Below are 67,103 nucleotides of genomic sequence, written 5' to 3' on the forward strand. Positions count from 1 at the left end.
CAGGCTTTTAGTTCTTGTGCCACATTATTCCCAGAGCTTTCAGCTCTTCAGCAGGATGCAGTCTTTCACATGCTGCTGTTGGCTGTGGAGGCCCTGGTGTGACCCAGAAGGAGCAGCTGTGGCTCCAGGCAGGACTAAACATGTAAACTATCAGTAAGCACAGCTCTGAACTTCCAAGTCTCCTCTTTGGTGCAGATGGTGTAGCCCTGAAAGGTGCACTCTGCCACATCACACAGGTAGGCAAGCAGTGCAAACTGTAGTAAAGAGATGATAATTGTGGCAGCAGCTCTCTGGCTGCAGAGAGCAACACACAACCTTCCCAGGCATTGTCCTGGGGAAGGCTGTGAGAAGATCAGAGAAAAGAATGAGAAACAATTCTTATCCTCACTTGCTGCACCTGTTGTTGTGAACATGTGGAATGTGTTGTGGAGATTTGTTTACCAGAGGGTGGCTTCTTGATTGGCCAATGGTGATGGTGTCTGGATGGAAGGACAAACTGGGTCAAACTGTATCATGGCTGTCTGTAAGAGTGATGGGTTTCTTAACAAGTATAGTATAATAAAGTGATTGGTCAGCCTTCTGAGAAGCATGGAGTCAATGCTAATTATTACCCAGCTGGGGGCCTGTGGTGACAGATAATCCCCTGAGAAGGAGCACAAATTACAGCGGAAATGCTCCTTTTGGCTTTCAAATAAAACAACCATGATGGGACAGCTTAAAAAGACTTTTAATTAGTCCATTTTACTTTTGCTGCTTAGTGCTTTATGACTACTGATCTTTCTCTTGCTTTACATTTCTTTGCCAGCATGTATTGTAACCCAGTAGCCTACATCAGGCTTCAGTAGCAGCAAATTCTGTTGTACCAGAAGCAGCTTGAAAGCCACCTTAGGTTTTGAAAAACAAAACTTCTGACAAAGGGTTGGCCAGGCACAGTGTTATTTGTTTCTCTGTACTCCAGTTTTTTCTGACATAGCAAGAGGCAAGCCTCATTTGAGTAGGATAACACTGGAAGAAAGCTACTACCAAAGCCCAGTCACACACAGCTGTTAGCAGTACCTCAGGCACCTGTCAGAAGTGCAATGAATTTGACAGATTTGTGCCTTAGGTTTAGTATTGGGGTAACAGGCAAGGCACATGACTTCAGGGTGGGAAGTGGTGCCATGATCACATATCCTTCTGGAAGCAATGGAGCTCCCTGAGAAGGGGTAAATCAGTGAAGAACAAGTGGGTGGCACTTACTGATAAATGATTCCACTGAATCCTGTGTAGCTAATGGGAATGGCTCACTTGTTCTGCACTTTGCAAGTTCAAGAGAGATCACTTCCTGTGCTGTGCTTTGTGACTCCTAGGGCTGCTCTACAGGAGCTGATGTTGCCACGGCCAAGAGCTTGCCTTGGCTCTGAACAATTCACTGAGGTAAGCTCCTCGCTGACAAGCTTGTTTTGGTTGGACTATTTCCTCCTGGCACCAGAAAAATGTAGCAAATCCAAAAGAGGGGTGGGATGGATCAGGCAGGTGTCTGGCTCATGCCCTTTGCTGCTAGTCTTGCCACAGCCCTGCAAAGGCAGCCTGGTGCATATATCCAGCCCCACACGGTCAGGAGTGGTCAGTTCTGCTGGACAGAGCTGCAGAAAGCCCCTAGGCTGTGCTGGAGGCTTCCAAAGCCAGCCAAAATGAAATGCTGGGCATGGGACTTTCTGAGCTGCTGCCTCTCTCCTGAGGATGGGCGCACACCCAAGGTCTGCTGCCTGGGACTGGGTACTAGCACTTCATCTCCCAGTGTTGATGGAATAGAGGCCTGGAATATCTCTTTTAAGTTGATGAGTTTGGGGCCCTTGTATTTGGATTCTCTGTGCTGAACCTTCATGTTTTTCTTGTTCTAAGGAAGCTGCAAGAACATCTTTTTCTTGGCTAACTTTAGCATTGGGACTAAACACTGGATTTCATACTTACAACAGCCCTTTCCTAGGAAAGGGCCCAGCTGCCTCAGGCTAGTGGAAGGTCCAGCCCTGGCTTTGGATTTCACATGTTCAGGGATGTGTGAAAGAGACGTAACAAGCATTGTGAAGACTGTAGGCAGATATTCAGTGTATATTGAGATATCATGGAAAAACACACACAGACACATAGGACATGGGTGCAGACAAGATACAGACACACACATCTATGTGTATATATGCGTGTGTGTGTATATATATATATATATATATATACACATATATATATATTATAGGTGTACACATGTAAGCCCATGTGTGGTTCTATGTTCAGTTTCCCCCTTGGTATTCACTGAGCTAAGGGCAGTGTCCCTTAACTTATGAAGTCTTTCATCTTGAATAGAGTGCAGTGACATGACCACTGCTATTATTCTTTACTGGGGCTGGTGTCTCCTTCTCAGATCTCCCAGAGCTGCTTGGGGACTACAGTTTTCCAGAAGCAGAACTAATCGTGCTGCTTTATTCTTTGTTGGAATTACTTGCTAATTTTCATCAGGAAAATAAAACTTTATAAACTACGCAGGTGTGTTTCGGCCCAAATTGAAGGGGTGGGTTTATCTTGCAAAGATCAACTTTGGTCTAGGAGACATGGATGACAGAGCCTTGGCAGTGTCATGGATGCATCTGACCAGCCTGAGTTCATGAGCTGTGCAAGGAGAAATCCCTGGGGTAATCCCAGGGATCATCAGGTCACAACTTGGAATGTTGGATCTATTTATAGGTAGCCCTCACAGATATATAAATGCTGCTGCTTTATCCAAAGCCCATTTTTAGTTCAGTAGCCTCTCATAAAAATGTTACAGTAGACAAAATATTCTGGACAGAAATCTGCTGAGCAGAAGAAATCCTTAGTTGGAAAGTACCCTTTCTTCAGTCTCACCCAACCCAAAACACTGGCTAACAAGTTTGAAATTGTATCACTTTTTAATTAAGTGCTGACTGATGTTACCTTTAGAATAATGGGCTGGAGACACAGGGTGCTAATGATTAAATAGCTTGATCCCCATGCCACAATCCTAATATTTTGCCAGTTGGCTATCAAAGTATGTCCGGAGCAGAGCAAGCACTTGGCAACTTCACAGCCTTCAGTAATTTAAGAAAAACCCTGAATGACTCCCTAGATTATGTTCCTATTTTAATCTATAGGCAGTACCTACAGCTGCTGAAGAAGGGCTGTTCAGCATTTCCTAGGCTTTGAGGAACAGTCACAAGGAACTCTTTTCCCAGCTGCAGAGAGGTTTGTAATTTAATAACAGGCTTTGGACAGGAAGATGAAATATTTCTCCAGCGAGTAGCAGTAGGAGTCCCTGCAATAAAAAGACCTTACTCATGGTCGTGCAGGTACAGCTGTAAAGGCACACCTGGCTGCATCCCTTCCTTAGAGGGAATTTGTCTGGGGAACACAATTGCAAAATCCTTTGCCATGGTCCATCCTCTTCAATGACAGACTTACAATTTTGTCCTGAACTGTGTGAAGTTTCTTCAGCTTGGCTGCTTGTTGGTTTCTAAACCCCTTCATAACCTCTATTTGGGTTAAAAACTGAGCTGTGTTTTTCAGACACTTCCCCAGTACTGCCACAGTGCCAGGTCTGGCCAGAGGGCTATCCAGCAGCCAGCAAATGACTTAAAGAGTAATTCCTACTCTGACAGACAAGTTTTAATGGTATCACATTCAGCAAAATGGAACCAGACAGGGTATGTCGTCCTTCCTAACAGGAGCTCACCCATCTGTAGCCAGACATGCTGGGAGCTGGGGAAAACTGGAGATGGAAATCTGTCTGCAGGAGTGGCTTTGGCTGTTGTGATGAACATTTTTGTAACCTTTCCATAGATGGATAACCCCTCCATTTGTTTCAGTGATTGCTGCTCCTACCCCTTTTTTCCTTTCATTTCATTTACAGAGGCTTAAAACCAGTGATGCAACTATTGTCATTATTTGGTTTTGGTTTAGCCACAGATTACTTACTCTAAACGCTGCTCTTCTCGATGCAGACCTCTTGACAGGAAAGACTTTGTTTTCCTGAATATCCTACAGTAGTCCAGCCAAAGCTTCAAAAACAGATTTGTAATTGCCTGAGTTTAGCTCACTGACTTCAGCAGATGTGAATCCAGGTGCTGTTTCAGCAAAAGCAACTGCTTTTCTCTGTTAGAGGATGTGCCCTTTTCCCCCACTACAGGTACTGTATTTGATTAATTCCTACCCACTTTTTGTATTTCCCTACTGCTATTTCTCCAGAAGATTTCTGATCTGAGAGCAAAGCCAAAGTGCAAGATCTTTCTACTGCGGCATTTTCTATCTGATGACTTTTTAAAGGCAATTTCCTGCAATGATGCCACATCCTCTCCTCTTCCTTGCTCTGGTTTTCAGGGCCTTTTGGGCTCTCCCCACATCTCTTGGGAAGGTTAAATTAAATAACAGTGAGGAGCATAACTCACTCAGTGATTTTCATCATGTTGAAAAATGTTAACTCTTTCATGCTGAAAAAAAGATGTGAAAAACCCTTTTTTTGTGAGATTTCATTGCACTAGTTTGCAAAAAAAACCTAAAGGTGTGAAAATATCCATTTCACCTTAGAGCTCCATGTGTTTTGTTGCTGTTAGCACACTGAGTCTGGCTCTGGGAATCACATCCCAGCTGTTAATAAAGTTTTTAAGGGTACTTATCATGCATTCATTACTAAACCAACATTTCTGCTGTAGTTGCTCTGGTGTTTCCCAGACGCCATTATCTGATCTTCTAATTATCACAATTTTATTCTTGTGTGGGTAATTAACAGGATGTATTAGGGTTTTCTGTGTGAAATGCTGTGTTGTTTTTAACTCCAGAACTTATTTAAGAACACTTCATTAGGACCTGGAGCAGTGACCCCAAGTCCCAGTTTCCGTGGTGTACAAGAAAGTGCAGGCATGATCAGTGGGATAATCAGCTGGCCACTGGCCAGAGGTCACCATCCAACAGGCACTGATGCTAAATTTTAGTTTAAATGTAGTTTAAATTTAGGGTACCTGGCTGCAAAATCTGTCAGCTGCAGAGTCAGTGTGCTTTGGCTAAGGTGGCAAGGCATGGTGACATCTCCTAGGTAATAGTAAATGGCAGAAATTTCTTGTGTTAGCCCATCATGAATTTATCTATAGGAGCACCAGGGCTAATTTATTCTATATTTTTCTTAACCCAGCTCAGCGCCAGAATCCAGTGAGCCAGAATTAGACCAAATTTGCCTCGGAGAGGGCAGCATGAAGCAGAGGAGGTACCCAGAGGAGGACCAGGCAGAGGGGAAGGAGGACAGCTTGAACAGCAATCTTGGATTTTTTTTTTTTAATTCAGCAGCCCTTTTGCATGGATTTTTAGGGCCAAACCTTCAAAGGGTGTAAAGTTACCACATCCCTGTACAGCTTTGCTCTGGGAGAGAGGATGACTCTGCAGAAGCAGAAAATGCAGCAGAGATGTAGTGTCAAGGAAGGGGTCAATTGTCTACAGTGTGAGACAGACTTTAAAGAGGACAGCAAAGTGCTTTGATAGCATCATGCCAACGTGAGGCAAGTGCAGGGAGCACCAAGTGAGATGATATTAATGGCAAAGGCTGTAAATCAAAGTGTTATAGGTAAAAGTTAAGTTATGTTAAGTTAGGGTATAGTTCAATTTTATTCTATTAATTATATTAATTGTATTATGTTAAAGGGGGGAACTGATTAGAATGGGCTAGGAGAAGGGTCCAGGGTTTGGTGCAACAGCGGTCTGGCGGGGCAAGGCGAGGTCAAAGAGGGATTGGATAGAAGATCTGACCAATCATTCGAAGCCCTGCAGAAACGATTGGTCCAGAATGAATGGCATTAAAGAGCAATGAGAAGCCTGGAAATGGACCAATCATCATGCGGATCCAAAATGGACCAATCCTGGACTCAAAGGGGGCTATAAATGGGGGAAGATCAGTTGGGTCGAGGTTCTTCTTTTTGGGTACTTGTTTTCTGGGGAGAGCTCAGTGCACTTGGGGGTAGCACACTGTTCTGGTTTTGGCTCGCTGTGTGGGTGCCTGGGCTTATCCTGGGTACTCAGTTCCTTGTAGCTATTTTAATAAAAGAGAACCTCTTTCTCCAGAGAAAGTTTGGCCTTGTTCATATTCAAAACAAAAGCAAAAAACCTGAGTACCTGCCCAGCCTATACTGTACCTGATGTATGATGTGGGCTTTAACTTAGTGCTGAGTACAAAGTGCCCCTTGTACAACAGCTGGAGGGGGCATCAAGAGCAAGGATCTTCACTCTTCATCACTATCCTGTGAAGGCAGAAGGGGTTTTCTGTCCTCCTTTATTTACTTGCTGCCAACTTGAAGGAGTAACCAGTGTAGGATGCTGAGGGCCTAGGAAACCTGGTTTTCTATATGAAGAACAGGTCCATTGCATAGGGGAAGGCAGGCTGGGAAACACAGCAATGCTCTGCTGCTTGGCCCCTCTCTGCCTGCAGTTTTGGAGATTCAACACCCATGAGTCTCTGCTAACTTTCATCACTGCTCTGTTTTCCCATCCTTTGCACCTGATTTGCCTTACTGGGATTTATTCACCTAAGGACAATGGTGTCAAAAATGAATAAGTAATCATTCAGGAGAGATAGGATAATATCTCCTGCAAGAGGATGCAGATTAAGTTGTCAGCCTCATGGGAAAAGTGGATGAGACCTGACTGTTCCTAAAAGTCAGCCTTTGAAAACCTTTACTTCATGGTTCTGTCCCCATTGTCTCCATGCTCCATACCATACATACTGTCCCTGTGCACTTCTTGAAAGTCCCTGCATGCATTCATTCCACCATCAGTTACATTAATTCCTGTGGGAAAAATTACATCCTTGCCCATTGCATCAGTAGCCAAAATGTTTTCCAGCACCCTGAGTGGGGAGCAGGACATGACACTTACTTTTCCCAGTGCTTTGGATGTGCACTCCCCTCTTTGCCATTTGCAATCCTTGGCTCTGTTGCTGGTCCCAGAGCCACTGCATCACAACTCCTCCCCTCTGGTCCCCACACACCTCCCCCCTGTACCTTGTGTTTTCCACAGCAGGAAGGTGCGAACCCTTCTCCAAACACAGAGCTTCACAGGGCCACAGCAATGCCTTGCTTGCAGGAGGAAGCAACCAAACATGACTACATCAGAGATCATCCAGAGGAGTATTCCAAGTCTAATTCCACAACTACATGGGATGGTGTAGCATTCACATTCTCTGAAAAATTCCCTTCGCCCAGGTTTTTTCTCCTGGGAAGCTGAGAAGCCTCAGAGAAAAGGAAAACAATTCTTATCTCATTTGCTTCTCCTGTGTTGTGCTCACATGTGGAATGTGTCTGGAGGTTGTTTACCCACGGGTGATTGTTTCATTGGATTCTGATGTGAGTTGTTTGACTCATTGCCCAATCAGGGCCAAGCTGTGCTGAGACTCTGGTAAGAGTCACGAGTTTTCATTATTCGCTTTTTAGCATTTATTAAGTATCTTTTCTGTATTCTTTTGTATAGTATAGTATTCTTTAATATCATATAGTACCATAAAGTAATAAATTGGCCTTCTGAGAACATGGAGTCAGATGTATCATTCCTGCCTTCGTCAGGACATTCCCAGCAAATACAATAGGATGGAAAGTAAGATAAGGAGAAGGAGAGCTTGCCTGCCCTGCTCACACAGCATGAACTCAACACAGAGCTGTGGTCTATCCAGCTCATGTCAGGCTGCAGGCTCATCCCACAAATGCTTCCCTGTGTGGGCTCTGGCCAGTGGTGACATGGGAAAGCAGATGTTTCTGTCCTGAAAAAGCAGTAGGTGAATCTTGTATTGTGTTTACATTCCCAACAGATATGCAGTGTGGAAATGTCTTGAAATAGGAAGTAATGTCCCGGCTGAACAAGTAAAAGGCATGAGATGAAAAAAAATTACTATCATCATTTCCTGAGAGACTTGCCAAATTCCTCGTTTCTGTGCTTGATTTGCACATCCTGCAGATGTGTCTGCTCAAATTTCCCTTCTGGTATTTTCCTCTTACACGGTATGTCAAGCACATTCACACGAGTGAGGAGCTGGTATCAATACTGATAAGTGAAATACCAGCTGTCAGGAGGCAGTGTGAGGGAGGGGATGTGACCCAGCACACACACACACACACACGCACACAGACCCGGCCGTGGATGGGCACTGACACGTGTTATTACTTTTCTAGGCAACCACAAATGGATCACTGCTGGGGATTGCAGGTGAGAAACAGTATCTGCACAGTCCTGAGTGCTGCAATATGTTCCCCATGGAATGTTAAGAACCAACTTTATTAACAGAGATGTACATTTGTGCCCTGTGTTGGAGGCCTTGTGAGATTTGGGGACCACCTAGCCGAAAATTTCCAAATTGATTTCCAAATCTTGTTTAAATGGAAAACATTTCTTCTTGTCTCTCAGAAGATATCATTTGCACATTTAGTTGTGGGAACTGTTGGGACACATTCCAAAGGAACTGAGGCAGGCTAGGAAGGCAAGGGGTTAGCATAAATACAAACTGATTTTAAGATTATGGTTCTGATTATTACTTTTTTGTAATAACCTAGGCTTAGAAGACCTGATCATGAGCTTCCATGACAGAGATTCTATTAAACACAACTGGTACCTCCCACCAGACCAGTCTCTGACCCCAGCCAGATGCTGACTCCCACTTGCTGTCTCCTCTGGTTTATCCATGTTGAGGTCAGAGCAGGGCACAGCTAAGTGGTCACCTGGAGTGATACCTCCAACAGGACCTGACCCCATTCTGATACAGTCCGAGTCATCTGCTCAAGCAAATGTGACCAGTCAACAGGCTTGGGAGCATAGGACTTCAAGCTAAGGCAACTAAATACCAGCTTCTTCTTGCAGCAATTTGCCCCAGTCAGGCAGGGGACACCAGAAGGCAAATGCTCCCAAAACACTGTTTCTGGGCTCCTGCTTCTTGCAGGGTCTATTCTTTTCTCTTTATTTCTCTGCACTCTGTTTTATTTGGAGGGGCTACAGTGCTGTGAGGAGCTGCAGAGGTGAAGGTTGGGTTGGAGTGGGAGCTCACTGGTTTGCAGGGGACAGAAAGGGTCTGGGTGGAGTGAGAAACTGCAAGGAAAAAGGGGAAACTAAGCCAGCCCTTGCTTGGAGCGGCACGGTATTATGTGCACAAGCAGTTGTGGGTTTATCATGAGGGACAGAGCTGCCCAGTGTGGTAGATCTGTGTGGGAGCCATGCAGATGCCCTCAGCAGCCAGCAGGCAGTGAAGCACCAATGACTCTAACAGACTAGTGATGGGATGGGATTCCCCACATTTCTCTAAAAATGGGTTTGCAGGGCCTGTCAAAGACAGGAGATGCAATCTGACAGACCTGCGGTGTGATGTGGTGCACCAAACCTCATTGTGCCTGCTGCAGCTGGATAAAGGAGAACTCTGTCAAAAGTGGTTGTCATGACAAAGAAATCACCAAGGAACATGGGAAAGATAGTATCAAAGGAAGAAGATAAATTAAGGAGATGCATTTTGAATGTATAATGGGCTGGAAAAGTTGTCGGAACAAATATTGCCCGAGGGAGCTGGAGTGCAAGTCCAACGCCAGCCACGAGTGGAAATGAATTCACAGGGTAGATCCCAGCTCACCCCCAGGAAGCTGAGCACCTCAGTGCTCTGGGCTGTTGAGAGGCCCAGGCCAGGAGGAACAATAGCAAGAACAGATTAAATGGGGAGATTAAGGTCTTGTCTATACAAGAAAAGTTGTATCAGTTTATTTAGATGGATTTGGAGTGATGTAGTTTAACTGGAGAAAACCCCAAGTGTAGGGGCACTTCAGCTCCAGCTGCAGTGCAGCACAGCCTTAGCACCTTTGAAGATCCAGGACCAGATGCCTATCTGAGTGTCTGAGTGCTGCTGGAAATGCCTTCCCCTCAGCCAGCAGAGGTGGAGTGAGGACAGATTGGTGGAAGACTCTGAGACACCGAGGGGCTGTGGCTGCAGGTGCTGGGGGCCAGGGCCCTTGGGATGCTCCAGGACACCTCCCTGTGCTCCTGTGAGGCATGAGAACTATGGGGCAGTTGATGAAACTTGGCACAGACACCTGTGATGGTGCATGGGGAATTTCCATGGTGAGTGTTCTTATGCTGTCTAGTCCAGGTGCTAGAGGAGAATGCCATCGGAGCAGTGGAGGATCAGGACTTTGCTGGGATGCAGTCTGAACTGACATTGCCCTGTTCAGTGAAGTTTCTTCACATGTATGCAGGCTTTGTTTCTCATCCTGTGTGCTAATCCACTGAAGGTGATTAGGATTTTAGTTTGCTTTTCGAGCTGCCTAATTAATGAGTTATCCTCTCAAAGTCTGCCAAAAAGGGCAGTAATTTTCCTTTAAAAATCGTGCACCAGCCATTCATTGGCAGCAGCTGAGCCCTGATGTGCCATTACAGTTGTGTTTTCTGAATGCAGTGTGAAACTGGCAGCAGAAAAACGGGACAGCCCAAGCCACTGAGGCTGCACTGACAGCTCTGCATCACTCTGAGAAAACAACTTGCACTTTTTCTCAGCCTGTAAGAAAAAAAAAGAAAAAAAGGACTATTCTTGATGAGCTGATCCTATCAAATGCTGTACACACATTTTCATGCTTGGTGCACATCTACTGACAGAAATATTAAACTAATATTGATGAAACATTGGTTTCTTGGTAAATCACTGAGCGCTGTGTGCTGTGGCCAGCACCCTCCACTTGCATGCACATACAGAGCTTGCATAACTCCACAGTGAAAGCAAATGCTATTATTAGTTTGTAAAGCAAGTTTTGTTGAATTTGGCAGACAATGTGCATGTGTAAATTCCCCCAAATTAATTAAAACGTTTAGAGAGATGGTGCAGATAGCATCACTGCTCATCTAATAGATAGTTTTAACAGGTTCACAAATGCTTTTATGTAATTAATTAATGCTTGGCTACCTCAGGTGAAATGATCTGGGCATGCATGCTTCCTTAAATCAGAGCAAAGGTGGAGGGGAAAATTCATGCTCTGTTTAAGCAGCTTTTCATCAAATTTGGTCTGAAGCCCATTGTGGGTTTCAGTTTATCTCTGGAAGACAAAAGTGATCTGAACTGACTGTATGAGCAGAAGATAGAAAATGCATGAAATAATAAATAATGCCATGGTGCTTGCCAGCACTGAGTGCCAGAATTTTCTTCTTGCCTGGTTTGCCTGGTTTAGCTCTTCCTTTGTAGAGGCAGAGTGAAACCAGGCTCAGGCCAAGCCAACTGATCTGGTGCCAATGCTGTCACTGGTGTGATGGCATTGTGGTGGCTTTGTGAGACTCGAGCTGCTTAGCCATTGGTCACTTCCTGCAAGAGAAAGCATGGGATGTTTTGGTGCATGAACCACCCAAATTTAATGGGATAGATGCCAAACAAGGACAGCTAATGACATCTGGATTCAGCCCTCTGTCTGTTGTGTGCTCAGGGACACAGGCACCTGCAAGTGTGAAACTCAGCAAGGAGACAAAGACCTCCTAGAAAAGAAAACCCACAGCTTAGCCTGTAGATTTTCTGAAATTACTATATAATTCGGATGTGCCTGGGAACGTGGCTGAGGAAAATAACCTTTTTTCCATCAGATGCCAGATATGCTGAGAGTGCTAACTGCTGATTACTGTACCATATCAGTATGTACTTACTCACTTTTTGTTAATGCTTGCCATGGTGCATTTCCTCTGCTCTAATAGGTAGAAAGCTGAATTTTAGTCCTTTACTACATTATCAGAATAATTCTTTAATAAATGGCTGTTTGTTTTCCCTGGGCAAAATCAGGCAATATTAATGACCACAGTATAAAACAACCAATCTGACTGCAGATGAAGGTGAGTGGAGAACCTTCCCCTCATTTTCCTCTGCAAGGAGGAAGATCTGAGTCACCAAGAGAATCAACTTGGAGACCTACCATCCAGTTTTCCTCTCTTTGCTTTTCAGAACAGCATTACACTTTAAAAATCTTACTTATATAAAGCACAGCCATGTAAGCTGTGCTCCTTTCAGGGAGGTACTCAGCTGACTCAGACTCACCTCTGTCCCTTCATGGAGACAAGCTGGGTACAGCTCAGGAACAGATCCAGCTTAATATCTAGTGTTTTCCAATTCAGTTTAATCAGCCTCTGGGTATAGCACAGCCTATTTCACTCCTCTGATGATGAGGCTACTTCTCACTTGTTCATCTTCTGACCTTATGAGATTTGGAGCCCAGGCTGCATGTGGCCCAGTTTTAATATATACATATAAATGGATATGTCTACATTTTTCCTGCTCCCTGAATGCCAGGAACATGATATAGCCTCGTGGCCAGGATATTCTTCTCTGTGTGCAAGAGAAAGCTCATACTCAGGCAGCCTGGTGATACTGGAAGCCAGGTCTCACTGGAAGTAGGCACGGTTCTAGAATAGAGATATTTCCCAGAAGTGGACAAAGCAAGTTAAGATGTGCTCTGGACTGATTTCAATGCTCTTGTTATGGGTAGGCTTCCCTTGAGCACACCTACCAAATCAGATCAATTAAAAGCTTTGGAGTACTAGTGCCTAAACCTGTATATGTCCAACAGTTTTTGCATCTCTGTCCAATTCAGGACCTTTTGGAAAATCATCTTAGGAGCATCAAAGTTACCAGGCACATTCTTAATGAACGACCTCCAAGATTAAGAGCTGCTGCAGAGCAACTTCAGGTGCTCTGCATTTTATTTTGTGAAGCTCATTACAGAAGTTGAGCACTGCCGGGAGGCTGATGGCACTTTCCCTGGGTCAAAGTAGCTGGAACACAACTCATTTTCATCCAGGTAGTCACCTAGGGATATCTTGTGCAACTCTGGTGTTGGATGGATGCTAAATGAGAAAGCCAGCAATGCTGCTTCCTGCATCACATTCGGTATTTTCTTTTCCATGACTGTGATGCCTAACGGACGGGCTCCCACCCTGGAAAAATGGCTTGTGAGCTAGATATCCTGCACAGCTGTATGTGAGAGTACTTCCTATTTATTGTTTAAAGAAAATCTCTGGAGTAAATTGTGGAAGAAAAACATGGGTATAAATGTGGATTAGGTTACTCCCTTGTAAAAGACACAACGCTTCAAAGAGTGTGAAGCAAAGTGCTCACATTCTTCCTTTGTTTTTCCTTTGCTTCCTTTGACCAAATCCTTTTCTAGGATTACTTAAATCCTCAGAAGATTTTATCTCTGCTTGCACTGGTACAGTTCTGAAGTAACTTCACTGGCTCCAGCAAGGCTGTTCCAGATGTAGGGTTGTGCAAAAAAGAGCAGTCCAGTACCCATCCTCAATCATCACATTTGAGCATTGCTGTAAGACCTTGCAGGTCTGTATCTGAATCAGGTCCTTGTAGTTTTCAACACTGTTCCCTCTGTTCCCTCCTCTAATGGAAAGAGCATCCTGGCCAAATGGGATGTATGATGTAAGTCACATTTACAACTTCAATTACTCCATGGATTTCTTGCCTGTCTCTTACCATTCCTTGTTTTGCATCTTTCTTGATTTTCTTTATGTTCTTTTCCATCTTTTATTCTCTCTGTGTTTAATTATCCAGGTTAGCATATTTGTACATTCGTAAGTATGTGCACAGCTATAGGTACACTTCTTCTGGCCTGTCATGTGAGTTTATCTCATTCTAGCCAAATATGTATGCATATATTTGAACATATAATCATATAAACATATAATGAAATAAATACTTTCCTGACATCATTCTTACAGTTCTTGGGAACTGTATTTCTGAAATGTTCTGGCCTTGCTTGACTTGCGTGTTGAACGATTCAGGCAAGAAGCAAGCACCATGTCGTGAATAAACAGAATCCAGCCTTTTATTTGCCTGAATATTCTTCGCTGTGTCCATCTGTGTTCACTGTAAAGGGGTGTCATCAACAGGCACAATCTCTGCTGCTGACCTTCTGCTCTGTGGGGTCCAGCAGCTCATTCAGCAGGGTTTGGTTTTTGCTTCCCAAGGATCTCTGTAGCAGAGCTGAGAAGTTTAGCATGATCGAGCAGTTTGGAGGGACATTGGTCTGACTTTCAGGCTCAGCAATAGTATAGAGTCACAATGAGCCTCCTACAGATACAGTGTAAGATTATTGATCTTTGGTGGTTGGGAATCACTTGCACCATAGTTACAGTTTATATGGTAATGGCCAGGCCTGATGTGCCTCAAACCCTACAAATCTGGCTGCATGGGGAGGGATGCAAATCACCTCATCTTTTTATAGCAGGACATCAACATTATATAATGTAATTAGCATTAAGGGCGCTTACAAAAAAAAAGTATTCCTCAACCATGGTTTTGATCTCAAAGTTTGACAGTGAAAAATTCACCCTCAGAAGAGCGTGTGCTTCCTGAATGAGTTAAGAGGAGAGTCTGTGCTACTTCTGGATTCTCTTCTCTGTGGCATCGATTGAATTTGGCCCAAAAATATGGTAGCCTGCAATTCATGGAAGAAGCAGATCTTCAGATTTCATTTTCTTAACAAATCTATGGGACTGTCATTCAGATAGCAAAACCATCCACAGGCAAGGGGAATCTGTACAAAAGGCTGTGTTTTAACCTTATGCAGAAAGCCGAGGCAGTCCTGAGCAAGGGGAGGCAGCCATGTCACTCTCTTCACTGAAATCCTTCCAGAAGAGAGACAAACGATGTCCGTGTCCTGGAGGAAGACCTTACTTTTGTTCTTTCTTGTTGTGTTTCTTCATATAAACATATCCAAGACTGAAAGTATTTGGCTGTTCTTCCTGTCTGGAAACATAAGGGGAGTCATGATGATTAGGTAAGTTAGCTGTGGGGTGATGCATCTCACTGCCTTAACCACCTGGAAATTAGGTGTCTTGGCTCCATGAATTCTTCTGGCTCTATGAGCCAAGGAGGAAAAAATCGCACCTTTGCTGAGCAGTTCAGCAACTGCCTTAAGCACCTGTCTTGGGACAGGATGACTTACCCTCCTGAGGTGTTTGCCTCTCTGCCTTACCTACAGAGGGAACATATGCAACCAGTTCAGACTGAATGTATGATTTTTAGAGTGGAGTAAGCTGTCCCTGTATGTCTGATTGCCTAGGCTGTGCTCCCTCAGTCCCATTGCTGTGAATGTGCTGCTCCCACAATTGAAGTCAGCTGCCACTGTTATCATCTCTGTGTCCACAAGACTGCTGAAATGACATGTCCCATCTAGCAAGGACACACTTTGCAGGCAGATTTTCCATACCTTATTTTTGCACAGACTAGTAGGTCTCTCTCATTTTTTTACCGCGAGTACTTTATGCAAAGGCACTAAAAACCTATAAGAAAGGGGTAAGGATTCACTGAGCAGCTGTGTCCTAGCTGCTCTGTGTCAAAACATCCCTATGTGTAATTTTATCAGCTGTTTTCGGGCTGTTGGTTTCTATCTAACATATTTATGCTTTGGGACAAAAATACAGTGGCGCCTCCTGGACAAGTATTTTTATGCTATTAAAAACAGAACTCCTTCTTTCCTTCCCTAAAAAACAGCTCCAGTAGAAGTCACTTTAAAAAGTAGCTAATTGGCTGTCTACTTCTGGTTAATGCTTGATTTACATAGTTGTTACTGGGCCTTGTGAAAAAGGGCTGCTCCTATCACAACATTTCTGGATACAAAAGCAGTCAAAACCAGCCGTTTGAAAGTCCTCTGCTCTGTAACCCAATATTATTTAGCTATGGCTTTGATCTTGAGCCCGGAAAAAATCTTTTCCATGAAACACTGAAAGTTTTCACGATCCTAATAATGCATCAAAGGTGATACAGTATGTAGTCCAGCCCATCTCCATGTTAGTTCACTTCATGAACCCAAATAAATATCTTTTTTCCCTTATTTCAGCTTTAATTTTGTGTTTTCTTTGCAGTGTTGCTGATGCTTGGGGAAGTGGGAGGGAGAGAGTGCTGGGTAACTCCAGGCACAGCACAGCCAGATGCTTCCTCCCACAGGACTGCCAATGCCCTGAGCACCTCGAGACGTCTCGTGAGCACAGACTGCTGCTCCTGCCAAATTGCATGATGGTTTTGGGGATGGAGGCAAATATCCATTGAGTATTTACTTGATGCTATCAAACTCATTTGTCTCCTAACCAAAGTCAGAGTCCCCTAGAGGTGAAATTCAGTGCATCAATCCACTGCTCCATCTTTTGAAAGGAACATCATTAACATGCCTAACACATGAACAAATGTGGCTTTGTTCCATGTTACTTCATTAATGCATTATTTAGGGTGATAGATTTGAAAGCCAGAAGGCACCTTCATGATGACCTAGTCTGATCTCATGAGCACCACAAACTAGTAATCTAGGCAGTAACCTGGGTTGATCTGTATCATGTATTTTAGAAAAATGGCCAGTTTCCCATGGCAGTTTGGACTGATCTCCCTAGATGTGCTGATTTCCAGCAAGTGGTTTGCCAAAGGGAGAGCAGAAAACACAATAGCAAAGCTGATGTTTGCTGTGCAAATCTGGAACAGGAGTTTCACCCTAGGAAGCCAGACAAGCCCAAATACAAACAAAGATGGAAACAGCACCATTCTGTAGATCTGAATTTAGATCTAACCTCTGGCTGAGGGCCTATTTCCCCTCTTAAATCAGAGTGGAAGGCAGTCTACTCGAGAAAAAGCATTTGCTAGTTGAATATCATGGATGAATTCTGAAAAAATACAGCATTTTGGACTCCTGTGGAGAGAAAGTTTTGTTAGTCTAGAGGAAAATAAATATCCAGAGAAATGTTTGTAATTTTATGTTTTCCTTTTCAATTGAGAAATCTTTCTTGGGTTTGAGTGTACAGTCAAAAAAGGCTGAACTATGGAAATGCATTTGTTTCTGTGAGTTGAAGTCCATGAACCTGTCTAGGCTTTCTTTGCCATCTTGCTTTGTGAGCTGCTGGAAACACAGGAATTTTTTGAAGTAGACTAGAGAAGACTGAAGGAGCCAATGTCCATCCCTGGAAACATCTTCCATGAGGTGGCTGGTCCTGCAAGGCTCTGCTCTCCCCACAGGGTGTGACAGAAGATCTGATAACAGGCATGTCACCCTTGGAGCTGGATGGAAGAGCACCCAGTCCACCTGGTCCCAGACCTGACTTTGCAAGCCTGCCTGGGGGAAGAAACAGATTAACTGACTGCAACACAAGTGGGTTTTGTCAAGTTAAATGGCTAGGTTAGGGACTGAGCAGAAGCACCCCATGAAGAGATACTCTGTTTGATCTGTATTTGAAAACAATGTCATAATCATATAATTCAACAAAATTCCAGGCAAGCTGTTGCTGAAGTGCTGTAGTAAAGTAAGTGCTGGAACAAAAGGCAGGGGCAGTCAGGGGAGGCTGTGGTGAAGTTCTGGGAAGATTATTGATTTATTGAATGGAGGTCAAAACTACTCAGCAAAAAGGCAGGAAACCTTAGCACAAATAGGCTCAATGTGGAAACAAGGAACTTAAACAGTGAGCAGGAAAAAACAGTGCACACAAGTGTAAATGAAGCATTTAGAAAAGTTAAATAAGGAAGGTCAAGGCTTTCCATGACACACATTGCTGGTACAGTGCAGCAATAAGCAAACACCTCTCAACAGGCGTGACTGGCCCTGCTGGCCCTTGCATGATGGAGGAGAGGCACGAATGGAGTGACGCATGATGAATTAGCTCAAGTGCCAAATGAGTCCGGAGTTCCTGGGCTAAATCTACTCAAGGAACAATCTCTTTGGGCAAGGTCTGACCTCCACCCCTGGATCTGGCTGGCAAGACCATACCACAGCCTCCCTGCTAAGCTCTTTTATCTTCCAAACCACAGTGGCCACATCCTACCTACCTGTGAGGAATGATCTCTTCCCCCACGCAAACTCCCAGCCTGTGCTTAAGAAACCCTTGGGCAAGCACTAGCTGGCCTGGGACAAAATCCTGCCAGGGATCATGTTAATGATTCTGTTCAGTTATTAGTGTGGGCAGAAGGGACAAAGAAATCCAGTATAAGCCCTCTGCCTGCAGCATGCTTATTTGAGGTGTCGACAAAGTTGCTTCCCTTCTGGGCAATTTGTGGTGTTTTTTGATTGCCCAGTGACTGTTACCTGGAAACCAGGATGAATCCATTCATCCACTCAAAATCCAGCCAGGAGAATACCAGTACATTCCCTCAGTGCTTGAAAATGGCAGAAGGTTCAAGCACCATAATCCTCTCATAGTGTCCTTTCTGCCACTTGGTGACTCTCAGTTTTCCAAGCTGTGACTTTGCCAAAATGAAGGTGTGGGACAAGCTGGCTCAAGAGGGTGGTGTGGAAGGGCAGCACCATCAGGCTGGGGTCATGCTGCAGCAAACAGACTGTTGCAGTGTTTTGGCATGTGGCTCCTCACTCACACCTTCCCTGTTCTCCTAAACAGAGACAGTGTTAAAACCTCTGTGGCTGCCCCCCACAGCAGCTCTTGAGACAGGAGCTCAAGGCTCATGCAGTGTTCAGACTTCTGCTCCACCCCACCCTGCCTTCCTCTCAGCTGTCTGCTTATGAGGGCAGCTTTCCTGGCCACAGACCTGTCTGTGTATATGCAATCATTCATTTGTTTGTGTGCATTCATGAAAAGGCAACACAGAAACCAGCACTGGCACATGCAGCTCATGCTGGCTTTGGAGAAAAGTTGTCTGCATTTGTTTGCTTGTGCTTTTCATTATGCAGCCAAAGTTGTACTGGCAAGGCTGAGGTGAGTGTAAAGTGGTTTGCCTGAAGAGCCTTGCTGCAAGACAAGAAGGAGCAAAGCTCTAGAGAAAAATGTCTTTGCAGTGCTTTTTACTAGAGTTAGTAAAGCATTTGTTAAAGAGCTGCTTTGTTGATCACAAAGTGACTCACAGGAGTGTAAGAATTACCTTTGGCCATCAAAGCTGAGAGCTGCCTAATCACAATGGCTCAGGTGAAGAGTTTACATGGATGCATACACGGAACATGTTGTTACAAGCACCCAGTGCTCTCCAAATCTCACTCTTGTGGAGCTGGAGACAATTGACCCATTGGGATGGTGGTGTATCCATCTCCCATGAAGTTGTCTCTCAGCCACTTTGGACTGCAAATTTTAAAATGCTGCATTGGGTTTTAAACCCTGCATCTGGGCTTTACAGAAGCATGTAGTAATGAATTCCACAATGCTGTTAGTCAATGGTTAATAACATGGTTTTGTTCAGTCCAGACCTGTTACACAATGATTTCTCCAGCTGGCCCTTAGTTCTCACCTAATGATAATACTTGCTCAATATTGTCTCTTAATCCGTCTCCTTTTAGAAATTCCACTCAGTTTTCCAGTGCCATTTACCCTTTCCTCATGGAAAAGCTGTTCCATATTTGTGTTCATGCTTGTTATCTTCCTGGAAAAGTTTCACGGACCTGCACAAACTCTTTACCGCTGGTGACAGTAATTGTGTGCACATCACACACCAGGATCATATTTCAGAGAGCCATGACTCCATGTTTCTCCATGGTAAAGCAAAGCCTCTTGCTGCTTGCATGTACTTAGAGCTGATCTTCCTATGTGAACCACTTTCCATGAGCTGACACTGAATTTTGCGGGCTAGCCTCTTGACGCTGCAGAGCTGTTTGGTTTTTCATCAGGAGATTTATGTTGACTGGCCTCGGTTCTTCTCTCTGAAAATGTTATCACTGCACTGTCCAAAAAACTGCATTCAGATTATCACGTGTTTGATGATTTTTCATAAATCTCAGCCCAGTGCCTGAGGAGAAACTGCGTGGGAGCTCTTAGTGTTGGTCCAAGGCCTGGGCAGGAGGGTCCCTGGTGCTGATGGGAGCCTGTTCACTAGTGAGAGATGCTCCAGCTTCCCCAGAGAAGCTGTCCTTATTGGTGCCAGTCCAGACAGAATGAGGTCCACATGGTGGAGGTGCTCCTCCTCATGAAGCTGTTTGGAGAATGAGGTGAGGCACCCCCTGCATTTGTGGCTCTGAGCATCAGCCTCTGGTCTTCCAGCAGCAGCCATACACCTGGCACGGCTGTGCAGCAGGACACAGACCAAGCCAGTGGGTAGCTGTCCATAGCTGGGCATGCCTTCTAATTGGTAAGGTTTTTCTAATGTTCCTGTGTGGATAGCGGTGCTGGAAAAGTATAGAAAAGACCACTGGGCTGATCAAAGGTAAGGAATGGCTCCTGTCCAGGGGATGGAACAGACTGGGAAGAGAGATGGCTGGAGGAGGATGAGATACACATCCACAAAGTCATGGCTAGGAAGAAAGCGCCTAGGGGATCACTGTATCTTCCAGTAACAGAATCGGGGGATGCCAAATGAAACTCCCAGATGGCAAGGTCAGTGCAAAGGAAAGGAGGCAGTTGTGCTCCCAGGGAGGAGGTGAAGGTGTGGGTCCCAGTGGTGCCAGAGGTGGTAGATGCTCAGTGTTTACACAAGCTCAAATTAATGGAAGAATTATCCATTGATAGTTATTAAATACAAAACCGCAACCTCTGCTCCAGGATATCCATGAAGGGTGGAAGAACATCCTAGGGCAGCAGTTTTATAAGCCTGTCCTTTTATACTCTTCCCTGGCATCTCTTTTTTGCCAGGAAAGGAAACGATCCTGAGATAGATGGATCCTTGATCTGGCACACATGGGCATTCTTAGGAATGCAGGTGTTTTCTTCACAGGAAGACAAAAGAGGGTTTTTCCAGCATTTGGACAATTTTGATTGCACCAATGGTATGAACTCAATGAAACAAGATTATGGTTAAGACAACTCCATAGGACACCAGTGCCCAAATCCTTTTGCTGTCCTTGGCCCAAAACGGCTGCTGACTTGCCCATGTATAAGTCAGATCCAGAAAAGAGGAGCAACATTTCTATGAGGGAAATGCAGTGCAGACAGAAAAGCTGGTTGAGTTTGTCTAATATAGCCAGATGTGTTGGGTGGTCTCAGTGTTGGTGTCCCCTGTGCAATGTTCAGGCTGATCCAGCTTTATTAAGTCATTCAACTTGGCAAATTATGAAGTGTTGAGCTGTGTCTGTAGTCAAATTATAGACTTGTACTCCAAAAATGTATGTATGAGAGGTGCAGCAACAGAGCTGGGTGCTCAGTGATGTCAGGTGGAGCAGCACTTTTTTCATAATGAGTTTTGTTTGGAAAGAAATGCTGGGATGAGATGACATAGTTTTTGGGACTGCTGAGGTACTTCATGTGTTTGAAACCAAGTGGATGCAGCATATGAAGGAATCAAGGTCACCCTTGAGATGTGGGCCACCCAGCCTGAGAGCTTGGCTCAGCCGCACAAGAATCATTTCCTCAGCCTGCTAAAGCACGAACCAGGGGTTAGCCTGTGCTCGTGTATGTCATGGTGTTCATCTGATAACACTGCCTGATGATTAATCTCTACAATTAATTGCACATTAATATAGTTCACTGCAGCATATTGAAATGGCAACAGAGATTCTCTCCTCTGCAAAACAAAGGAGTTTTATGGCTTGTATTAGAACAAGTAGAAGAAAGAACCTTATTTCAAACTTGTGTGATGCAGAGTTGTTGTGTTGAATCCATGTGTTGCTTGTGTTGTGATATCCAGCCATCCCTCTCACCCTTTTGACACTCCACATGCAGCATTGGTTGTTACTACTTTGGCAACCGTGGACATGGAGAGATTGTGGTTATCTTGGGTGGTCTTCTCCTGAAAGAAGGAGACTGAATATCTGCACCAAGCCTTCTCTACAACCCTGGGCTGCATTTCTGTAGGGAGAGCAGTATCGTGGAGCTGCTGTGGGGTGGGAAGCTGTCCTGGTTGTAGCAGATAAGGGAGCATGCTGAGCTCTCCAAAGGGCTGTGGGGCTACTCTGAGGGTGTGTGCCTCACCCCTCCCATGGCTGTCAAGGAGCTTCTCCAGGAACCTAAAGCCATGATTCAGTCATTTCTTCCTCTCGAGCTCTCACAGTGGCAGGCAGTTCTTCACTTTGGGTGTAAAGATAGGATGGACTCTGGTCTAGGGGAAATCTTCCTAGGTTGCACCTGTTTCACCTACAAATGGCACTGTGAAACAATGAATGGGAGAAAGTGCAGTTCCTTCCTACAGGTGACCACCCTGTGCCATGGGTGCATCACAACAGCACTCTTGGACCAACATATCATTCATAAAAAGCAATGGACCCAGAAGGGACTAGGTCTGTGAAGAAACCAGCCATGGCACTGTGGTCTTCAAAGCAGAGAATCACAGCAAGGGAACACAAGAATGACAAGAGCAGGTAAATGTCAACAAAAAGGAATCACCTCAGAGCATGTGCAGAAATGCGTAGGTTAAGCTGACCAATGAACAAGTCTTGCACAACTTCTTGTAAGTTCTGTAAAAGCCCCTAAACTGTCCAAAATAGCAGCTTTGCAAATTATCACCTAGCACCCTTCTCTGCTCAGTATGGCATCAAAGGTTAGAAGGTGGATCTCAGCTCCATGTGCTCATGAGTCTGGCTCTCTGGGCAGGGACCTAAACACCAGCTGAGGGACAACATTGCAGTGGCTGGATGACAATCATTACAGCTGGTGGAAAAAAATACAAGGCAAAGTTAAAGTTTGTAGGGACAGCCCAGTGGAACTGAGCAGGTTCTGCTCTGCTTCTTAGCCTTCTTAACCCATTTGGCACCAAATGTTGTAAATTCTGCACACTCCTTGGCTCTGAGTTATTTGTGGAAGGAAGAAAGGAAACCAGATGGAAAAATAGGAAATCTAAACCACACGTTTAGAAGCAGAGAGCAGTTAACCCATATTTGTTTGCATATAGTTAAGCAATGGGTGCCAGGAGAGGAGCAGGCAAAACCCACTCACTTTTCTGGCAGTAAATATGCCTGCAGCACTGCACTGTGGCTGTCATTCTGTTGGGTGGGGGATGCTCTCGGGGGTTCTCATCTGACAGGGCACTAATCTGAGAGATGCTGAGTGCCACATGAAAATAGAACTCATGAGCAATAGGGTGCTAAACAGAGCAAGAAGAGGACACCTGAGAATTTGCAGTTGACCTGAGGCCATGGCTTCTAGTCTGGCTGGCCACCACCACACTGTCCTTGTCCCCATGGAGTTGCCCGGAGCATGGGGCTCAGCCTGACCCAGTTACTTGCTTCCAGCTGGGGGTGAGATGGGTCCTGGCTGCCAAGTCCTGCCCTGACAGATTTCCATAGGGAGTCCCCAGGGTGGCAGCACAGGGCAGCCACCAGCCCACATACTGCTCTGACACTGGAATGGGCAGAGGAACCTGAAAGTAATGTGACAGGAGTGAGATCGACAATATCTCCTTCTGGGACTCTCCAAATTATCCTCTAATGAAATAACTGAATTTTACTGAGCAGAAGTCACCACAACATCCAGATGAGAATGTGGACTGCCTTCTGAAATGTGGGACTCCAAATGCTTCAAGGCAATACAGTTCATGCTGGTAACTCAGCAGATCCACTATGAATTTAAGGAGAGGTTCTCAAGGCTAGGTGACATTTTATTGACTGCACTGAGATAGATATTTCTTAAGTTGTTTTGAAAGATTTACAAAAAACATGTGTGAAAGTCATGTGAGAAGAGGAAAGGCCTCAGGTGGTTTATCCTAACCCTAAAGAAGAGCAAATGGAAGTGTTGAGAGAAGTTCCCAATGTCAAAAGCACAGATCTGTTGAATGACAGGGCTCATGTTAGAAGACGGAGTCTCTGTAAGAAGGTGTTATTAGAAACGTTTGTCCCTCAATTAAAGAAGTCAATTAAAGAAGTCAATTTTGTCCTTCAATTAAAGAAGTTCTGTTTAAGCATGTTGCTGTCAAGTATGGGCTTTGGCATGAAACCATCCAGAAAAATTATCCTCAGTCCAGCAAACTGGTGGAAAACTTACAAAACTCAAAGGAAACAGCTGTGGCAAGACAAAGAGAAGTGATCAGAAGGCAGATAAATGGAGAATAAACTTGGGAATGCTCAAGAGTTAAGAAATGGAAGGATGGAAACACAAGTATGTAAAATATTAGCTAAACTGTTTGTAATAGCCTTCATCACATGATGAAAGAGCTGAAGAACTGACAGGAATAGAGAAATTCAGTTGTGTAGAAACAGGGGATATGTTTTAGAGAGATGTATATTGAGGAGTCCTCTGTAGGTCTGGGAATTCCAGTTGGAGGTAGCTCCATCTCAGAGGAACAAGTGTAGGAAGCTGCTCTCTGAACACTTATCTCTCATTTGTGAGCACTTGCTATGAGTAGTAATGAGTGGTTTACCTTCATGGTAAAAAAACCCTAACTGTTCCTCCCAGTGAAGGACCTTCCTGTTCTTATCTGCTGATGCTTTGCACAACTGAAGCTGGGAGCAGCAGTGCCTGGCCTGCCAGAAACCAAGAGTAAGGTCACTGGGCAGAAAGCTAAGACAAAAGACACTCCAGGAGAGCTGGGATCCATGGGATTGCCAATTCTCAGGGGAGGAAGCTGCCTTTTCTGGTGGTACAGAACAATTGCCATAAGCAGCTGTGGTGAGCCTTGGCTGGGTGAGGTTATCCCAGAGGACATAAGGGAAACAGACTGCATCTCCCCCAAAGGCAGACCAGAGAGCCCTGAGCTGGCTGCTCTGCCCAAAAAAGCCTCAGAGGAGCCCCAGCCACAGTGGGCTGAGACAGCTGAGCCCCAGGGCATGGCACAGCCAGAATGAGGGGCCTTCTGGTGCTTTGCAACAGTGTGCTGATGTCTGACTGGAGATAACCTCCATTAGAGCCCAGGGTCTGCACAAACGACACATGCATTCACTCTCTGGGCTCTTCTGTCTGGAGATGTGAGTGCTACATCAACCTCTAACAGAGGTCACCCCTTATATAAACTGCTGGGAAATAAACTCAAGAAAAATTGCTTCAAAAGATCATATTTTTGATAGAAGATGCTGGAGTGGGTGGGGTTTTCTTTCAGAATTCAGTTACCAAAAGAAAGGAAGAAATGCTCAGCTCTTCTGGTTTAGATGCCGAGTCTCTCTAGAGTATGGCATAATTAATTTAACTGTTCTGCTCCTTCTTCCCTACTGTGAAAAACAGACAGTGAAATCTCAATGCCATGTGACTTTATTTAGAGTGTAGATTATTTATACAGATCATAAATGCAATGTCAGGACTAACCATGCTTGTGAAATGGCTTTTCTCACAGTGTGAGGACCAGCTCTAAATAATTAATGCTTCTGAGACTTCTCTAAGTCCCCATATTCACATGGCACCAGGGAAACAAGAATGCTAATTGTAGAATCATCAGCAGCTTTGCTGGACAAAGCTCTGAACTCTTCTTCAGCTCCTCCATCTCTAAAACTGGGATGTCTGTTGGTTTTAGAGTCACGTAGTGAAGACTGATTTATTGTTTAATTTGTGTAAAGAATTAAATAAGTGCTAAGTATTATTATTATCAAGCCAGAAGGGTGAGTCAATGACCTGTTTCCTATCTGAGCTTGCCTTCAAGGTTTGATGTTTCTGGCAGATTACAGGAATTGAATATCTGCCATAGGCTGTATCCATATAGTGATGCAAATAAAGCACTTTTTGTAGGCATTGTGTTGCTTCATGCCTTGTGATTACAGAATAAAGGTGCATAGATTAAAACTACTTTGGTGTGCACAGCATCTCTACAGCCTTTGCCATTCTGGGAATCACAGCAGTAGGTTCCTACAGGCACCTGAAGAGATGGGGGCATGGGGCAGACGCATAGAGGGGACAGGGTGTTTGGTTCTGCTCTGCTGCAGATTTCCTGTATGTCATTTGCAGGTCAGCTGGGAAAATCCTCACAGACCACTTTGGAAAACTCAAATGTCACCCACCTGCTATGGCTGTTCAGGTAAATCCATGTGTCATTTGGGCTGTGCAGAACTGGTGACATTCCTTGACCGTGATATCAAGCAGGGAGCTCGCCTATCTTTGCCTGGTAGTCACTGAGTGCAGTGGTAGTGTCAAGAACATTTCTACTAATTGTTCACTGAGAAGCATCATTAATTTCACTGAAACTTAGGGGATGTATGCCAACCCCCACGCTCTACTGAATTGATCCCAGAACGCAAAGTCAAAGTTTGCATTAATTACTCAGCCATTCCTTGGCCTTTCCCAGTTTTCCCTTGTCCCCTGAAGCCATGTTCATTCCAGTGGAAGTTCTTACAATGGCCTGATCTTGTCCCCATTAAAAACAATGGGATCTCTGCCGCTGCCTTAGAAATTAATATCTGAAAGGTCATAATTAATATCTGGATTAAGGTAGATTGAGACTCAAAGCAAAATACCATCTTTCCGGAAGGAAAATGCCCTGTCTGAGCCCTTTTATCCAGAGGCTACCGGGAAAGAATGTTTAGTTTAGTTTTACTGTTTGGGAGTACGACCTCACAAAAGGTTCTTCTCACAACTCAAAAAACTCTTCATTTGTTAGTGAAATAGACCTTCAGGAATTTTGTCAGTATTTCTTTTTTCAGTTGTGACTGTATAAAATGAAGTCCTGAAGCCATTTCCTGCTTATTTAAGTAGCTCAAGAAATAGATTGATGAATACTGACCTTTTGTAATAGCAGAAAAATAGATTGCTGAATACCAACCTTTTGTAAGCAGCAGCCCAGCCTTCTTCTGATATTGGGCTGCTGCTTACACTAAAGTACCTGTGCAAATCTGGTCCACAATTCCCAAGGACAAGAGGTAAGTGGAAATGGAAAGATCGCCTGCAGCTTTTGTAAGAACTCTTCATGTGTCCTTGCTGCTGTGAGCTCTTCACTACATCAACATAACACCATTCTATTTGGAAAAGTATGAAATCAGGTGTTTCAGAACTGAATTTTTACTCCATTTCTTTTCAAGTTTGAATGTAAGGAGTCAGTCAAATACTAAATTCTGAGTCAATTATCAGTCTTTGTCAAGGGGATCACCACTGGCACACGATCTTGCCTGATCCTGTTTCCACACACTCACCTGTTCCTTGTGTTTGCTTTAACCACTCCCTTGGCTTTGTGTCTCACTGCTGACTTGGCACCATGCTTCATCTCTCCTTTTTCCCTAGAACAGCCTCCCACTCATGCTTGTCAAGTGCCCACCATCTCCCATCAAACATACTTTTATCCCAAAGGAAGCTCCTTTGCAATCTTCCCTCAGTATCTCAGAGTGAGATGGTATCTGCCTCAATAAACTGGTGAATGTCTGTGCACTGAAGTCAGCAGAAGGTCAGCAGGGCTGATGCCTGCAAAATTTTGTTGTAAGTGGGTCTGTAATTGTTTTGCAGTCCCATAGGCCTGGTGCTGACAGCCTAATTAAAAGCAACCGTTTGCCATAATGTTCTGGAATTTCCACTGATGTTACTGCTCCGTTATTCCTGTTTGAAAGTTGGCTGAATTCTGGTGCTGTCTCTTTCCTTCTAGGAATCACCCTAAGCCAGGATCTTTCCACCATTACATAGAAGACACATTTATGTCCCACAAATGCTTTTGGCATAGTATATGGAGTTTTACATACCTTTTTCTTGTATTGAGTATGTTATCATAACCATTAGGATGAATAATACAAAAATAAGGAGGACAACCATCTCATTTGGTAAAAATTGATGGCAGCTACTGAGGCAGTCTCAGAAAGGAGCTTAGAAAGACAGAAAACAATGAAGTTGGCTAGATATGGAACCTGCTATCTGCTTGTTATGCTTAAACAAGCAAAACTGTCTAGCTACTGCTTCATAAAGTCAGTGGAAGAGAAGACCTTTGGGATACATGGATGCTTGCAGACAAGGATGGAAGTGCGACAAGAATCTGAAGATGTGATTTTCATCTTTATCACCTTGCTTCCTTGGTCCATTTCTAAATCTACCTCAATAGTTGTCTTTCATCATAAAGAAATCTTTTACACAAGATAGATTTTTCCATATGTAGTGGTGTTGCATATACCCTCCTTGTCCAGGTCCATCTCTTTGCCAGGAACATGCAAAAAAAAAAAAGGGCAGGAAAGATAAAGACACCAAGCAGTAAAGAAGAAAAAGAGTTGAAAGAAGATGTAGCTAACACCAGCATAACAGAGAAAGAAATCATGGAGACAGAGATAGAAGGAAGGAAAAACAGATATCAAAAACCTAGGACTTATGTGGGCAAGTAAAAGGAGGCTCTATACAAATGGGCACTACTGACCAAGAAGAATTTCTGTTGTGGTTGTTCTCATGTTTGCAGAGAACAGCAAAGTATCCTAGCTTGCCGCATAAATTGTTCTGGGAGTCAATTAGACAACCAGTTTTAACAGGTGGCCAGAGTAAATCACAGACCTGTCAAGCGTAATGCCAGGCTAGATGAGATACATGGTGTTAGGAGTTAGCAGTAAGCCTGCAAAGCATGGAGGAAAGCATGGATCAGCAAGGAAAACAGGGTCTGGACAACTGCCAAAACCCAACCAATTTCAGCCTTGTAAAATGGATTGTAACAAATGGCAGACTTCTTTGCTCTATAAATAAAAGGAGAGCAAGGAAGAGGAGGTGGTTCTGCATTGCAGTGAAAAGCAGCAGAGATGAAAGATAATATAGGTTTGGCTCCAAAATGAAATGAGTACTTCACTTAAGTTTGTCACAAGGACACCAGGGTAAAAGCTGTATGCAAGGACACCTTGTCTAATGAGAGATGAGGTTCTCTATGTAAATGACAACTACAGCAGTGTGGTGGAAGCAAAAGCCAAAGGATTCACTGTGTATATGCCAAAGGGAGCTGATTGTATTTTTTCTGGCGATATTGAAGAGCTTCTAGGTGAAATTGCAGTTACAGTGAAGAGTCAGGGTACCAAACCCAGCTTGGTGCATCCTGGCTGTAAGGTTGCAGTCATAGTGCTTTGAAAGGTGGATGGAAAGCCATCTGGAAACCGTGAACCATTAGTCTCACACAGAAGTAAATATATTTTTTTAGAAGTGTGACTGAAAAGCTAATTGAAGTCATGTAGGCAAATGGAAATGAAAAAATGCTCCATCTAAATAGGAAGACTGTAGAATTAACACATTTCTAAACAAATGATACCTTAGGAAACTGCAACAGATCTAGTCTACTTGGACTTCAGTAAGGTCTTTGTTATTGCACCAAATGAGATAATTACAAAAGAGTGAAAAAAATGGTTGAAATGAAAATTACAAAATGGTGAAAAAAGGAGGATGGCAGACAGATGTATCCTGTGGGAAGCTGATGAGCCTGAAGGAGAAGCCTCTCTACAGAGGATAAGAATTCAGATGGGAAATGCTTTATATCCTTATCAGTGACTGCAGCAGGAATGGCAAAAATCCAGAGTGTATTAGTAAAGCACAATGATGGCCATCACAGGTGCAGAAAAGGACACTCACAAGACCAAGGTTAATTTGCAAATGCAATAAAAAAGGACTTTTCCCTTTAGCCATTTCTGCAAGCTGGTTAGATAACTCTCCCATTTCTGAATGGTCTCTCTTTGTTTCCAGTGACAAAGAAACAAGTGATTCTGCAGGAGGTAAATCCACTTACTCTGTCTTGGCTATGTTGGCTTTGCCACGTTACTCGGAAAAAAGGTGATGTAAACATTTATTTTGGCCTGAGTATGGCACTTGTAGAGCAGATATGATGAACAGGATGATGTCAGTTTTCATTTTCTGATCTCAGCTTGGGTGTAAAGATAAGACAGATAAATAGCTCTTGGGCAGGTCTGTCACTCCTTGCAGTGAGATGATGGAAACCAAGGAAAGTGTAAAGAAACAGGGAAGAAAATTGCAGACCAAACACCCCTGAGATGACTCGACTATGGGAATGGTCACTGTGGGGTGGGTGGAAGAGGAGTTTAAGACAAGGCTGCCCTGAGGCTAGCTTGGGAGGCAGCAGCAGAGGGGGAGTAGATTTCAGAGAAGTTGCATACAAATGGCTGTGGTGCTCCTTGGCTTGCATCAAGGTACTCAGAAACTGAGTCAGCAGCAAGGGACAGGTGAGCCCCGTGGCTCGCTTTGGTTGGAACCATCACTGTGCCTTCCTGTGCCATGGCCAGAGCAGCCAAACCCTGAGACTTCACCCACAGGGACACAGAGTTCAGTTTTGCCTTGACTGATGGGAAGTGTCAGATTAGCTCCAGTCCAGAGAAGTCTGTACTGAATGTGTCTCTGTTATGATTAATGTTGCAATCAGGGCCATTTGCAATCTCAGACCTGTTTAGCACCACTGCCAATGCCAATCAGACTTCTTTAAGGATGGGCCAAAGGAGCACAGCACAGAACACACTGTATCAGTGAAAGGCACAACCTGAAGCATGGCAGTGCCTGGGCAGAGCTCAGCCAGAAACTGAGGAGGGTGGCAAAACAGTTGGTGAAAAGTGCTCAAGAGTTCAGAGGTGGACAACAAGACCTTGCAGAGTGGGAGGCAGAGCCTCTTGGGCCACAGACCTTGGAGGATTCAGCATTCATCATCTTTCTCTCTGCTGTGCTCAAGGAGACGATGTTTTATGAACATTTTAGAAATCCATTAGAATAGCACCAAGTGCTATTTAAGTCCTTGTCCCACCATGTTCCCTACCTACATCATCACAGGAGCAATTTGCTCTTTTTCTTGAAGTGATCCTGAAGCAATCAGGTGTTGCATTTTTCAGCCTCTGCTGGCACTGTGCAGCAGATAGACTGAGCAGCACCAGGGAGGCTGGCAAGCTGTGCACTTAGCAGCTCTATAAAGGCACGTCAAAGAATGAGTCATTGTCGAGCCTGCAAGAGACAAAAAGATTGATTGCAGAAGAGCTGAGAAATAGATTTGATGATGACTCACAATATTCCACCCTTTTTGCATTCACAGACCTGCCAGCTGATTCATAACTGCATTCTGCCTTGCTTCTCCTCCCTGTCAAGATGATCCATCAAACAGTGTCCATCAATTAAAATTTCCACTCAAAAGAGGAAGGTGTGCTCAAAAGGGAGCACCCATCCCTTTCTTCACTCATACCTGGTAAGCCCCATGTTCTGCCCTTTAGCCTGCTGCAAAGCCCATAATTTTTGGGAAAGGAGGTGACGTAGAGCCCGCACAAAAGATACCATAAACACTCAGTGATGGAGGTAGGGACAATTCCTTGCTGAATGTCTAGTTTTATGAAGTGAGATTTCCTGTGTTCTCTAACTTTATCATTATTCTGAGGTCTGGAGAATTTCAGAGGAGTTTATCCATGGTGGGTCACTGTCTGTTTGCTTCTAAAATCAGGCGAGACATAAGGAATCACAAGCAGAAGGCAAAAATCTCAAGCAGATGTCATTGGTTGCAACTTGACAAGCAGTTCATAATGCTTCTGAAAATTCCACTATGTTTTTCATATTTTCCAGGGCACATAGAACTCAGGATAAAATAAATCTGACTTTTTTTTTTTCTTAAAAGATTTCTATCTTGCCAGGCATAGCCATTTTGGTCTTTTGCCTACTTGCCTGAAGAGTGTTGAAAATAAAAGGTGAAATAGAATTATCTTAGGGAAGGGTAAATACATGTCTATAGCAAGAACCAGTCAAACACATACAGCTCTTATCTAGCATACAGCTCTAAAAAGCTGGAGGGTTGCAGGAGTGTTCACCCAAGAGGTCTCAATGACTTCACCAGTTTGCTTGGATTTACAAGTGGTGTCATCTGCTAACACCTTTCCAGCACACCTGACTTCGCTTCCCATAGCTCAGCTGGGTTCTCACTGCCAAATATATCATCACCAGTAACATGATTGGAGGTGTCTATGTGAGGCTGCTTTTCTTGGATGCTACAACTGTACAATCACCTTTTCTGCACCCTGATCCCCTGAAGAGGCACCATGGACTGCACCATGCAGAAAATGGTGCTCTGGCCAGTTATTCACCAGAGACCTGCTCATGTTATTGCAAACAGAATTTTTAGCAGAGCTGGTGCTGTGTCAAAACTCAGTGACAAGACAATGGTCATCACTGTTCCCAGTGACACTTGGAGTATGAAGTCCTCTGACCAAGTCAAAAACTCCTCCTGGTCCATTTGCCAATCCCAGTATGGAGCAAAGGGCCAGTCACTGACCCTGTACACAGGAAGAAATTTCATCCTGTATTCCAAACTTTATTACTTAATACCTCAATTGTACTTAATGATGTGTTTTATTTTATAAGCCATTTTAGTTTATGACTGTTCTCTTGGGTGGATTAATCTCTCATTAGTGCCTCATGTTTGAAAGGGTTGTTTTCCCCCGTTAACCAATTTAATGGGCTCGGCAGGACACTGCATGCTGTGCAGTCTGCCTGCGCGCCTCAGGGCCAGCTGGGCTCCCTTCCTGCCAGCAAAGGGACCCTATGCCACTGCACAACCTGCACTCTGTAGGACCCAGTGGAAGGCTGCAGACCTACTGGAGAGGCTGCAGGAGCCTGCATAATTTAGTTTGGAGGAAAGAATGCTCAGAGAGGTTCTTATCAAACTCTCTAGAATTACCTGAAAGGAGGTTGCAGCCAGGTGAGGGTCAGTCTTCTTTCACAGGTAGCAAGTGTAAGATAAGAGGAAGTGGTCTAAAGTTGCACAGGGGGAGGTTAAATTGAATATTAAGGAAAATTTCTTCATGGAAAGAGTGGCCAAGATTTAGAACCGGCTACCCACATAAGAGGTAGAATCACCATCCCTTCAGGTATTATTCAGAAGTTGCACAGATGTGGTGCTTGGGGGTGAGGTTTATTGGTGGACCTAGGAGTGTGAGATTAATGGTTGGACTTGAAGATTTTAGAGGTATTTTCCAACCTTAATGATTCTATCATGATTCTATCACTTTATGCACTTGTTTCTACTACTTCTTGTCACTGCCAGATTGTCCTGCCCCTGTGAATCCTGTCCATTCACAGGCAGGGATGCCAGCCTAGGATGGGGTAGCATGTTCTGCATGGAGGGAAAAAGCTTAGTTCCTCCAAAGCCCTGAAGGGAGGTGGGCACACAGGGGGAGAATGCTCAGGCAGCATAAAGTCAGGCTACAGCCAAAGTGGGAGGCAAATCCAGGCTCCAGAAATGATCCTGCCTTATAAATGCAAATAAATACATAAGTAAATATTAAAAATATAAATTATAGCCTGTGGTAAGTAAAACAATTGAATTATCCTTGATCAAGTCATACACAGAAGCAGAATTAAGAAGTGGTAGGATTTCAACTTACTGATTGTGTTTGCCTTTGCCTACAGACATCTGTGTATAAAGACAGATCATATTTGTGCTTTTTTTTTCCATGGAATATGAAAAAAATATTAAGAGATGCCTAATTTACACAATTAGGAGTCAATATAATAGAAACACTGTGATTACTATACCTACCATGAGATCAGCTTTGTCCTTGGTCTTTTCAGAGAATTATAAGGCTGGAGGAACCCCAGAAGATCACCTAGTCCCCTTTTCATTGATCTTGCCCAGCAGAATGACTTGTTGGGATGACAATGTGCATACATAGAAGCCTCTTTTCTTATCCACCTAATGAAGAAGTCTATGAATGAAAAGCTTACAGTGAATACGATTTTATATTCACTTTAAACACATGTGTGAATAGAAGAGGGTAAAAGCAGCTATCTGCCAAGGGATAATTCATATATCTGCAAACATGAGAGTCCACAAAAATGCTGACAGGCACAGAACGCAGTGGAGCAGCATGAGCTCATTTCAAGACAGGCATTTCCCTTTGGTGAGTGCATAGTTCACAACGGTAGGTGCAATTTGAGTTGGGCACAGCCCTCTAAGCAATACCACACAGAACCAGATCCTAATCTCCTCTGCACTTTAAGGGCCCTGATCCTGCAGATGTTTGGGTGGGGAACAGAATTCCCCAATGACAAGGCCCCTGCACCATGGGGAGTGCAATGCACAGTCCAAATTTGGCACCTGGCTTTGTACCTGTGTACAGCCATACTCCAGGGAGATCCCCCGGCAGTGTGAAGGGACTTGCACAGATGCAGGACCTTCCCTGCAGTTCTGGCCACCAGACCAAGGGGGATTTAGAGCTCCTGTCAGACTGCAGGCAGGAGGAGTTGGAAAGAAGGTAGTACTGATGTCCATCCAGAGATACAACTCAAACTGCCCCACTGGTGCATGCTTACCCTGGCTCCTCTGAAGAATCTGCTTTGGTCTGTCAGCAGACTGGGCGGCAAGGAAGGTTTCAAAGATTGATGAAGCTATCATGAAGGTGACCTTCTCCAGTGTCTTTTAGGCTCAGATCTCAGGCCCCAGTTCAAACCAGCACTCACTAGACTATGGCTCTATAACTGATGCCCATATATCAGGGCAGGATGCATCTCAGTGAAAGCCTTCATGTCCAAAGAAGGGCAATGAAGCTGGTGAAGGGTCTAGGAAGCAAGTCCTGTGGGGAGCAGCTGAGAGAACTGGGGTTGTTTATTCTGGAGAAGAGGAGACTCGGGGGGGGGACCTTACCACTCTCTACAACTACCTGAAAGGAGGTTAGTGAGGTAGGAGTTGGTCTCTTCTGCCAAATCTCAAGTAAAAGAATGAGAGGAAATGGCTTTAAATCATGCCTGGAGAAGTTCAGACTAGATAGTAGGATTTTTTTTCCACTGAAATAGGGTTCAGGTGTTGGCATAAGTTGCCCAGGGCAGTGGTGGAGTCACCATCTCTCTTGATGTGGTGCCTGGACTTGGTACTTGGCAATATGGTGGTGCTGGGTTTACAGTACTGGATGATCTAGAAGGTTTCTTCCAACCGTGGTGATTCTGTGATTTGATTCTAAGGTGAAAATCATGGGTGGGTGTCAGGAGGATACTGCTTTTATAGTCACTGACACCAGTAGTGCTCACATGAGCTGCACTGAAATGAGTTACCCACTACTGATAACATACCAAAAGCTCTTGGGGACACAATAAGGCTTAAAGACGAAATTATATATTAGATAACTTCTAGGAATAGAGGATTAATTTGTTCACAGCAGATATTGCACTGTGATCTTCAAACAGGTAGAAAAAACGAAAGATTGCTTCAACCAGCTACCTTGTTTCTTCCAAAGAAAGGTTGCTTTTTGTTTTTTCAGTCCCTGTGGATCACCTTAGAGACATTTATGGTGGCTCATCTAAAAAGGCAGAAAGCAGCAGTGCTGGTGCACAATGGAGCCATGACTTTAACTAGCATTTCCCAGAGTAGCTTTGCAGCCAGAAATGCTGTAACATGTACACAGACCCAAACCTCCCTGCAGCAGCCTCATGGTAACTCACCCTTATGCCCAGGATTCCTGCAGCTCCAGGGATTAACAACTGCAAAGGCATTTTTATCAGCTAGCTCAGCAGGAAGAAGCAAAACTGCCCATATCCTTTTGTTTCTCCTTTTCCCACAAACCCTCTCATACACAGCTGAGAGCTTGAGAGGTGAGCTATGGGAAGATCAAAAGTTTTGTCAGAGTCACACCTAAGAATTACAGTTGCCTTCTTGTAGCCCCATTGTAGCTCATCTGCAGGACATCCCTTGTTGTCTTATAGCACAAGAGTCCTATTGCCATTACATTGCAAGGGTTCCATATCACCAGAGTTTTGTACCCCTTTGATGTTTCTTGTAGGCAGCTCCTCTAGACACTGACTCTTCCTTGTCCCCACAGCAGCCAGCTGACTCCAGCACCCCTCAACCAACCAACCCACTCTTTTATAACACTCTTCTAATTGGCTACAGGTGTGGCCTGTTAACATCAGGCCTGCTCCTAACCTTTAGTAATTGGTCCAGCTGCAACTCTTTAGGGGATAAGATTACAGTCTATACCACCTTCATTTACTCATACTGTATCCCCCTACAATCCCTTGTGGCAGAAATGTTCCCCAAAGGTGGGAAAGATAGCACAATTATCTCAGAAAGGGAAGAGGAGCCGGGGACAGGTCTGGGCTTTGGCATATTATTGCCCATGCAGTTGGCACAGTCCCCGGAGTGGTTTTGGTAGAGACATCCAGTAATGTCCCAAACAGTGGCCAGACCCAACCCAGGGGTTAGTATGGGTCAAGGGCCACCAACAGCAGATCTCTCAATGTCAACCTGACTCTCTCTTTCAGAGACTTGAGTTGTTTTGCCTTTTGCTGGCCTCAGGACCAAAAAACCCACAGCCAAATTTGTTTGCCAGTGCAGATGTTGCTGATGCTTCTGCAGAGGAAAGGTTCATTCCTTTGTGCTCCCCCTACCCTCATTCTTGACTGTCTGGTTCCATGAGTGGAGAAGTTTTAGTATGGCTTGCAGAATGTCTGGTGGTGAAGTGCTTGTTTGCCAAACCTTTGGAATGTTTCATTCCATACAGCAGTGGGCTGCCTCTTTCCAAGTCCTGCTGTGGCTGGAGGTGGGCCAGATACACAAATCCAAATATAGATTAGGTTAAGACTAGGACTCAGTGTTTAAGACAGGGTTAACTTTAACTTTATTTATTTAACTGTTTTTAACTTTAAATCAAAGGTTTTGTCTTAGATTTGAGGACCATGATTTTCATGAGAGCTTGTCTTGCAAAATTTAACCTCAAAATTTTTTTCTGATATGTTCTGACAGTGAAATACCAAAGATCAGTATTACTGAGTTTGTTTAATGAATATTAAATTTCATGTTTAGTTCATCCAGTGGTGTCCCTCTGTCTTCTATTTCCTGAAAACTTTTGCCAAATACTCTTGGGGAAAGAAAATTTTTATTCCTTTTTATTACTAAATGGGGATGTGTCATATTGACATTTTGTAATGCCTTCTTTCCAGCCACAGAATTGGTGGCCATGTACAACATTCAGCCTCATTAATGGAGTCAGTTGCAATGGATCTCAGGATCTGGTTACATCATGGTTCACTTGACCACTTAAATCAGCCTGGCTAAGCTTGCTCTGAAAAATGAGGGAGTGAAGATAGCCAATAAAAACTCTTATGAAAGGACCGAAAAGTGAAACCATATCATTAGTAGCCATGGACCAATAATAGAATCCCAGAATGGTTTGGGTTAGAAGAGACCTTTAAACGTCATCTAATCCAATTCCTTTGCAAAGAGTGGGGAGATTAACTAGATCAAGTTGCTCAGAAACTCATCCAACCTGACCTTGAATGATTCCAGGGATGGGACACCTACCATCTCACTGGGAAACCTGTGCCAGGGTTTTACTATGTTTAATCCACAGACTCACTTCTTGTGCTGTCACAGAGAGCTATAGGGATCTGGCCACAGGGTCCAAAAGAGGTTTGATGAACCCATGGTGAGAGGTCCATAGATGGATACTAAAATGGCTGGATGGTGTTGCAGGCCTGAATGTGGCAGTTGACCAGGAAGGTGACCATGCTCACATGCTCTCCTTCAATAGCATCTCCTGCTGCTGTCCTCAGACCCTGCCTGTGTGGATCACTGGTCTGACATTCCAGATCCTTTCTAATGTCAGTGTCTGCTCAGTGTGCACACAGGAAGGAGACACAAAGCAAAGCAGAGCCCAGGCTAACTGCTCCTGGGAGACCTCTGCAGTGCCCAGCCCACTCAAAGGCAGATGGCAAAACATCACGCCTGGAGTCAAGAACCAGAATAATGCAGCTGAGCACAGTACTCACACCCAGCTCCTGCAGGAGGGTCAGCTTCAGGGAGGTCAGCGTTTTTATCAGTGTAATAACAGTGCCATCCACAGAGATCAACAATTCCATTTTCAAATACATGTTTCTAAAATAGCTTGTGGATTTTCTCTAAAGCCTGAAAAAGTTCTGTATGCATTCAATTCAGCAGAGTTTTGATTTCAGCAGGATTTGCAAGAGGTGTCTGCTAATGTTTTTTCTTCTTTTTCTTCTGCATAAAATACCTAGGAAAAGAAATAGGCCAAATGATCAGTGCCAAATACCACAACTAAGCATACTTTGTCCATTGTACGTGTCATTATCTTTATTATGGCATTTCATGTGGATTATAAAATGTCATAGAAACGTCATTGCTGCCTCCGTTCAAAGATATATAGCAACAATAATAATCCCTTGCAAGTTTTATTTTTTTTATCTGTGGATGTCAGAAGCCCTTTAAAAAGGTCATCATCATTATCCTCCCTTTATGGCAGGGAAAAAAAGACAAAGACCAAGCTGTTCCTTCTAGCTTTAGGCGTCTAGGATCCTTCTGCCGTCAGTGAAGGAAGACAGCAAAATAGGCATGTGCAAGAAGATCTGAGTCCCTTTCTGGAAGGGACAAGTCTCTGTGACTCCCTGCTACCCATGAGTCCCTGGTGCCTTGCTGTCAGAAATCTAAAGTCTGGGAGATGAACTAGAGCCTGATCATTTGTGCCTGGTTTCTACTCATTCAACAACAGAGAATGCAACAGAGCCCAGCTCCTGATTCCCACCCTCATTCTGTGTGCCCTCTCTTTCTTTCTGAAATAATGATGAGTGTGCCTCCAGCATTACCCTGGCCGCCAGGCTAGCATGATGTGCTGCTTTTGGCTGGGGTAGGGTTAATTTGCTTTGCAGTGGCTGGTATGGGGCTATGTTTTGGATTTGTGCTGCACACAGTGTTGATAATGTAGAGATGTTTTTGTTTTTGCTGAGCAGGGCTTACACAGAGGCAAGGGTTTTTCTGCTTTTCATACTGCCACACTGGCAAGGGGAGTGAGTGGGAGTGCATGAGAAGTTAGTCAGAAAGACAGCCAGAACAGGTGACCCAAACTGACCAAAGGGATATTCCATACCATAGGACATCCTACTCAGTATAATAAAGTGGGGGGAAGAAGGATGAAAGGGATCTTTGAAGTGATGGTGTTTTTCTTCCCAAGTCACTGTTATGTGTGATGGGGCCCTGCTCACCTGAAGATGACCTGACTTCCCTGACCTTGGGAAGTGGTGATTTAATTCCTTGTTGCTTTCCTTGCATGCACAGCTTTTGCTTTCCTGATTTAATTGCTTTTATCTCAACCCAGGAGTTTTTCAGCTTTCACCTTTCTGATTCCCTCCCCAATCCTGCTGATGGGCGAGGGAGTGAGAAGCTGTGTGGGGCTTGGCTGCTGTTGGGGGTTAAACCTTGACACAGGTAGATCTTGTCCTTATGTAGACAAGACTTAAAGCTGGGTTTGTGGTAAGGCAATTTTTGCCTGCCCATGCCTGATGGTATAGTAGATAAATTACTGAAAGAAACATACACTCAACATACTCTGAAACCTCCTAAACATCCTGTGTGAAGTACTTTATCTGAGAAACCTGATCTCCCCACTGCTGTGTTACCTTTGGCAATGGCTCTGTGGGGGAAGTAAGGTGGAAGCAGAGCTAACCAGCATGCTCCTGTTGCAGGTCAACAGCAGCCAGAGTCATGGCAAGGAATTCACCCAGCCTGCTTTGCTTCCACCAAGGACACTGCAAATCAGCTGCTGGTCATGAATCATCATGAAGTGTTACTGTCTTTGGCCATGGAAATGCCCTTGAATTAATGACTTCCGTTGTGAAAGTAATCCAAACATCATCACAGTCTCCCTAATTGCCTTTTTTTATTTCACAATGGGGGGGTATCAGCATTATTACCATTGATTTTACCTACAGCACAGGCTGATCTGGTGATTTTCCCTGTGTGTTTCTGATATGGTTTTCCTTCCCGGACCTTCATTATACTGTAATTCTCCTGATAAAATCTATCACAAGTATCTTTTAAATACTGCAACTTCCACACAGGAAATGTTTAAGAAACATGATACATATAATAGAGAAAATATTGGAGTTATTAATATAATTCTGCACACACATACTACCGTTAGTATCAGTATGTTAATACAAATGTTAATGTAGGCAAATGTAAAATGCACAAAGGATTCTCACAATCCACCTGCAGAGAGGTGCTGTGTATTGAAGTTGCTGTGCATTTATGCACACTGAAAGGCATCCAACCTAATAAGATGCCCCCAAAGTTGGGACATGTGTGGTGAAACACACTTGCCTTGTAGCCAGCAATCCTGTCTGCCTGGTTTCTGACTGGGTAACCCTACATGCAGGTAAATTTACTGGGCATATCCATGCTTGGTCTGACAGCTGTCTGGATGTCCATAGCCAGTTTGGAGAGCTCTCACTTTTCTATAGTGCTAAGAGTCCATCTGTGCAGGGGGCTTGAAGCCAAGATGAGTTAATTTTGGAGACTCCTCAGAAGTTAGATGGGTAGTGATAGCACAGTGTTCTCCTCCTGCACACCAGCCAAGTGGAGAAGTTGTGAAGGAGAGCTTTGGTGCTGTGCCATGAGAGATCTCTGCCATTCCTGTCTCACCTGGGAACACCCAGGTGCTGAATGAGGCTGAGTCACTGTGCAACCAAACGTGAGAGCAGGGAAAGCAGGAAGGAGAAAGGCTGACTCTGGCCTTGTGATCAGGGCATTCATCTGATGGTTTGGGGACAGGGAAAACTAAACCTCTAGCACCAACTAAATACTCTCCTCTTTGAGCAGGAGGTTGGATTGGGAAGCAAACACTCAAAATGCTCCAGGTTAAAGAAAAAGTTAAAGGTAAATCCAAGGCTTTACTGTATCACAGTAATCAGTTTAATTTGTTGTCACCCATGGAAAGACTCAAGAAAATAACAGCAACAAGATAACTGCAGTATGATTTACCCGTACAGAACAAGCTGCTTATTCTGATCAATTCTCCCATACTTTTTGATTCAGTATGTTAGTACTCATAGATTAAAACTCAAGGCGTTTCTCCTCCTGTGCCACTCTGTGTCTGAGCCTGTATTCCCAGCACTTGTTAACGATAGCATGCAGGGAAGGCTGCTGCCCCAGGCCAGATGAGTGCAGCTTCACATGGGACTGCAATACTGACCAGAAGGACTACTAGAGAATAACCCACATGTTTCATTTTTATTCTGGTTTTTATTCTCCATGCCTTTTTGTATGAAATAGCACATGCATATGAAAAATTAAGCAACTGTTGAAGGATATTTTAAAGTCATTAAGAGTGAATATTTAGATTATCTTCTCATCCTGTTGAAACACAAAAGGTTGTCTGAAGAGCAAGCTACAATTTGACATGGGTAGGAGCAGAGTACTCAAGGTCTTCATTCCTCAGAATACAAAATACTTTGGTCTCACAGTGAAGTGCAGTTCCACTCTCTCTTGGTAACAGCATTGTAACAAGGCTGATAACAACAGGCCACGTGCTGTACCTGTTGCACAGCTACAAATGCAATGAAAACAAAGGCCAAATGTTACCTGCCTTTGCAAGGACAAGGTCATTTGATCACAGTAGAAGAAAACATGCCCAGAATTTGGCTAAATGTGTGGCCTGATAACAGCCAAGTCCTGGCACTGGACTATGAACTGCTGTGAAACAAACACCATTGGTCTATTTTGTTTAGTCATGAATAATTCTTATCTCTGCACCTCCGGAGCTCTTTTCAATATCAATGGGTTGATCTGTGCAATCTTCCAGTGGTGAAAGGGAGGCAGTGCTGATCTGGGGCACCCCAGGCTGACCCTGGCCAGGAGCCCGGGCTCTGCTCTGGCAGCAGACACTGCTGCTGGCTTTGCTGAGGGCTGCCTGCGTGGCCCCTGCAGTGCTCCAGGTCTGCTTGGGCCAGGGGACCCACCTGCCTGCAAAAGGCAAACTGTACTTTCTTCTCCACCTCCCTTCTCCCTTCTTTGATGGATTTTGCAAAGAAGATTCTTCCTCTTGTCTATATCCAAAGGACTGTACTAGGAGCAGAGTCTGTCGCACTCCCCATTTTGAGTAAAATCCCATTTTTTAATAAAAAATGACCACTGGATCTCCCTGATGGCTCTATATCAAAAGTTTTCAACATTGCAGGTACTACCTGCTGTACATCCTAACCACATACTTTTGAAAAATGCTCCAGCAACCAGCTCATCACAGATTTTACACAACCTTTCTGAGTTATTTTCAGACTTTATTTTTCTCTTAAGAAGAGTCACCAAAGCACAGCACCTGCTGAGCCAGGCAGTTGTGCACCAACAGCGGGACGGCAGCCGAGGCTGTGGCTTGGCATGGGGGCAAGTGAGTGACAGGGACACGGCTGGGCACGAGTGAGTGACACGGACACGGAGCAGTGACAGGGACACAGAGTGTTTGAGTCATCCCACGTGCCCGGGGGGAGGGCAGAGGTGTAGCTGAGAAGCAGCACAAGGCACGGTGCTGCACCATGGGGACGAGATGCTCAGTGGAGCTCCAGAGCAAGCGTAGGGCACCTGGCTGAGGAAGCATCCCTGGAGGCTGTACCACCCTACAAACACCTGAGTCATAATCCCCTGTCCTCCTCCTTCTTCCTGGGAGTGGCAGCAACTTGCTATCCATGTAAGCCTGCCAGAGCAAACCCCAATCAGAGGCCAAGGGACAAGCCTCCGCCCTATTGTCCACCTACACCTCACCCTCCTGTTTTGGAAGGAAGGGAACAGGAAAGACTTTGGCTCTCTCCTCCACGCCTGGGCCTCAGGTCTAAGCAGCTCTGAGTTGTCAGAGGTGGTTTTTCCCAGGATGGTTTTCTTCCTTTTGTTTAGGTTGTTTGGGATTTTTTTTGCGTGCAGAGGAAGAATTTGTTCTTGCTCTCCATCCCTGTGTGGGCGTGATGCCAGACACTGGCTCTCAAGCTGGATTTGGCATCTTCTCCTTAAAGGTAATATTCCATCTACAACACCAGACCATGGCTGGGTCTGCTCATCCAGCCTTTTCCCAAAGGTTTTACAGAATAATTCTCCAAAGGAGGAAATATGTCACTCCCAGTGATTTCCTCTTCATAGCTGGGGATGAGTGAAGCTCTTGGTAAAGGATTCTTCCATTTAAAAAAGCAGATCATCTCCTGAACTCGTCTAGTTGACCAGTTTTGTAAATAATAGAGTGGATAATGAATAATCATTTGTCACCTTGGAATCTCAATTCCAGCAAGTTATGGAGAAGCATGTGTCTGTCCCAGTTCTGTATTTCCCTCCCCTCTGGACTAATGGACTATGTGCATTAATTCATCCAGAGATGTCTTTCTGGTTTCCCCATTTAACCTACTTATCTTAAACTATCTTATCCTATTTGCTCCATAATTTCTAAAAAGATCCTACCCCAGGACAAGATCATTCTTGTGAAATTTTTGTGTGTATTGGTTTCGTTTTGGCAAAGTTAGGAGGTAGTTAAAATGAGACTTATAATGGAAAGCTAGCTGCTAGCGACTCTCCATTATACATGTCTACCTTGCAGGAGAGTTGTGAGGATTAATTAATTTGTGTTTGTTAAGCACTTTGAGATCCTAAGATTAAAGGTTCTATAGAAATGCAAATTGTTATTATCATGATAAATTCTTTATATGAGCTCATATATTTTGCCTTAGAGGCACAGTCTCACCCTGAGTTGCGTAGTTATACACGTAAATCTTCAAACATTATGATGAAAAGGTACCTCTGAAGGCCTGATCCTTCCTACTCCTCTACAACTTCATGCATAGAGCTGCCCTTGATTTCAGGCAGGTCCCATCAATGACACAATTGTAGGATTCAATTTGTTTAGGAAAAGACCATTGTATGCCTCCAGGCTTCACATTGAGACACACAACTTTCTGTCTCACTCCATAAAACCATTACTTGCTGCCAGTAGTTATTCCATCTTATTAATGAAATGACTGAACGGATGACAAAATCTGGATCTGAATTCTGATCCTTCCAAACCTCAGGTTTTCAGAGGCTTATTTAACCTGTTAGAGAACAAGGGAGGTAAAAGTCCACTAATGGATATAGGATTGAATGTCATTCCTGACACATAAGATGTGACTCCTTGACCCTTTCCCATGTGTGATTTGGCAAGCAAAGGTTTTCAGGCACAAGTTGCCAACGGACTACTACTTGCAGGGAGCCAGGCCACAGCTGCCCAGTCTTGGCAGACCCATGATCCTCTCCCAAAGACAGCTCTCTGCTTTTCCTTCCCCCTTGCACAGGCCTGAAGCACCACACTGCCCATCCCCTGCCTGCAAGGGTGTTTGACCATCCTGGTCAATGTCCTTGTCTGAAGCCCTGGTCCAAGACAGGGGGCTGTGCAACAGACAGGAAGCAGAGTCCTAGGAGAATTGGCCACCCGTCTTCCATGCCAACGTGTCTCTGTGCCTTCCTTGCCACATCTGTCGCATGCAGACACCTCAACTCACACCATTAGAGGACTGAGTCAAAAAAATGTCATGAGGTTTGTTTGCATCACCCATGGGCTTATCTGAGTGCAGAATACAGTGCCAGAAATACCAGCTGTGAAAGGAGTCTCCTGCCCAAACTCACACCCAAAGTAGGACTATCAGCAGGCACCAGAGCAGGTCAGCCACGGCTTTTTCTTGCTAAAGTTTGAAACCCTGCAAGGATGACCACCCCACCTCTGTCTCAAGGTTGCACTACTGTCCTGGAGAAGAAGTTTCTCTGATATCCAACCACAACTGCCAGTGCCACAACTTATGGCCATTGCTCTTCCCTATAATGTCTGACAACGCTGAGAATTTTGCACCATCTTTGTAGCTACCGTGGAGATAACCACCTCTTAAACTGCTCTTCACCTGATTAAACTAATCCCAAATTAAACTCCAATCATAATCTAAAATGTGAGGTTTTCAATATGAGGTGTTGCTTCTTGGCTGTTTGCAGTGGGTAGTGTGTAGGGAAGATTGCAACTCATTCATTCCCTGAATATGACATTGTCGAGAGCAAGATGAGGAGTCTATTAAAATACCAAGTGTTTAAACTCTGCTATACCATCTTATATTGCCTACAGAATCCATTAATTAACTATAACAATGTTAGAGTCAAATCTCATTATTTGGCTCACTTCTGGTCCGTGCTGAGCTCTTACTGAGGATGATGGCACTCAAACACCTTGATGTATCAAGTATATTTAACAACATGCATATGAGAGCACTGAGTTTTAAAATTTATTTTTCTTATATATCTGTCTCAAATCTGTAACTGTGAAGGATTAGGCAAGGCTCAGGCACAAAACTGGTGCAGTAATGTCAGAGTTATGTGCTTCACCTCATGGCATGTGAGGTTTTGAACTAATTTTTAACTGGGCTACTAAGCCCAAAAAAGGCAAATCAGAAAACAGATTCATAAGCATTTCTGGAGCTGAGCTGCAAAGCAAAGCTTTCCAGTCACTTCACAGGAATTTTGGTTACTCTGACTCCTTCAATTTAGCCGTTGCAAGGAGTTTATTTTAGTTGTCAGAGGTAGTTTTTCCCAGGATGGTTTTCTTCCTTTTGCTTAGGTTGTTTGGGATTTTTTTTTTTGCGTGCAGAGGAAGAATTTGTTCTTGCTCTCCATCCCTGTGTGGGCATGCTGCCAGACACTGGCTCTCAAGCTGGATGCTCTGACTCAAAAGGATGCGACATCACACTGTAGCACTGAGTTGCAAGAAACTGTATTCAAATGCCTAGAAAATGTGTAATAAAAGATGATGAAAAATGTATCCTGGAAACATTGTTTTCTCTAACAGTCTTTGTTGGATGACAGGGGTGATTTGTAGGTTTTCTTTTCCCTGTGCCAATGGACTGAAAGGTAATGAAGGGCTGCTGCCCCGGGAGAGCTGGATGTAGCCCCATGAGATTCCCCCATGCACACATCCCACAGCCCACACAGTACCTCCACCTCACACGGGCCACATCTCAGCACACCCCTATCAGGAATTTACTCTCTGCAACCCTTGGTAAGTCACTGAATCTTCCTCTGAGTCACTTTTTCATCCATAAAGTGGAGGTACTATTTACCAGCCCCCATGAGCTGTCACAGGGCTTAATTTCTTGAGAAGCACAAAGACCCCGGATAGGCTCAGAGCGAAGGAAAGCAGCTGAGAAACGCCAGGCATTGCCTTGAGGTTTTCTCCAGCTGCTGTGGTGGTGCTGGCCACTTCATCTCTCTCCCACTGGGCAGCTCTCCCCACCTGGCCAAAGCTCAAGGAACCTGGGGCTTGGCTCCAGCTCCTCCCAAAGTTAGGGGTCTGTAAGACCTAGGACACCCATCATTCAGCAGGGTGAGGGCCCACCAGGCTGCTCCTGCTGTCCTGCAAGCTGTAGGAGACACTGACAGCTATAGGGAATCAGAGAGTCCTCCCCATCCCCTGTCCATCCACAGCAGCAAGGGCCCTGTGTGGAGAGAAAGTGAGGAGGAGAAATATCAGGAAGATATGGCCACAGTCTCCTACCAACAAACGCTTTTCCAGTGCCCTCTTCTGGAAAACGTTTTTGGCCCAAGCAACTGCTTCATATAAAGTAGTCTGAGACTGGTGGTGACTTGCCAAGAGCTGCAGGAGCATCCCCCAGTTCTTCACACCCAGGATCTGCTCTGCCCCTGTGACTGGTGGAGCTGAGCAGCTGCTCATGCCCTTCAGAACAGCTTGGCCAGACCCTCAGGGCATGAAAGGAAACAGGAAGCAAAGGACATGCCTCCTTTTTTGTACCTGGATATGCCTGAAAGCTGCTCTTGACTGTCCCCTGGCACAGGGACCCAGGGGCCCTGAACTGGAGCACCTCCTGCAAACATTATGCTCCTCAAAGCCAGCCCTTGCCACCACCAGCTCTCAAGGATCCTCCAGAGACAAGAACTGGAAGGAGGATTAAATACTTGGTAATCTTATAATTTTGAGGAGCTGATAAAACATTACTATTAAGTATCTGCAAAATGCATCAGTTCCTCAAGTAATTGCATCCTGTGATTGTTTTTGTCACCTCTCTCCCTTGCAGCAGCCCAGCCTTTGCTCCCCAGCCTTGGGTATAGCTCCATTTTGTCTCACCCCAGGGCAGTGGCTACCCACTGGTCCCTGTCCCCCTGCCCCAGCCAAGGTCAGTCAACTGGGACACCCCTGGGGACAGCCACAGGCTCTGCTCCAGCCCCAGCCAGCGGGGAGAAGGTGGAGAGTACCAGAGTTGTGTTGGAGTGCTGGGGCCAAGTGATGGTCATCGTCATTACCTGGACCACAGCCCCTGCTTTTGAGCCAGCTCAGTGAGCAGCTGGCTCCTGTGGTGGTAGCACAGCCCTTCCCTTCCCTCTCTGTCTGCTTTTCCAAGGCTTAATTCCAACTCAGACTACTCTGTGATTCTGCAATCCCCGTTTATTCACAGTCAGCAGAAGAAAAATGAAATTAAATTATATCTGCTGCCCACAGAGCCAAATCTAGAGGCATGTGAACTCCATTATTTGTCCTGATAACTGGCAGGGGAGGTGGTGTGAAATTCCTCAGGGGTTTTGATGAGTTATCTCAGCAAAGACAATGCTTGTTCAGTGGCCCCACTGCAGCAGAATTGGGGTAGTGTCCTTAGGACCAGCTGATGTAGGTGCTACACACTGGGATGGTTTTCCTCACTCCTTGCTCTAATTTAGAAAACTTTCTGTAATTGATGCCTGGATGTGTGATGACATACATACACATCAAGTATATATATATATTTAAAGTACTTTAGGATATTTTGTTCCTTCTTTCATTAAATTAACCAAAACCAGCACCTCTGTCCCATGACATTTCTTTTGGCTGTGTCCCAATCCACCTTTATTCATTATCTGCTTGATCTTGGTGTTTTCATGTATTTCAATCCTTTAAGGGATTGTTTTGCAGCCCCAGCCTGGTGTCCTCCACCCCCAACCCAGCTCCAGAAGGCAGGGGACATGGGGTGGGTGAGGCCATCCCATTGATCTGCTGCTGCCTGAAATACAGTGGGTTGAGCTTGGTGGGAGAGGTGGGAGGATGGAACCTCTGAGGCCAGTGAGCACAACATTTTGCTTTGCTCCACAGAGTATCCCACACCCCACAGCAGCCAGCATTTCCCATCACTTTTGCCCATGTAGGACAGAGGGTTTTCTCCCTTGCAGTGCTCACTCACAGCTCTGCAGGAGGGTAGGGGCTGCCCAGATATCTACTTTCATAAAGCCATTAAAAGAGCCTTCGGTGACTTGGAGATAGGGAGCAGGAGCACCCTGAGCTCTGTCCTGCAGCAAGGGCTGCAGAAAGGTTCCTTGCCTCTCTTATAAATGCTCCAGAGGTGTCTGGGTGTAAAAATCACTTTTTCAGCATGGCAAGGGCAGCTCCATCCTCCCACAAACATTGACAGGGTAGGAACTCAGTCCATAGGGCAGGGACTTGGTCCATCTACCATGGGGTGAGGCTTAAACTTTTTAAAGAGAGGGGGAGAGGGGCAGAAAACATCTGTCCTGACCAGGGCAGAAAGCACAGTCGTTCAGGCCTAAACCAAAACTGGATGGAAAGGATCAATTGATACCTTCTTACCCTGGACGCCCATTTCTAAAACAAGCCAGTAATACAAAATAACCTTACAGTGGAAACAGCCACCAGTGTCAGAACAAGAGCGGATGGAAAAACTCTGGTCAGTGTTACGAGAAGTGTTTTGGATAGCACCCTCGGTAGTCAGAGATGCAGGCAGGGGCAGCAACGCTGCGGACAGCAGCCAGTGCCGAGCACAGCGGCTGCGAGAGCCGCACAAATCGGATGGCTCTGTCATCCCACCGGCACGCCGGGTGTGACACACTCTGGGTCCCCTGGCTCAGCAGGGCTTTCCTCCAACATCTGCCAAAGGCATCGCTTGAAGCCGCAACCTCCGGCCTCCTGCAGCCGCTTTTTCACGCTAAGGCTGCGGTACCGACCCGGGGGTACCGAATCGGCGGCAGGGACGGCGGGCGCCATGCACCTGCTGGCAGCCCGCAGCGCTGGGGTCACGCACATCACCCCGCAGGTGGATCCCGTCCCGGGCGGCGCCAGGGGGAAGGGGCCCCAGGAGGGACACAGCCCGCACAGAGGCTCGGCACGCACGGCAGGGGCAGGGGCCGGGGCAGGGGCAGGGGCCGGGGCAGGGGCCGGGGCGGGCGGGGCAGGAGAGGGGCTCCGGGCGGCGTGCGCATGTTCGGCCGTACGTCACAATAGCGGCGGTGGGAGCGCGCCCGGTCCCAGCCGATCGCGGCTGGTTTGAGCTGGTGCGTTGCCACAGCGACGCCGCGGCGCTATAAATAGGAGCGCGGCGGCCGTGGCGAAGCTTTGTCAGCTGCGGCGCCCCGCTCGCTCCGCCAGCCCCGCTCCTCCTCAGCCGGTCCGGCGCTCCCGCCCGGCTCCGCGCACCGCGCCCGGCTCGCAGGAGGAGGGGGAGGCGGCTCGGAGCGAGGGGATCGGCCGCCGCGAGGCTTGACAGCAGCTCCGCCACCGCTGCGAGGTGAGGCGGGCGGCGGGATGTGCCGGGGAGCGGGCGGGCGGCGGGGCCGCGGCGGAAGCGGCCGGCGCGGAGCCACGTGTCTGCGGGGCCGCTGGCAAGCGGCGCGGCCCGGGCTGGGCGCCGGTGCTGCCGCCGGGCGCGGGGAATCCCCGGCCCCGGTGGGGAGGCGGGAGGCTCCGGGCGGCTGTACGCGGGCCAGACCGGCTCGCCTGGGGAGCATTAGCGGCGCTTTCCAGCAGCGGGGGAAGGGACGGCCCCGCCGTGGCCGCCGGGCTGTTTCCGGGGTGGGGAAAGGCAGGTGCGTGGCAGGAACGGGGCTTGAGACGGCCGGGCTCGCCCTTGGGCCGAGCGGCGCCGGGGCGCTGCCCCCCTGCACACCCGGCGGGCGCTGGCCTGGGCCGGGAGCCGATCAGAGAATCACGGGGCAGTTTGGGTTGGAAGGGACCTTAAAGACCATCCAGGTCTAACTCTCCCTACGGCAGGGACAACTTCCATTACACCCGGCCGCTTAGACCCCCGTCCGACCTGGCCTTGAATACCCCGAGGGATGGGGAGCGAGCCCCTCTCCCGCGGAACGCTGCTCCCCGGGCGTCTCGGGGAGATGTGAGCTGTAGTGAAGGTGCACCCCGGGGCTGACAGGCGCCCCTCGGGATGCCGCAATGCCCCAGCTCGGCCGCGTCGGGCTCTGCTGCGGGACCGTGTGGTTTTGCAGGGAGAAGGCGTCGGTGAGCGCAGGGCAGCCGGCCCCGTCCGAGCAGCCCGCAGCGCTCTGCAGGCTCCGGAGTCAGGGGCGCCTTGGGCGCCTTTTCTAGACGCAGCTTCGCTGTTTGAGTACCGAGCCTGCAGGCATGACTCAGCCCTAAGTACAGCTGCTAAATAGGGAAATGCTCTGGAGAACGAATTCTAAATGAGCATAAATTGCCTTTCTTCTGGGGAGCTGCAGACACTTTGCACACAGTCCAAGTAGAAACATCCTTTGGGAGGCTACAGTTTGCACCTACATGATCGTGTTCTGTCTATATGCTGTGTAATTACACTGTAGTTAAAATTATGCAGTGAGGTGGAGATGGAAAGCAAGAACTTTTTAGCAGAATCTGTTGTGGCCAGTAAAAGTAATTTCCTTTTTACATGTTAAAAGGAAAAGTGCTGTTCATGCAGTTCTCTGCAGAGAGGAGGTTAAACTAAATTCTTCCTGATGATGTTCACATCTCTTAACCACAGCTGAAGTCCCTGAACTGCTCTCTGCAAAGCTGCAAGTCTATGATGAGATGCAACTTCTCCTTAGTAACAAGCACCTCCTGAGAAGTGTTTAATTTGCTGCTTCTTATGGTCTCTTCAAAGAGGCTTTAAAGAGAAGACTTTAATCCAGCTTGTGGTAGAATTATCACTGCACGTGAATGAGAGCAGAAGGAGAATGAGGTTCAGTGGATTGTTGGGTTTATTAGAATCAAAGCTTAATCTAGTTTGAATCTCAGATTTGATTTGTCTCTGATAAGTTAGAAATGATCAAAAGATATGAAGTAGTTCTTGTTGCCATATGTTTCTGAAGGTTGAAATGAAGTATAATTGCTGACGTTTCAAAGTTATTCAATAAAATTCAATGAATGTTTTTATACACATATATGGAATTAATGATTCTGTTGGGTTTTTTCTGTTGGTCTTGTTAAACTGTGACAGCTATAAAACATCCTTTTTCAATTGTTTTATAGCCAGACTTTTTGAAAATAAAGGAAACAATAACACCTCAATATTAGTGAATAATTCAGAGTTTGCATAATTTTCAGTCCTAGTCTGCATGACTAGTTTGAGTGTAAAAATTGCTGAGAGAAGGAAGGGGGCTGGATCCCATTACATGAGTGACTTGCAGTGCTGAGGTCTTTGAAAGGTAGCACACTTTGCTTAACAGCTTGATGGAGAATGCTGTTTTTCTGTATTTGGGCTACCCAGTGAAAGCGTGGCCCATGGACTTCATGGGTCATGGATGGCAGAGGAGTGTGCTTTTGCTCTTTAGTTCTAGTTCTCAAGAGACTTTCTACTTAGCAGGTAGATTTCTGTTAGCAATGAAGATTTGTAAAATCCTGTTCTAAAGTGCTAATTGGGATCCCTGTTAAGACTTTTTCTGCAGGTCAGAGTTAGGAACCAGTCTCAAAGTGTGTATCTGCCACTCATGACATCTGAGGTTCTCATGTAGCTTGGAGGTCATGAGTAGAACAGGGAAGCTCTGACTACCAACCGAGCAGCTTCAAGGAAAGCCCTGTTCTCATGTCTGCTTTATGCACAGTCTGAACTGTATTGAGAATCCAGATATTTACCTGGCTTGGACCTAATGACAGTTGACTACTCAGAAGTCAGTAGTCTTGGATTCTGTTGGCAATAACAAGGAAACGCTTTCTTCTGAATCTGGTGAGCTAAAATGGTGCTTGGGAGTTAAAAAAAAAGGTCATAAGTAGATGCTAGCCATAATATTAATAGCTCTGATGTGAAGGAAAAGAGAGCAGAAACTTCCAGGGAGCCAGACTAATAATAACTGACAGTATTTATTTGATTAGTTTTTTCCTTTGAGCAGATTCAGAACACCATAGAATTGTTGAACAGAGGAAAACTTACCTTCCAGCTAGCAAGATTATTTTGCTTCCTTGGTTCTGATTACATCTGTTCTGTCATTATGCAAGTGTCTAATCTATGCAGCTAGAAGTGATCACTGTAGGAGCTGTATAATTGTAAATTTCATGAGCACAAAGTAGTGGTCGTATAATGACTGGATGAATTGGAGTGAAGTATTGAATGTAAACTATATGAACTCAAGTAATTAACTTTTTTTTTCCTCAGTACTTCATACCCGAGTCATTTCACATAAACCTGAAATCTTGGAAGTCATGAGTAACTTCAGCAAAGAAGAATTTGAGTTGACCTTCCTTGATGAAGGCTTTACTGCCAAGGATATCCTTGACCAAAAAATAAATGAAGTGTCATCTTCTGTAAGTATGATGGGAAAACCACTACATTTCATGATGCTACAAATTTATAAACTAATAGAACAAGTTGTCCTTGCAAATGATCCACAAGACAGCCCCCTCAAATGCTGACCTCTAGGCTTATCCTGTTATCTGTTGTTTGTAAGGTTAAGATGTGTGTTTGCTCTAGGATGATAAAGATGCCTTCTATGTTGCTGACCTCGGGGACATTGTGAAGAAGCACATGCGGTGGCATAAGGCCCTTCCTCGGGTGACCCCCTTCTATGCTGTAAAATGCAACGACAGCAAAGCTGTTGTGAAGACACTTGCTGTTCTTGGGGCAGGATTTGATTGTGCCAGTAAGGTGAGATCTCAACTGTCTTCTGGTCTGTGATGCTGATATCTGTTCAGCCTTACAAGCCATGTTTGTGTAAAATTAAGCATAACTGAGTGGTGTTGCTTTTGTAGTTCTGATTACATTAATCATCTATCTAGAAATATCTTCTACAAGTGTAATCTGTTCTTTCTTCAGACTGAAATACAACTGGTACAGAGCATTGGTGTGCCTCCTGAGCGAATAATATATGCAAATCCCTGCAAACAAGTATCTCAAATCAAACATGCTGCCAGCAGTGGTGTGCAGATGATGACATTTGACAGTGAAGTAGAACTAATGAAAGTTGCAAGGGCCCATCCAAAAGCCAAGTAAGTAATGCTGATTGTTCTATAATTCTTCCATGGGTTCCCAAGATGCAGAAATATCTGCTTTAACTGAAACTTGTTCTTCATTAGTTTAAGGTAATCTGCAAAACTGTGAAATAATAAACATACTTTTAACCATTGAAATTTAATCTTGTACAGTTTACTAGCACTTCAGGAAGAGCTAGCAGAGTAGCTTGTATCTTTAAGCTCAGTCTCATTCTGAGATCATACCTGCCTGGTGATGATGTCTGTTATATTGAAACTTAACTCCTCATTTTGTCCTGTTTCTAGGTTGGTCTTGCGCATTACCACCGATGACTCCAAAGCAGTCTGTCGTCTGAGTGTTAAATTTGGGGCTACACTTAAGACCAGCAGGCTTCTTCTGGAGCGTGCAAAAGAGCTTGACCTTGCCATTGTTGGAGTTAGGTGAGCTGACAGTATCAAAACACAGTTGGACTTAATAAATTTCCTTTAAATGGTCTGCCTGACAATAGAGATGCCTTTGCATGTGATGACATGAGTTTATACAAAACTTCTTGAGTAATTTGCCAAATAGCAACTGATATTTTGTATCTTTTTGTAGTTTCCATGTTGGAAGTGGATGCACAGACCCAGAGACCTTTGTTCAAGCCATTTCTGATGCCCGCTGTGTGTTTGATATGGGAGTAAGTCTAGTTCTACTTTCTCTGGAACTACTGCTCAACTGTTGTGGCAAAACTGAATGAAGTTTACAACTGTTATGGGGTTAAAAGCTAGCTAAGTCACTGGCTTGATGTTGTTGGAATTTTTTAGGTCCTGGTAGCTTACTTTGACCAGCTTGGCAGAACTAAAATTGGCAGCTCAAACTCAAATTACTGTTACTTGAACATGTGTTAGCTCTGTTTCAAGTGTTAATGACATGACTTCACATTACTTTTTAAGCTAAAATGATAAATTATAAACTGACATAAATTATAAACTTTTCTTGACAGTGTTGCTGTTCATTTCATTTTAGGCTGAACTTGGCTTCAGTATGTATCTGCTTGATATTGGTGGTGGCTTCCCTGGCTCTGAAGATGTCAAGCTTAAATTCGAAGAGGTATAGCTTTGCTAAGAAGTTGTCAGGTTGTGGAGTCTGCTTTGAGTGTTCATCTGGATTAAATAAAATCTTGCTTTTTCTGTTTGTATGCAGACACATTCAAAAAAATGTGTCTGCCTGGTCAGAAATGTAATTAAGAGCGAAAGAGGAATTAATCTGAAAACTAGAAATTAGATGAGCTCATTAGATACATGGCTAAATGACTGCACAAACATGCAGAAGTCTCAAAAAAGTAAAGCCAGTTTTAACTACAGGCTTGATTCTTACTGGCATAGACTTTTTTCAGTTGGTGCTGTACTTGAGACTGAATAGATTGGCGCTGCTCCTAAATAGGGTGAAAGGGTAGTTCTGAACCCATACTCCCCTTGGGGTGGCAGCATATGAGGTCAGTGTCGGATTTGATTTAGGACTAGCTTTTGGATAATGAAGTTGTTCAGTGTTTTCCAGTCTGCATTACCTCAGCAATAACATTCTGCTTTCTGAAGAGACAAGGGCACTGAATATTGCTGGGACTTCACTTGAAGCAGTGTTGTCAGAGCCCCTTGCCTTCTAACCCAAGGAGGTGTTAAATGTTACATGTTAACACAAGGATACAGCAGGTTACATTAAACGTTTTCTTACAGTGTGAGCTAATATTGTAGCCCTTTTGGTAGCTCCTAATGAAGTCTGGCTTCTCGTAGTGCACTATGGGCATGTGAGGCATCAAAAGCAAATTATGTCATTGGGCTCCATGACACGACACAGTCATGTTGTGGTTGGAGGCAGCTTCAGCATAACCTCAGAACCTGGAAATGACTGTTCATGAAGGCAAATGAATTTCAAGTATGATGGTAAAGCCCTCTGTATGCTTATGATCCCATGAGATGACATCTTTAGGATTTAGTAAGCTGTGGAATAGTACATAAGTAGCAGTACTACAAGTGGACTACAAATCAGATTTGAAGTGTGGGGACTTGCAGGGCATTAATGATGGTTTAGTGAGCCTAGGAGGGGTGATTTCCTTCAGCCTCAAACATGACCTGCTTTGTTACTTAAACTTTAAGCTGCAAGTGGTGTCTGCTTTTGTTGCTTTGTATATAGTAAATTTGATTGCAAACAAGATTTTGAATAAGAAAAAAAGCAAAAGCAGTCAATAGAAATTACAATATATGTTAATAGATGTTACATGTTTCACTAGTATATAATTTTGAATTTGAGGGTCTTAATTCATCTCAGACTTCTAAGGTAGCACCTGAGTAGCTGCTGAAATTCTAATACTGGCATCTGATTTTTTCCCTAGATCACAAGTGTAATCAACCCAGCACTGGATAAATACTTCCCTTCAGATTCTGGAATAAATATTATTGCAGAACCAGGAAGATACTATGTTGCATCAGCATTCACACTGGCAGTCAACATCATTGCAAAGAAAATTGTGTTAAAGGAGCAAACAGGTTCTGATGGTATGTAAATCAAGCCCTAGACTTATATCTAGCCGATTGTGTGTGTCTTTCCAAGACTTTTTCTCACTGATGTCTCGACTTCTTCCAGATGAAGATGATGCAAATGACAAAACACTTATGTACTACGTGAATGATGGGGTCTATGGATCATTCAACTGCATCTTATATGATCATGCACATGTTAAGCCAGTCCTGCAAAAGGTACGCCTGTTCAGAAATATCACATACTAGTCACATATCATGGGTGTAGGAGAATCCTTGTCACAGCAGTCACTTCTCAGTTCACTGCTCCCTTCATGTTGCCAGACTGGCGTTTAACTTATGAAGCACGCAGTGGAATTAACTCAAAGCCAGAGGTGAAGAACCTGCAAGCAGCTCTTCCTTTTCTTCAGAGGGGAAATGTTACACTATGATATTGCTTCTGGAAGTTCTGGTTTGATAGTCAACTAATTAAACTCCACTCTCTTCTTTAGCGGCCTAAGCCAGATGACAGCTGCTACTCCTGCAGCATTTGGGGACCAACGTGTGATGGCTTAGATCGGATTGTTGAGAGGTTCAACATGCCCGAGCTGCAAGTTGGTGACTGGATCCTGTTTGAAAACATGGGTGCCTATACTGTTGCAGCAGCTTCTACTTTCAATGGATTCCAGAGGCCAACAATACACTATGTGATGTCAAGACCAGCATGGTTAGTAACTGAGTATCTTGATCCATCAGTACGTCTGAGATCACTGTAATAATAGCTTGTATCAGTTGGCTACCCCTTAGCAAGCAAAGGTAGTTTTGGTGCCACAGCTCTTGAAAAACCCCCTGGTGTGGAAGAAGGCAGTGCTTCTGAAAGCTTTTGTGTGGTTAGAAAAATGCTGATGCTACTAATTACTTTTCTCTGTTGTATATGCTTACAGGAAATATGCTTTTAAAGGGGCAATGTTAGGAGACTTCATTAATCTGGATTCTAGCTAGTGTTTTCACTATTGCACAACATACAGTATCATTATGAATTCTTTACATTTCACTTCTGTGATTTGTAATCAGAGACCAGTCAATCACAGTTGTAATATGTTGTCTTCTAAATTAGTAGCTTAGTGCAGGATGCAGGGATATTCAACAGTGTTGTTTCACAGTATGATCTCTGTGTTTGTTTGAGAGCTATTCCTTGGTTTAGGTTGAGCTCTGGCTCAGTGCAGAGTGCTAGATCTCCATGGGAAGTTATTAAGCAGGTAAGTAAAGAAAGCTGGACTACCTTTTAAGTGCAAGGATACTGTGAAACTGCAACAGTTTAAAGTAACCTGTGTGCTCTGCATTGCAACACAGGTTAATGGATTGCCCCTTCTGTAAAAGTGGGGTTTCCTGTAAGAGGAAGCCCTTGCCTCTCTACTGGTACCTGCCTGCTGAACTGGCAGAGGACTTTTGGGCAGAAGTGTTACCCTGAAGCATGATTAGCTCTACTATTGGGTTGTTTTTGAATTTATTGAAAATCTTTAAGTTCAGGGGAATTCCTGACATAAAAGTAAGAGGAAGCTTCCTCTATTCTTCTACTAACCTTGCTGGTATAAGCAGGGCTTTTATTTTTTCTTTCCCTTAGTAAAACCTCCAGTCGATTGAAGCATTTTTCAAAACACATTAAGCCTTTAGACTTCCCTTAACACTCCAAAACTCTGTCTAATTCAACTAAAAATGGCTCTGTGGGAGAATAATTTGCTTTTTCTCACTCTATCACTAGGTTGCTGTTAAAATTTAATACTTGGTCTGAGGCATGCTGAGCTTAATTATGCAAACATAACTGTAATCCAAGGCCACAGCACAGCCCTCTTTCAAGCCTATGTGTGTTTTCTGTTTTGGCAAGAGAATTCTGTGATAAAGGCTGGCCTTTAACTGAGAGGCATGCATCAATGAGATTATGCTGCAGATCTTTCTAGGACAGGCAAAAGTATTTTGGAATGTCATCTACATATTCTAGAGGTGAACAACTAAATTTGTGACTAGAAACTGTGAAAGATAAAGGACAAGATGATTACATATGTCTAAGTAAAAACCAGTAATACATGAGGAGCCATGCAGTGGCACAACTGTTTTTCTTGCATACCTAAGATAACTAGAACTATAAGGTGACACCAAGCTGAGTGTTGCTGTTGACACATCTGAGGGATGGGATGCCACCCCACACCTGAGAGATAGGGACAGGCTTGAGAAGCGGGACTGTGGGAATCTCATGAGGTTCAACAAGACCAAGAGCAAGGTGCTGCAGCTGGATGGGGGCAACCCCTTGTATGAATCCAGGCTGGGGATGAGCAGATCCAGAGCAGCCCTGCTGAGAAGGACTTGGGGGTGTTGTGGGTGAGAGGCTGGGCTTGACCCAGCCATGTGCCCTTGTAGCCCAGAAAGCCCAATGTGTCCTGGGCTGCATCCAAAGTTTTCTATGAATCTATGAACTAAGTCCAAAAACTCAGTTAACTGAAGTTCTTATGAGGTTGTGTTTTGGTACAGCTCTTGTCTGAACATGGAAGGAGTTGCTTGGTTCTTACTAATCTGGTCAGCTCCTCTATATTCCTAGTCTGTTATCCATACCTTTTCTTGATTCAAGTTACCCAGTAATGTCAGGGTGTGGGATAAGTGACAGTCAAGTTGTCAGGGATTTTCACATCTGAAATTCTGAACTATTGAGCACTAAGTCAGTAAATCTGTATAGCATGAGGTATACAGATGCAACTGTGTGGGTGAATCTTGGCAAATCTAAATCCTACACAGAGATGGTAAAATTGGCTTGGTATTGGTGCTTACCTCAAGGCCTACCCAGCCACAAGTGACCTGCATGGATTCTGCTTTTATTATTTTTAGGTTTTTTTCCTCTATGATAATATCAGGATTGTAGATGATGCATAAAGAATTAATTTCATACTTACTGACAATTAAAAAAAATGTATGTATCTTACATTTTTAGATAGATTGCAGTGAAACAGTTTTTGACTCTCTATTTTTTTTTCTTTCTAGGCAACTAATGCAGCAGATCAAGGAGCAAGGGTTCCTAGCTGAGGTGGAGGAGCAGGATGTTGCTAGTCTGCCAGTCTCTTGTGCCTGGGAAAGTGGAATTGAATATCCAGCCACTTGTGCTTCAGCTAGTATTAATGTATAGGTAATATTTAGTAACTAAGTGCAAGGTTAGTCATTGAATTTAGGGCATTTGGGGGACTGTTAACTTAATTCTTGGTAGAATTTTTAAGTGTTTTTTTTAACATTTAGGTTTGGCATAAATGCAAGAAAAATGACTAGGAGATGGGTCACAATTATCTGTGTTCCTATGGAAACTATTTGAATATTGTTTTATATGGATTTTTATTCACTTTTCATGTATGCTACTAAAGACTGACCCTCAACTGTCAAACAAGTATTTGTAGCTTGTGTATGGCAGAACGGGCTAAGCTTAGTGCTTTGTGACCTACCTGTTTTAAAATAAAGTATATTGAAATAATTGGCCCTGTGTTTCATTAATCTGTAGAAAATTAATGTGTCATAGATGGCTCTTACAGCATATGTGAGGGCAGACCAGATGCTGCAAGCCCAGAACTTACTAATAAATGGATCTCCCCTACCCTTGCTCTCTCAACTGAAGTGAAGGAAAACCCCCTCAAGGGGTAGGGAAATGGAATTGTCTTTTTTCATATGTGATTAGAAGAAAGTTGACAGTCAACTAAGTGAATACTCTGTGAACTCTTGTGAATTCACATTTGTTTTTCGCTGCTGAACATGTGTGTACCAAGTTGCATATTGCGGGTTCAGTGCAGTGCTGGTTTTCTGCAAGTTAGTCTGCAAGTGCTGTGGCCAGCACTGGTGGCTGTTTATAAACATATCTAGTCATTAATGAGAGAACAGAGCACAGGCTCCACGGGTGGCACATTCCTTATGTGTGCCAGAACTAAAACATGGTGCAGGAAAACCCAGGAAGCTGAAACTGTGCCTGACAGGCTCCTTGCCCTGTGTTGCCTACAGCTTTATTATAAAAGAGATAAGAAATGGGACTTGACATATTTTTGTATGTGCAATACCATTAGAAGCTCTTATTTAATGTTATGAAAAGATATGCTACCCTTCTGCCTTCAGATTAAATGTGATAGGTCCTAGTATTACTACTTAATGTCAACTAATACAGGGGGTGTTGGTGATAAAATACTCTGCTTATTGAAACAGAGAATTCTGACTTATGTTTAACCTGTGCTAGTTTGCTGCCACTTTTTTTGCACTAAAATTAGAGAATGTTTCTGATAAACTAATTGGTCCTACAGGTGGATTTGATCTATTTGCCAAAGGGTCCTAGACTGCAGGCATGCCATAGCAAATGCCTGATGTGTAAAGATGTTGTGGTGTATTGAGTAAATACTTAAAGCTTAAGCTAACTTGGAGTAAGTGTTAAAGTTTGGAAGGTTGTCCAAAGGTTGGCATTGCTGATAGAAACAGTGACACCAGCAAGAAGAGAAATAAAGCTGTTTTTCAGCTGTGTACAAGCAGCTCTGAAAGGCAATGCTTAACCTCCGTTCTGTGCTTCCAGCAGAAACACTCCATTAGCTGAATTAGTAGGGTAAACAAGAGTGATGGTACCTCATTCCTGAGTCTCTTGAAGCATCCCAAGTGACTTTATTTGCTTTATTCCCAGCTTCAAGCTTGTGATTAAAATAGTACTTGCCTTATTCTTATGCATATGGCAGACTTCAGTACATTCACATAGTGGAGCCATAGCCTTAAGCTCATAGAAACTCACTGCATCCAAACCAGGGTTTCCTTTAGCTTCTCCAAATTCAACTGGAAATTTAATGATTCTTGCATTACCTCTGTAAACGGAGGTAGTAAATGGTAACCAAATGTTAATACTGTAACAATTCCACATCTTGCTCTGCCAAAGCTAAGTGCATTTGAACAGGTGTACAGCAAATATACTCTGAGGAGCTGCAGTTGTGTAAAGGACATGTAGCTACTTTTTCTAAGTGCCTTGTTTGAGGGCTGGGGCTGTTTTGAGTCAGAAGGAAGTTCAGTTGTAGTGAGGCTTTATGTGATACCTGCACTAGCAATTACTGTCCTGATGGGCACAGTCTGTCTTCCCCTACTCGCAGCTAGTGGAGACCATGTCCAGGAGGTAGTTTGAAGGCAATCACTAATGGAAACTAATTAGTGAGCTTCACTGAGAAGTTGGCAGGCTGGCAATTAATTTCTTCATCTGCATTTCACTTGATTGGTTATTTCAGCTATTTCATTAGGTTTTATCTCAAAAATCAAAAATTTACATCTCTACTGGAGGCCAGGACTGTAGAAACATGCTAACCAGCATTTTGATCCATATAATGCTCCCCAAAAGAGATGTAGCTGACTGTAGTTCTTTACCTTTCTCTCCTATGGCTGGTATGTCATAGATTTGGCTGATGTTCTCTAAGCCATGTCTAACAACTGTGTCAAGTGTTTAAAAACAGCTAATCTGAAGCATCTTCTGTATAAAAAAACCCCAATGAATTTTGCTAAGGGACTTTTAGTACTTTCTGGGAGTCGTAAGTCTTTACAATAATGCTGGTGTGTCTTTAAGACTTAACTTTCTCAAGTTTTGCTGAACAGATGTTCTGGGCTTTGGGATACTTCATCTCATGGCTGCCTGGCTCCTGGCTTCCATGGAATCTTAGTTGTCCATTTGTTAATTGACTTTAAAATACCCCAAGTGACAGCATTTGGTCATAGGGTGACCATGGGTATTCCCTACAATCCACAGTAGGGAAATTTGTTTATTGCTGAAGTGAGGACCATGTAGGACAGCAAAGACGTAACAAAGTAAGCAGTGAGCTCGTATGGTTTAATTTGACCTCCCCTTGATGGCCTTTTGGGACATTAAAGCCTTTGCTCTGTTTTGCTGTGTTTATTAATAATATCCAGTTGTTCTAACTGCACATCTTAATTATTCCTCCCTGGGGCAGGCTTGTCTGATACAGGAGGAAGGGAGGAGCTGCGTGCCAGAAAAATTGAGATCAGCTGCATCTGTCTGATGTAATTAGCTCAACAAATATTAAAGTAGGAGCCAAGAATAGCCTATGCCTTTCAGCTTGCTCCTTGCTAGCCTTGCTCTGTATGGTGCTCTGTCTGTCTCACTGTGGGCTTTGCTGGCACATTAGCAGGGACTGTGGCATCCCTGCTCCAAATGTCCCTGGTGCTCACTCCACTCAGTGGCACCAGTGATGGTGATGTCAATTCTCTTGGGATCACACATGTAAAACAAAAGTAATATTTGAGAAAAATACCAAGACATCTACCTGAGATGGCTTCTCATCGCCTCATTTCTTTTGTGTATAGTGAAGATACTTGAGATCTAACTTGAGTTGAGTCCCCATGTAGCCATACATGTCCTGTACTGGAGTTCAGCTGACATTCTTTGGTGCAGAGGTAGTTTCATATACCAAAAAAAGCTGAGAGACACTCATCCTCTGGAATTACATCAGATGGAAAATCAAAGGTGGAAATGTTTTAGGAGAGCTTGGAGAATACTGACACAGAGTGAGAGGTGGTAAGGGACAAGGGGAAGTTGCTGATGGCAGCGTACCACAGGGCAGAGATCCCTTGTCTTACTGCGTGACCACTTAACTCATGTTTTACTTTTTAAGCTGCTGTCTTCTAGGCTACCACATAGGCCTTGCAGACAGTGTCAGTGCCATGGCAGAGTCAATTTTGCTGCCTCACTTTCACCAGCAGAGAAACCCAGAGCTGGGAGCAGCACAGAGCAGGGACCCCATGACTCCACCTGCAGGAGCAGAAACAAACCTGGTGCTGCTGAAGGGAACACTTTTGCCACAGACCTCATCCCCAGAAACTACTATCCTTTAAATAGGTGTTTTATAGCTAAACACAGCATCAATTTGCAGCAAGATTTCCAGATCAAAACCAACCCTCTTCCACAAAAAAAAAAAAGTTAAAAAATCGTTATTATCACAAGTATTGCAAGATGAATATTATTCGACAAAAAGAAAAATGTCATTGATCATTTGCAATAATTATTATTTTTCAGTTTTCTCTTGAAACAAGCACTGATCAGTACAAAAAAAAGTGAGAGAGACTTGCTTTGGAGAGTGTCCCTGGTTTTGATTGCATCACCTGACTTTCTTTACAGTTTGAAGGCAGTTGGTATCTCCATGGTCATGGTCTGGTTTCAGGACCCATGGTCACAAATGCCTGCAATTCAAATTTGACTTAAGCTCATTAAAGCACTGTACTTGACCACCCTAAAAATACACTGAGAGTAGGGAGCATATATTGGGACTGGGACTTAGGTTTTGGCAAGTTTTGCTCTTGCTCTTCAGTTGGTTTTGTAGTTCTCAGTACAGGTGTTTAGAGCAACTCAACCATGGTGGTGCCACTTTTGGAAAGCTGATGATGAGCACCCAGGGGGGCACAGCCACCAAGATGCCCTTTGCAGGATGAGTTTGAGGGTGAAGGTGAGCCCTTTGGGCATGAACAACACTGGCTCCTTGAGTCCCCTCCACTTCAGCATAGAGAAGTCACAAGTGTTACAGGGAAATCACTGGCAAACAAAGGGAGCTCCCTTAAGGGAGCACACTGCAGTCTTCTGTGTCCATGCAGTCTTGCAAGTATTGCTACAGTCCAGTAAATATTAGACCCTTTATTTGAATGTGTTTTTTGATGCTTATACTGCAGCAACAATTTTCCTCTATGTGTTAGTCTTTGCCTGAAGACAAAAGCATTAGCATGCTGAATCCAACCCTTCTTTTTCTCACTCATTTTAAAGACTTGATCCCAGTCTTACCCACAGTATTCCCACAAAAAAAGAAGTGCCTTCCAGTTACAGTTTCTTCAGTTAATGCTCTCTTAAGTGCTTTGCAAAGGACTAATTGGTTCAGCCTGCTTTTGTGGCATGGAGCCAGCTGCCATGTTCCAGTCCAGAGAGCAGCCAGCAAGGCTTGGGCAGCAGTTCAGGAAGGGAGAGAAAGGCAGAGACACTTTCAGAACAGTGATGCAGAGACCAGAGCTTCCAGCTGGGTTGCTACCAACACCTTATCACTGCTAGGGATGAGGAGGCTCAGAGTACCTTGAGAAGTCAGCAAGCATTGAGTTTCTCAGCAAGGAGCTGAGAAAGGGCAAGTGTAGCAGCTCAGTACAAAGAATTCCCAAAATATTTTACAGGTATTATTTAAGCTACCTTGAGACAGCATTTCCTTACTGTGTGAGAACAGGATTTGGACATTCAGTTGGCATAAGCATCATCTTTTGTATTTGGCTACTAAGCTCACTAGCTGGAAAAAAGAAGATACCGGCAATCTTGCAAAGCACAGGATTGCAATGCTTGGAACAAGATAACACGGATGCAGTTTTCAGTAAGAAGTGCTGCTGCCCTTACTGTGAGGATAAGAAGAAAATAACCTATTGCATTGTTAGATTAAAAAAAAGCCTACTTAAGAACTCCATTTACTTGCTGTTAACTATAGTTCATCAGTAGCAACAGCATTTCACAGTAACAGCTGAGTAAATATTTCTGAGCAATGGTTGTCCCACTTTTCTGCAGTCAAAGCATGTGTTAAACAATTAAAGCATCTGAAGTGAAAAGCAAAAGAAAATCCAACTTGCCAGAGACTGCTCATTCTGGGGAGGGAGATTGCTCTTGCATCCCACCAGAACGGCTCCCAAACTCCTCGCAGGTCAGGTACTATGGGACTCACCTTCTTCTGCCATCTGGGTTTCAGTCCCCTGTGGATTATTTGGGCAGCCTGGTCTGGTGGAAAGGTGTCCCTTCCAGGGGCAGGGTGTTGGAACTAGTTGGTCTTCAAGGGTCCCTTCCAACCCAAGCCATTCTGTAACTCTGGGATTGATTCTATGATTATAGCTGGCCGCAAACAAAGCAGGGTGTTGTTCCTCTGTGACTGGAGCCAAGGGAGATCCTCCCAGAGATAAGGACGTGGTGACTAATTAGCCACGGAAAAGCCCACAAGATGGAGCTCAGCTCAAAAAAAACGCATCCAAGAAACTTAGTCGGTCAGAGCCAGGGAAGGAGGAGGAAAGGAGTGAAACGAGAAGCTTTCAAATGAGTTCCACACTCCTGATGTTAGAGCACAGGAGGAGTGAGATGTTACTAGAGTGAACAAATGCAAGTAAGAAAGTACACGGAAAAAGTATGTACAAAGTAATAATTAAGCTATTGCACAGCTCAAAAAAGCCCCAGCCAAAGCTCTCATCCCATCCATTCACAGAGATGGGAAACAGAGGATGTGAGGGTTTTAATACACAGAAAACTTCAGAAGAGCTGGGTTTTGTTTAATTTTTTATTAAGGCCGTTACCTCAAATGTCCTGTCAGCTTCCAGTTTCCTGGAACTTGGTTCTTTCAGTAGCTACTTCTGTGATGTTTTTTATTCTTCTCTCTTGCTGGGGTTAATTTAGGTTTGCTGTTGTCAGGTGTTTTTTTTTTGTTTTGGTTCTTTGGGGGTTTTTTTGAGTAAGTGTATGGAACTGATTTATGCCACTTTCTGTAGAGCAGCTTTCCAGGATTGCTGATGTTAAGTGCCAGTGGACAACAGCTGAAACCTGGAAGTCAGGCTGGATGCAAGGAGAAACTTGCTTCATGGGGACAGCCAGGACTACTGGGGTTGCTCCGTCTCTGGAGGCTTTTGAGACCTGACAGATCAGCCCTGAGCTGATCTTGCAATTGATCCTGCTTGGAGCAGGAGCCTGGGCTAGAGAGCTCCTGAAGTCCCTTCCTACCCTAGTGTGCTTGGCATCACCCTGCTCCCTAGTGGGTCTGGCAGTGCCATGGGGCTGAGCCCTGCAGAGCAGTTCCCTCACTTCAGCAATAGGGTTTGCCAGCACTACCAGCCTTGGCTGCCTGCCCCTCTGTGGGGCTCTGCTTGGTGAGGGTTTGTGCTCCAGGGCTAAAATGGATCTAAACTGGGCAGCAGCCTCTGAGCAGCTGCTGAAGGGAGAGGACCCAGTGCTGCCTCAAAAAAATTAAAAAGTAGCGGGAAAGAACTGGTAATGGATGTTAAACCAAAGACACAGCGTCGCTGCTGGAACAAAGGGAAAAGTCTCATCCTGCTCCATGGCGTGAAGATTCCTCACCCAGGAGCCCTGACCCCTGTAAGGTGGCCTCTCACCCTCCTAAAGCAGTTTTCCTGTGTCCCCAGCTGAATGCACTGATCACTGCTTCTCCTCCTGGGACAGCTGTGGACATTTGGAGGGAGCAAATGGCTTCAAAAGCTCAGAAGCCTTCCCAGCCTCAGGTTTAGGAGGCTGGTGGTGTCCTTAGGGCAGTGGGAGAGCCGCTGGATCCAATAGCCATGCCAGCTTTCACCCCCAGGAGAGGTGAATGTCAGGAAGGAAGGATGCGGCGCACAGAGCCTGCGGGGAGCAGGGCCCAGGACCCGCACGTCTGTGGCCGCCGAGCTGCCGCACGGCCCGGCCCGGCCCTGCAGCCGCTACCGCTGCGCTCCTGCAAAGGGAGGGCCAAACGAAGAGACCTTAAAATACCTTCTTTTGGTGGCTCAGAAGAGGAAAGCTGCAGCAAAGCAGTACCGCGGGCAGGACGTAGCCGAAGAAGGCGGCATGGGTGAGGGCTGAGCGGCAGCATGGCTAGATGGCAGCAGCGGCCCGCGCCAGAGCCTCGCTGCTCCGCGCCTGCCGCGTCCATCCCCACACTGCGCGCCCGGCCGCTGCCGCGTGCCCCTCAGCAGCACAGGGCCTCAGCTCCGGGACCTTCCCTAGGCTGTGCTTACTGCCCGCACACCACACTTCTGGGAGAAGAGAGGAAATTTCTTTATTACCAGCAACTAAATTGACTGGCACTGAGGCAAGCTGAGAGGGAAACAGAGCTTGCAGGGAAAACATAACTCCTTAAACCTTTGGCTTTTGAGCTTGGGGAAAGATGGTGGAGAGGGAAGAGGTCAGAGCAGAGAGGCCCAGTACACCTGCCCAGGGTGCATCCCTCCAGGTGGGTTGCCAGCAGCTCCCAGTGTTCTTCTGCCCAATGCCACCAAGTCCAGGGGTTTGTAGGACTCAACAGAGACTCCCTGAAGTGTCTGCAGCCGATGAGAGATAAGGGCAGGCTGGAAGAGTGAGGGCTCCCTGAAACCTCTGCAGGAGATGAGTCCAGCCTTGCCCAGCTCCCTGCACTCCCGACCAGAGAAGCATCCCGTGGCTCAAGGAAGGCTGGATACAGATGTCTTACAGTGCCTATTGCATGCATGGAGCTCACCCCTTACCCAGGGCTGGACAGCTTAAGCTGGGTGTGCCCTTGGATGCACCCCAAGACATGACCTGGGAGAGGCCCTGAGTTTTTCCCACTGCTGTTGTTTCTGCAGAAAATCACCCTGCTTGGGCAGAGGATACCAGGGGGACTGCAGCAAGGCAGAGCACATTTGTGCTGCCCTGGCTTATTGATACTGTCCCCAGTAATGCATAGGGACCCTCTGCAACCATCCTTGGCCATCCTACCAGCTCCTTCATTCTTCCTGAGAGTCTGTGCACCAGCAGAAAGGAAGAAAAGAAAGAAAAAGTGAAAAGGAGGAAAAAATGCTACTCTGGTCATTATTTATTACTATGAGTGTAGTGCTGAATTGCTGGTATCTAATGAGTTTTTTCTGTCCTGAGCAATACCACACAATAAAGTACAATTTATCTTTGGGAGAGATGGATGCAGCTGAGCTGGTACCAGACTTGGGACAAAAGAGCATTGACGTCACCCTCAGGAGTCCAGCAGCAGATGTTTGACATCGTCTCCAGCCTCAGGCCAAAGGTACAAGCCTGCTACACAAATTACCAAAGCAGATTCTCTGGCCTGCATTAGCTGCAGGGTCAAGAGGGGCTGATCAAAATGTTCCCTGCCTGTGTTAGGCAGCTGGGAAGCCTCTTGCCACTGCTCTGCACGGCTATGGCTG

At 44.8% G+C, this 67,103-nt stretch overlaps 1 protein-coding gene across 1 annotated transcript; it reads left to right on the forward strand.

Annotated features, from left to right (window-relative positions):
* Positions 1 to 48,783: 48,783 nt before the first annotated feature.
* ODC1 (ornithine decarboxylase 1) lies at positions 48,784 to 58,671 on the forward strand. Its single transcript, XM_030945444.1, has 11 exons — positions 48,784 to 49,026; positions 51,856 to 52,004; positions 52,171 to 52,344; positions 52,513 to 52,685; positions 52,974 to 53,108; positions 53,266 to 53,347; positions 53,677 to 53,760; positions 55,040 to 55,202; positions 55,291 to 55,403; positions 55,676 to 55,890; positions 58,194 to 58,671. The coding sequence occupies exons 2-11, from the start codon at positions 51,903 to 51,905 to the stop codon at positions 58,333 to 58,335; spliced, it is 1,383 nt and encodes a 460-aa protein (XP_030801304.1). The 5' UTR covers positions 48,784 to 49,026; positions 51,856 to 51,902; the 3' UTR covers positions 58,336 to 58,671.
* The last annotated feature ends 8,432 nt before the right edge of the window (positions 58,672 to 67,103 follow it).

The sequence above is a fragment of the Camarhynchus parvulus genome, chromosome 3, assembly GCF_901933205.1.
Source record: "Camarhynchus parvulus chromosome 3, STF_HiC, whole genome shotgun sequence".
Lineage (NCBI taxonomy): Eukaryota > Metazoa > Chordata > Aves > Passeriformes > Thraupidae > Camarhynchus > Camarhynchus parvulus.

Bases quoted from the DNA above. Each gene is read 5' to 3' on its own strand.
- ODC1 (XM_030945444.1), top strand. From the start codon at position 51,903: ATGAGTAACTTCAGCAAAGAAGAATTTGAGTTGACCTTCCTTGATGAA. The intron at 55,203-55,290 runs GTATGTAAATCA...GACTTCTTCCAG, and splicing joins GGAGCAAACAGGTTCTGATG to ATGAAGATGATGCAAATGAC. The intron at 55,404-55,675 runs GTACGCCTGTTC...TCTCTTCTTTAG, and splicing joins TTAAGCCAGTCCTGCAAAAG to CGGCCTAAGCCAGATGACAG.